This window comes from Triticum aestivum, chromosome 3A (genome assembly GCF_018294505.1).
Source record: "Triticum aestivum cultivar Chinese Spring chromosome 3A, IWGSC CS RefSeq v2.1, whole genome shotgun sequence".
Classification (NCBI taxonomy): domain Eukaryota; kingdom Viridiplantae; phylum Streptophyta; class Magnoliopsida; order Poales; family Poaceae; genus Triticum; species Triticum aestivum.
The window spans coordinates 741333309-741404052 of NC_057800.1; the positions used below are offsets into that span (position 1 = coordinate 741333309).

General features: G+C 45.5%; 4 protein-coding genes across 46 annotated transcripts; 2 read left to right on the plus strand and 2 right to left on the minus strand.

Annotated features, from left to right (window-relative positions):
- Nucleotides 1–40056: 40056 nt before the first annotated feature.
- On the plus strand, nucleotides 40057–44141 carry LOC123063663 (uncharacterized). Its single transcript, XM_044487540.1, has 14 exons — nucleotides 40057–40266; nucleotides 40860–40993; nucleotides 41082–41196; nucleotides 41298–41441; nucleotides 41549–41653; nucleotides 42195–42278; nucleotides 42568–42683; nucleotides 42766–42867; nucleotides 42949–43062; nucleotides 43165–43221; nucleotides 43313–43379; nucleotides 43461–43514; nucleotides 43646–43720; nucleotides 43827–44141. Exons 2-14 carry the CDS (start codon nucleotides 40965–40967, stop codon nucleotides 43977–43979), a joined length of 1215 nt encoding a protein of 404 aa, XP_044343475.1. The 5' UTR covers nucleotides 40057–40266; nucleotides 40860–40964; the 3' UTR covers nucleotides 43980–44141.
- Nucleotides 44142–44250: 109 nt separating this feature from the next.
- Nucleotides 44251–46687, minus strand: LOC123063664 (protein DEHYDRATION-INDUCED 19 homolog 5). Of its 2 annotated transcripts, none has more exons than XM_044487542.1 (5): nucleotides 46064–46687; nucleotides 45327–45436; nucleotides 44916–44993; nucleotides 44623–44840; nucleotides 44251–44542 (listed from the first exon to the last, which is right to left on the minus strand). In XM_044487542.1, exons 1-5 carry the CDS (start codon nucleotides 46239–46241, stop codon nucleotides 44461–44463), a joined length of 666 nt encoding a protein of 221 aa, XP_044343477.1. In that variant the 5' UTR covers nucleotides 46242–46687; the 3' UTR covers nucleotides 44251–44460. The 2 variants fall into 2 exon arrangements, with proteins under 2 accessions (XP_044343477.1, XP_044343476.1); XM_044487541.1 differs by having other exon boundaries at nucleotides 45327–45439; nucleotides 46064–46575.
- Nucleotides 46688–47598: 911 nt separating this feature from the next.
- On the minus strand, nucleotides 47599–49648 carry LOC123063662 (protein PIN-LIKES 2). The gene is made up of 2 exons (XM_044487539.1): nucleotides 49456–49648; nucleotides 47599–49296 (listed from the first exon to the last, which is right to left on the minus strand). The coding sequence occupies exon 2, from the start codon at nucleotides 49178–49180 to the stop codon at nucleotides 47834–47836; it is 1347 nt and encodes a 448-aa protein (XP_044343474.1). The 5' UTR covers nucleotides 49181–49296; nucleotides 49456–49648; the 3' UTR covers nucleotides 47599–47833.
- A 12077-nt stretch (nucleotides 49649–61725) lies between these two features.
- LOC123063666 (phosphoserine phosphatase, chloroplastic) lies at nucleotides 61726–67947 on the plus strand. 42 transcript variants are annotated; one of them, XM_044487552.1, is made up of 11 exons: nucleotides 61726–62070; nucleotides 62184–62368; nucleotides 62531–62590; nucleotides 63477–63526; nucleotides 64050–64285; nucleotides 64569–64749; nucleotides 65726–65788; nucleotides 65892–66044; nucleotides 66119–66215; nucleotides 66794–66882; nucleotides 67571–67947. In XM_044487552.1, exons 5-10 carry the CDS (start codon nucleotides 64196–64198, stop codon nucleotides 66807–66809), a joined length of 600 nt encoding a protein of 199 aa, XP_044343487.1. In that variant the 5' UTR covers nucleotides 61726–62070; nucleotides 62184–62368; nucleotides 62531–62590; nucleotides 63477–63526; nucleotides 64050–64195; the 3' UTR covers nucleotides 66810–66882; nucleotides 67571–67947. The 42 variants fall into 42 exon arrangements, 11 of the variants coding, with proteins under 11 accessions (XP_044343487.1, XP_044343486.1, XP_044343484.1 ...); XM_044487551.1 differs by having other exon boundaries at nucleotides 62300–62368; XM_044487549.1 differs by having other exon boundaries at nucleotides 61727–62070; nucleotides 62300–62368; nucleotides 62531–62977.
- The last annotated feature ends 2797 nt before the right edge of the window (nucleotides 67948–70744 follow it).

The window sequence follows — 70744 nt, forward strand, 5'->3', positions numbered from 1 at the left end:
CAAATGTGATGTGACTCTTGTCGGATGGACGTAAGGTTGAGTACATAAGAAGGCTTCTTTTGCCAGTCATGTGATTGGTACACCCACTATCAATAATCCATTCTGAAGACGCTGGTGTCGTACCCTACAGTGCAGTTAGGGGGATAGGCTTCATGAAGAGAATTGTGAAGCAAAAACATTTGACGAACCAGTGGGTTATGAAAGCTTAGATCCAGATTAGGACTAATAGGGAGAGTAGCAAGCGATTCAGGAACGAAGTACATAGTAAGACCATTCGGGCATTTGATCTTGCACCCTACAAGATGTTTAAGGTCCCCAGCAATAGCATTAGACGATTTTGGTTTTCTGCTGGAGACCCTTCCCTGCAAAAGAGAGTTAAGCTTTCTTAGCCACCCACATCTTCAAGGGTGGCTTAGAAGCAATAAGTCTAAGTGCAGCATCTGAGAACTTTGGCTTTGGAGCCCTAGCAAACAGTCTTGCAGGTGGACAATAGTACTCATAAGAATAAGCAGAATAGTTCTTAGTCTTATGAACATGGCGGTTTGATGAACCGCGCTCATATTCATAGGCCTGAGTATGGTTTCCCTGCAAAACATTTGCATTAGTGCGACTCAGGTGAGTCCTCTGTCTGTATGAAGCCTTTGGACCGTATGAAGCCTGTGGTCTGGGGTTTGTCTTCTTCACCTGTGGTGTCATGATGACATTCACAGGAAGATTCTCTAGACACTTTTTCGGTACCCAGATCTTCTTCATAGGCGGCCCATTCCTGCAGTTAGTACCAATATACCTGGCAAACACTTCACCATTCTGATTCTTAAACAGTTTATAGTTTGCATCAAAGGATTCATCAATGACAATGGGGTTAGCACAAGTGAAGCCAGATAGATTGGATGGATCTGCTGAAGGTTCCTTTGCAGCAACCCATGTGGTTTTGGGGTACTGCTCAGGTTTCCAGTAAGAGCCATCAACATTCATTTTCCTTACGAACCCAACACCCTCTTTCCTCGGGTTTCGGTTCAGGATCTGCCTTTTGAGGACATCACATAGTGTCTGATGCCCTTTAAGACTTTTGTACATCCCTGTTTCAAGCAATGTCTTCAACCTAGCATTCTCATCAGCAATAGCAGTGGTATCCTCAGCAGAGGGGTTAGTTCCCACATCAACAGTTGAAGATATTGCAACAGTAGCAGCAGTAGAACATTGATTTTTTTTTCAAAACTATGTTATTTTTTGTAGCAATTTCGGAAACTATAGGACGTAATGCAAAAAAACCAAAACTAGTAGCCCGTCGGCCATTGTTTGGCCGAAGTACTACTTTTCGGCCACAGTTAGGCCGAAGTAGTACTTTTCGGCCACAGTTAGGCCGAAGTAGTACTTTTCGGCCATCCCCTGGCCGAAAAGGTACTTTTTGGTCAACTCTAGGCCGAAATAGACTTTTTGGTCTAGTCTAGGCCAAAAAGTCACTTTTTGGTCAACCCTAGGCCAAAGTTGCATGGCTCATGCTGAAATGTATTTTGTCGCCACCCGTTTCCCGCCCACCCCTTCCCGCCATATGTTTCCGCCACCCGTCTCTCGCCAACCCCTCCCCGCCAATCCCTTCCCGCCTTATTTTCCCACCAATCCGTTCCCGCCTTATTTTCCCGCCAATCCCTTCCTGCCTTATTTTCCCGCCAATCCCTTCCCGCCTTATTTGCCCGCCAATCCCTTCCCGCCAACCCTTTCCCGCCATACCGCAGTTATTCTTTCCCACCATTTTATCCTCTGTATCTATAAAACCCGCTTCAGGCGGAGGTGGATAAGCATTCCAGTGTAGTGTAGTCGAGATGTCCCATTATCCATTCGATCGTAGTTTTCACCCTGAGATGAGCAGCACTCTACTGAGTCTAGCTACCGATTTCAGGATGGACAATAGGATAGTTCCATGGGACGAACTCACTGGTAGTGACACCATAATGAATGAGTTGGCTCACAAATTATGTAGGTCTGGGTGGCCTGAAAGGACCTATGAGGAGGTACGTCAAGAACTTCTTAGGTTGCATGAAAGGTGGAAGAAGGTGGTGGAGCCGAAGAGTGAAACTTTCAGAAGGACTGCAGAAAAGCATCCATTTTTATGGACTGAGGAGAGCGAGGACGACGATCATATCTTCATGCCGCCGCTTCTGGGTTCTGCATCGTCAAAGGGCAAGAGTTCTGCATCGTCGAAAGGAAAGAGTTCTGCATCCGCGAAAGGCAAGAGTTCTGTATCGACCAAGGGCAAGAGTTCTGCATCGACGAAGGGCAAGAGGAGCGCATCGTCGAAGGGCAAGAGGGCTGCATCAACAGAGGATGACGATGATGACTTCATGTAGTATGTAAGATGTATTCCAGTTGTACCGTTTTATTCAGATGTATTTGCATTATTAGTTTGTATTGTATTATTGTAGGGCATTATGTTCTATTTGAATTTCATTTTGTAGTATGTAAGATGTATTGCACAAGTTCAGCCGCACCGTTTAATTCAGATGTACTTGTATCTTAATTATCAGTTGTAGTCTATTTGGAAATGTAACTGAAATAAGAATGCGAATTAATAGTAATATGTCTCTCGCATACATAAAACAATATATGTCTCCTGATCACATAGAAGCAAGTGCGATAGTAACACATACATGAAGCATGTCTCGTACATAAATACTGACACACAGCTGCGAATAGTCTGAAACTAACATAGATAATGAGTCATACATAGATAGATAAGCATATCACTGCGGGGGACGACGACGAGTCTGGGTCTTCCTTGGGCGAGGACCGGAAGGCGATAAGCGCTGAGGCGGTGGACAAGGCTCGCGATAACCACGACCATAGTTAACCTCGTCTGTCACGGTCTGTGTCTCCTGCGTCGGTGGTGGTGGTGGAGTGTGAAACACTGTCTGCGAGAAGCCATAAATGTTTGTAGCTTGGTCATCATCCTCGCGGTCGCCCTCAAAGTACGAAGCACCACCACTAAGGATCGGTGACTGCTCTGAATGCATGAACGGTTGCGAATGGTTGCCGCCTGCGGTAAAGTAAAATTGATACAAATGCATGAACGAAGCACCACCAGTAAGCATCAGTGACTGCTGAGAATGCAAGAACGATTACTACATTGTTCAAAAGAATGTAGTGAGTAGTGTTACCTAGATTCATCTGCTGACGTGGCGGACGATGTGCTGGAGGAGGAAGTGCAACATCTGAAGTCCGTCTACACGTAATAGTTGCATAAATCCCGCGTAGCTTGTCATCAAGACGCCTCAACCATGAGACGCCCTCTCGCGGTGGGATAGTTTCTCCCCTCTGAAAGTGTCGCATTAAAGCGGAAACCTCCTCTCGCACCTGTAGTGTCAAGTCACCCTGTACACAAAGAGTGAACCAATTATATCCTTGTTGTATGATAGACACCACGAATAGACAACCAAGCGAATATGTCCAGATTAACAAAAGACTTAACATATGAGAACCAAGGCATTTACCGCGTGGTGTCTGGTTCCCACAACAGAGGCAGTTGGGTACATATCGCTGGTGAGAGGGGCTTTGATCTGATTAGGAGCAGCTGATGGAACCAAGTAGATCCTCGTTGTATGCCGGTAACGCTGCAGATACAACCCGAACATTTCCTAGTTAAAGGGCCAAACCTCACCCCAGATAGTTGTCGCAGCGGTAGTCCATTCGTCAATGTAAGGGGTAATGCTCTGAATCCAATAAGCCATGGACTTGTTTCCTCCTAGGAGACTGTCCCTGAGATTGACATGCGCGATACATGATTAGGTATATTATGAATGCAGAGCTGCCAACTAAAATAGTATTAGTACTTACTTGTGCACGTGGTCTGGCAAGTGTGGAATATCTGGAATCTCAGGCTGTTGATATAGACCGAACTGTCTCATCACCCTATGAAGAGACATCTCCTCAACTGTCACGTCGAACACCAACTTGGCCTTGGTCATCCAAAAGTGTCGATCTGTAGTGCACAATCCAGAAATCCCAACTGGGTACCTCAATGATATAGCCTGAGGCGAGTATGGCTCCCGAATAACTTGATCCTCGTGCAAACTATCAAACTGCGCCATGAAGGACGGGTAGCATCCCCTAACCTGAGTATGCGCAAACTGTCTCTGTGCATGACAACAAATAAGCATTAGTAATACTATTGAATGGCAAGAAATAATTGAATTAATTGTTACTTAATATAAAAGTACCTCTCGTCGTGTCCAAACAGATCCCATAGTAGGTAAGTCGCCGATAGCAGGCACATAAGTCCCAGCTAAGTCCTCCAAACCAAAAGGTTTATCAATGTAGACATAGGGTCGTCCAATAGGGAACCTCTCGTATGACCAAAGCTGCAACAATAATGGACATCCAACAAGACTAGATTTTTTAGACTTCAACAAGCAAGATTTGCACAGGCCTCTGTACGTAGCCGCTAACACAGCAGAACCAAAACTCCTCTGTAGAATATCCGCAGGGCAACGTGCTTCAGCTATCTCTCGTGCAATACCGATGAGTCGTGCATCGACAATGGTCACGTGGTTCTCCGTAAACATTGTCTTGCCGAACAGCCAAAGAATATATGCCTCTAGGGACCGGTCAATCTGTGCCTCCGACAACTGAACGTCGGGATGTCCTAACGAGACAATCTATATAGAAACGTAATAATTGTATGAACATCGGACAACTTCAGGATCCAGCCCGAAACTAGTTGTCAACCAGTACTTCAATTGTCTAATGTCCAGTCTGTCCGGGTCTGCTAGTGTCATGACGCCATTTTTAAACTCGCTAAGATCAACCCCCAACTCATTATATTGAACATTACTAGCGCCGTAGTAAACATTCAGATTTACTGATTCAGACATTTTCACCTGTCAGACATTGTCATCTTCTCATTAATCACAACGAACTATGCGCTAAAATGCCTCCAAAAATATATTAACACTAAAATTCACAATATGACTTATATACACTAACTAAACTATATTAATCACAATATACACTAATATTATTCGCTACACGAACTATGCGCTAAAATGCCTCCAAAAATATATTAACACTAAAATTCACAATATACACTAATATTATCCGCTACACGAACTATGCGCTAAAATGCCTCCTAAATTAAATTTACACTGAAATTCACAACGAACACTAATATTATCCGCTACACGAACTATGCGCTAATATTTACATAATATTTGTGACGACGTGATTATACCTTCGAAGTGTGTGTCCGCTTCTTGCTTGCACCACCGGAGAATGACAACGCCGCCCCCGACGACCGGAGGTTCAACTCCGGTCAGCCCCCAACCTGCTCCTCCTCCTCACCACCTCCTCCTCTGTAGCTGCAGCTACCCGTCCTCCTCTCCACCATAGCTCCTCCTCCCCACCATGGCTACTCCTCCCCAAACACATCAAAAACTATCCCATAGCAAAAAATAACACCGTAGGCTGGTGGGGATTGCTATGATCTACCGATTCTGTGGGTTGGATTTGCAAATGTGTGGCAAATGGAGGAGATCGGCGCGGGGGGGAGTTCTACAGAGAAGAACTGAGAGAGAGAGAAAGGGAAACGAAGAACAGAGCACAGCGCAGGGGCAAACGGGTGCTTATCCGCACCTTTTCGGCCTAGACCTGGCCGAAAAGGTCTTCGGTCGAAGCCTGGCCGAAAAGGCCAGCTTCGGTCACCGGTGGGCCGAAAACGGCCCAGTTCGGCCGCCTAGCAGCCGAAGCTACTATTTTCGGCCGGGCCCCCGCCAACAGCGAGTTTTCGGCCCAAGCGCGGCCGAAAAGCCTACTTCGGCCATGGCCTGGCCGAAAACTCCCTTTTCGGCCCACTCCTGGCCGACGGGCTACTAGTTTTGCGTTTTTTTCATTCTACGCTATAGTTTCCGAAATTGCTACAAAAACATGATAGTTTTGAAAAAAAATCTAGAACATTCAGCAACAGAAGTAGCATTTTCACGCTCAATGCATTTAAGACATGGTGGTTCAAATCCTTCCTGAGCGGAACTGATCTGTTCGGCGCGAAGTGACTCATTTTCCTTTTGAAGATCTTCATGAGCCGCTCTTAATTTCTCAAGATCTTGCTTCCTTTGAAGATAATCATAGGAAAGCTTTTCATGAGTTGTTGAGAGCATTTCATGACGACTTTCAAGTTCCTCATACTTAACGTGAAGATTTTTTATGTCTTCAATTAAGGACTCAGATCGAGTCATTTCAGCGCCTAACAGATCATCGCTTTTGTCTAACAGTTTTTGAATATGTTACATAGCTTTCTGTTGTTCAGTTGCAATTTTAGCAAGTGTTTTGTAGCTGGGTCTTGAACCACAATCAGAGTCATCTTCACTAGATGTTTGATGGTGAGTAGTGCGTGTGTTTACCTTGGCACCGCGTGCCATGAAGTAGTAGGTAGGAGCGGAGTAGTCCTTGTCATTTGCATTGGTGTCGGTGATGGAGTCATTGTCTTCAGTGTTGAAGATGGACTTGGCAATGTATGCTGTAGCCAGACTTGCAACGCCAGAATCGGACTCCTCCTCAGACTCCACCTCCGCCTCCTCAGAAGCGGACTCCTCCTCTGAATCCATTTCCTTGCCAACAAAAGCACGTGCCTTGCCAGATGAGCTCTTCTTGTGTGATGAAGACTTTGAGGAAGACTTGGAAGAAGACTTTGAGTATTTCTTCTTCTTCTTGTTGTCAGAGTCATATTCCTTGCTCTTCTTCTTCTTTTTGTTCTCATTGTCTCACTGCGGACACTCAGAGATGAAGTGGCCAGGTTTATTGCACTTGTGGCATGTTTTCTTCTTGTAGTCATGAGCAGAAGCTTCATCATTCCTTGAGCTTGACCGTGAAGACTTTCTGAAGCCTTTCTTCTTGGTGAATTTTTGGAACTTCTTCACAAGCATAGCAAGTTCCCTTCCAATGTCTTCAGGATCATCAGAACTGCTGTCAGATTCTTCTTTAGATGAGGAGACAGCTTTTGCCTTCAAGGCACGAGTTCGCCCATAGTTTGGACCGTAGATATCTCTTTTCTTAGAAAGCTGAAACTCATGTGTGTTGAGCCTCTCAAGTATGTTAGATGGATCGAGTGTCTTGAAATCAGGACATTCTTGAATCATCAGGGCTAGGGTGTCAAACAAACTGTCAAGTGATCTCAGTAGTGTCTTGACGACTTCATGCTTGGTGATCTCAGTAGCGCCAAGGGCTTGAAGCTCATTTGTGATATCAGTGAGTCGATCAAACGTGAGCTGGACATTCTCATTGTCATTTCTCTTGAAGTGGTTGAAGAGGTTGCGAAGGACACTGATTCTCTGATCTCTCTGGGTTGAGACGCCTTCGTTGACCTTGGAGAGCCAGTCCCAGACTAGCTTAGATGTTTCCAAAGCACTAACGCGGTCATACTGTCCTTTGGTCAGATGACCACAGATGATATTCTTGGTAGTAGAGTCCAGTTGAACGAACTTCTTGACATCAGCAGCAGTGACACCTTCTCCAGCCTTGGGAACGCCGTTCTTGACGACATACCATAGGTCGATGTCAATGGCTTCAAGATGCATGCGCATCTTATTCTTCCAGTAGGGATATTCAGTTCCATCGAAGACGGGGTACGCAGCGGAGACTTTAATTATCCCTGCAGTCGACATAGCTAAAACTCCAGGTGGTTAAACCAAAATCACACAGAACAAGGGAGTACCTCGCTCTGATACCAATTGAAAGTGCGTTATATTGACTAGAGGGGGGGTTAACAGGCGATTTTTATGAAAGTCTTCAAAATGTGGAAGTTTCGAAGACAAACGATAGAAATAAACCTATTACCATGCAGCGGAAGGTAGACTACACTAGGCAAACCATAGTCAAGTATTCAATGAAGTGAAAGCACAATGACTAATAGCAGCAATGTAGTGAGCATCAGGTAGGAAGATATTATGAAGCCAAACAGAACACGCAGTCACTTAGTGAAGACAAAAGATAGTGCAATCATACAATGACTTCACAAGGACCAACAGTAAGTAAAGGGAAGGGAAGGATGAAACCAGTGACTCGTTGAAGACAATGATTTGTTGGACCAGTTCCAGTTGCTGTGACAACTGTACGTCTAGTTAGGGCGGCTAGGTATTTAAACCTTAGGACACACAGTCCTGGACACCTAGTCCTGAACACGCAGCTCAGGACACCCAGTCCTCACCGTATTCCCCTTGAGCTAAGGTCACACAGACCTCGCCCAATCACTCTGGTAAGTCTTCAAGGTAGACTCCCAAACCTTCACAGACTTCGTTCACCGGCAATCCACAATGTCTCTTGGATGCTCAGAACGCGACGCCTAACCGACTGGAGGATTCACGGTCCTCAAGTGTAATAAGTCTTCAGATCACACAGACAAGAAGACTTAAGTGATGCCTAACACTCTTTGGCTCTGGGTGGTTAGGGCTTTATCCTCGCAAGGAACTCTCTCTCAAAGGCTTCGAGGTGGGTTGCTCTCAAACGACAAAAGCCGTACTCTAACTCTGAGCAGCCAACCGTTTATGGTTGTAGGGGGTGGGCTATTTATAGCCACTAGGCAACCCGACCTGATTTGTCCGAAATGACCCTGGGTCACTAAGGAACTGACACGTTTTCCAACGGTCAGATTTCAAACTCACACGGCAACTTTACTTGGGCTACAAGCAAAGCTGACATGTCCGACTCTGGACAAGATTCGCTCTCATAGTCTTCACTCGAAGATATAGGTTTTGGTTAAGCATCACTTCAGTCATTCTGACTGGTTCTCTTGGACCCCACTTAACAGTACGGTGGTTCCTATGACTCAACAAAGAAGAAACAGAACTACAAAAGATCTAAGTCTTCGAGCTCCATAGGCTTCATGCGATGTCTTCTCTTGTCATAGTCTTCAAGGAGAATATCTTCATATACCACCTTTGACATCAATGTCTTCATACATTTTTAGGGGTCATCTCTGGTAGGAAAACCGAATCAATGAGGGACTTCTACCTGTGTTATCCTGCAATTCTCACAAACACATTAGTCCCTCAACTAGGTTTGTCGTCAATACTCCAAAACCAACTAGGGGTGGCACTAGATGCACTTACATTCACGCATTATAATCCGATTGCCTTGTTCGTTGGGTTCAGCGCCTCCCACGAAGGACCCAAACATGGGGAAAAGAGCGCTCAGGTTTATCCCCGAACACCCCAGCACTAGCAGCACGGGGGCAAAAGCCGACGACTCGCCATCTCTCAGAATTGATAAACAGCCGCACAGAAGGTAATATTTTAAATTCCAACCGCATTGCTTAGCGCATATAAACAAGTTTTCAGCGCACAGGACAAAATGAGCAAGTTTCACTCAAAAATTACATGCCTAGAACATTCATCCGCCACAAGGCGGGCACCCTTCAGAACATCCTTATAGTAATTCTCGGGCTTGCGATGCTCTTTCCCCGGCGGTGGCCCGTCCTTCACCAGCTTCTCAGCATCCAGCTTGCCCCAGTGCACCTTAGCACGGGCAAGGGCCCTACGGGCACCTTCAATGCAGAGGGAGCGCTTAATGACTTCAAGCCTTGGACAGGCCTCCACCAACCGCCGTAGCTCCCAGGCAGGGCCCCTCCAGGCCACAGCCGAACAATGAGGCCCTTCATGGCCTGTTCGGCCGCCTTGTGGAGCTCGACCAGTTGCTTCAGCTGGTCGCTCAGGGGCACGAGGTGTTCGGCCTCAGCGTACTGAGACCAGAACACCTTCTCCGTCGAGCTGCCCTCCTCGGCTTGATAGAATGCGTCGGCATCGGATACACTTCAGGGAAGATCTGCGAACGCTCCTGGAGAGCTCCGGATTCGGGTAAGTAACAAGTAACTCATGTTTATGTGTTTGCTTTGCATAAAGAATGCCTTACCCGCTGCTATCTTCTTCACCTCATCCAACTCCTGGAGGGTCTTCTGGGATTCGGCCTTGGCAGACTTGGCATTTTCAATAGCCACCGCGAGCTCGAACGCTCGCGTCTTTGAGTCAAGCTCCAAACTCTCATGCTTTTCCATGAGAGCCTGGAGCTCTTGCCGCACCTTGCCAACTTCGGCCTCATACTTCTCCCGCTCGGTGCGCTCCGAGGCTGCCCTCTTCTCGGCCTCGTCCAGCGCTTGCTTAAGGGTCGCCACCTCAGACGTGGCCCCTACAATAGCCACGATAATCCTGTCATTTTTTGCAATTGCACCTTTTTTATATATATTTAAACACGGTATTTCTTACCTTCATTGTCCTCGAGCTGCTTCTTCGCACGACCGAGCTCCTGCTCGGACCGCTCGAGGTTCTGCTTTAGCGTGTCCACTTTCGCAGTCAGTGCGGCGGACGCAAGCAGAGAAGCCTGCATACGCATATTGACTCCTTTTCTTAGACTCCTGCAAATTTTATTTGATCCTCTATTAGGCTTTTCTTCCCAAATGCCAAACAGAGCATCAGGGGCTACTGTCTATGCGGTAATATTATTTACACATTCTTTACTTACCTCAAAGCCTGTCAAAAGGCTAGTACAAGCTTCAGTCAGTCCGCTCTTGGCGGACTGAACCTTATGGACCACCGCACTCATAATGGCACCGTGCTCCTCATCGATGGAGGCGCCTTGGAGCGCCTCCAACATATTGTCCGGCGCCTCCGGTTGGATGGGGGCCACCGGCACGGCGGACTTGCTCCTCTTGGAAGGAGGTCCCCCGCCGGACTCTGGAACCTCTGAAGGTTCCGGAGCGGTGTCCGCCCAAGAGCCGGACTTTGAGCCCCAGGGGTTTCATCCCATTTACTCCTGGAGTCTGGGAGGTCGCCTTGCGGCGCCTCCAGGACCACCTCCTCCCGGCTTGGAACCTGTTGAGACAACACTTCGGTGTCGTCTGTAGGGAGAGGGGAGGAAGCCGTCGAAAGCGAGTTCACATCCGACGAGTCCAGTGAGCCGCTCGATGATGCGTCGAGCCGGTCTTTGGGCGGGCTGCATAAACATATTCGACGTAAGGGAAGCTGTGCAATAAACGAATACTATGAATTACTCTGGTATCCGGATACTTACGATTTGGCCAGGGGCTTGGCCCTAGGCGCCCACTCCTCTCCGCCGCCGTCGACGCCGGTGGAGCAGTCCGGAGGAAGGGTTTTCCCCTTCTTGGACCCTTCGGCCTTCCTTTTCTTCCCTTCCCCCGCTGGAGGGGGAGGGGTCTCTTCTTCCTCCTCCTCGTCTTCGCGGGAGGAGTGCGTCTTGGATTCGTCGGATGATGAATCCGACACCTCCGGGCATCGGGCACTCTTTCGAGTCCCCGCAGCCTTCTTCTCCGGCACCACATAGGGTGCCGGAACCAGCAGCTTCGCCAAGCGAGCATCCGCTAGGCCTTTGGGCAAAGGAGCCGGACAGTTGATCTGTCTGGAGGTCCCCTGCCAATCCTGTCAAAGGTAAAGGGAGTTTAGATCCTGCATGGAGTCAAACTATGAAAAATGGATACCCTGTAAAAGGAAAAAACAGCTTACCGCGAGAGCGTGACACTGCGCACTGAATCCGCGATCCTCAGTAGCGGATGCGGGAGCCTCAGCGCCCTTGAAAAGCACCTTCCAGGCATCTTCATACATCGTGTCGAAGAGCCTGCTCAGAGTTTGGTGCCGCGCCGGGTCGAACTCCCACAGGTTCAAAGCTTGTTGTTGGCACGGAAGGATCAAGCGGATGAGCATAACCTAGACTACATTGACAAGTTTGAGCTTCTTGTCCACCAGGGTTTTGACGCATGTTTGGAGTCCAATTAGCTCTCCTTTTTTACCCCACAACAGGCCCGTCTCTTTCCAGGACGTGAGCCGTGTTGGGGGTCCGAACCGGAACTCGGGGGGTGCGACCTATTCGGCGTCACGCGGCTCGGTGATGTAAAACCACCCCGATTGCCACCCCTTCAGGGTCTCCACAAAGGAGCCCTCGAGCCAGAGGACGTTGGCCATCTTGCCCACCATGGCGCCTCCGCACTCCGCCTAGCTGCCGCGCACCACCTTCGGCTTGACATTGAAAGTCTTGAGCCAGAGCCCAAAATGGGGGCGGATGCGGAGGAAGGCCTCGCACACGACGATAAACGCCGAGATGTTGAGGACGAAGTTCGGGGCCAGATCATGGAAATCCAGGCCGTAGTAGAACATGAGCCCCCGGAGAAATGGGTGGAGAGGGAAGCCCAGTCCGCCGAGGAAATGGGGGAGGAACACCACCCTCTCATGGGGCCTAGGGGTGGGGATGAGCTTCCCCTTTTCGGTGAGCCGGTACGCGATGTCGTTAGACAGGTATCCGGCCTTCCTCAGCTTTTTGATATGTCCCTCCGTGACGGAGGAGACCAACTTGCCTCCCGCTCCGGACATGGCTGGAGAAAGTTGAGGTTGGGAGTGCGGACTTGGGCGCTGGAGCTCGAGTGCGCAAGAATGGATAGGCGAAGGAGGAAGAAGGCGTAGGTGAAAAGGTGGATCTTTATCCCCTTATATGGGTGGACGCAGCTACATGTCCCCACCAGCCTGATAAAACTCGCTTATCTCCAAGCGCCGTAATCGATGGCGCGGTTGGGTTACCCACGCCCGTATTGATGAGAATCCCGGAATAAGGGGACACGATCTCTGCTTTAACAAAACGTGCCAAGGAAACCGCCTCGCATAACGCGCTGAGGGACAGTAAAACGGTTCGAATAAAAGCTTGGCCGTGGTGTGATGTCACACTACGGAATACGTCAGCAGATTAGATTTGTGTAAATATTATCCTCTCTATGGAAATATGTGGAAACTTATTTTTCAGAGCCGGACACTATCTTTGTGTTCAAAATCTTCTATGAAGTACTTGGAGGAGGAACCCGCCTTGCAATGCCGAAGACAATCTGCGCGCCGGACTCGTCGTCATTGAAGCCTGGTTCAGGGGCTACTGAGGGAGTCCTGGATTAGGGGGTGTCCGAATGGCCGGACTATACCTTCAGCCGGACTCCTGGACTATGAAGATACAAGATTGAAGACTCCGTCCCGCGTCCGGAAGGGACTTTCCTTGGCGTGGAAGGCAAGCTTGGTGATACGGATATGAAGATCTCCTACCATTGTAACTGACTCTATGTAACGCTAACCCTATCCGGTGTCTATATAAACCAGAGGGTTTTAGTCCATGGGACAACATACACATCAACAATCATACCACATGCTAGCTTCTAGGGTTTAGCCTCCTCGATCTCGTGGTAGATCTACTCTTGTACTACCCATATCATCAATATTAATCAAGCAGGACGTAGGGTTTTACCTCCATCGAGACGGCCCGAACCTGGGTAAAACTTCGTGTCCCTTGTCTCATGTTACCATCCGGCCTAGACACACAGTTCGGGACCCCCTACCCGAGATCTGCCGGTTTTGACACCGACACCCCGTCTATAGATGAGAAAAAGGACGCGATTGCTAAATGACAGGATCGTTGTATGCTTGCCAGGGGCCACGACCGAGGTGGCGACCCTGAAGCGAGCGCTGTCCCAGGCCGAAGAGAAGGCGGCCTAGGAGCGCACCGAGCAAGAGAAGCACGAGGCTCAGATGGGCAAGGTGCAGCAAGAGCCCCAGGCTCTCGTGACGAAGCACGAGGCGTTGGAGCTTGACTTGAAGACGCGAGAGTCTGAGCTTGCCGCGGCCCGTGAGAGCGCGAAGAGTGCCAAGGCCGAGGCCCAGAAGGCCCTTCAGGAGATCGACGCGATGAAGAAGATAGCGGCGGGTAAGGCTTTCTATATGCAAAGCAAGCATGTAAAAGTAAATTATCGATTACTTACCCGGATCCGGAGCTCTTCAGGAGCATTCGCAGATTTGCCCCGCAGTGTGTCCGATGCCGCACACTTTTACCAGGCCGAGGACGGGAGCTCAACGGAGAAGCTGTTCTGGTCTCAGTATGCTGAGGCCGAACATCCGGTGCCGATGAGCGACCAGCTGAAGCAGATGGCCGAGCTACATAAGGCGGCCGATTAGGCCATGAAGGGCTTCATAGTCCGGTTGTGGCCTGGCGATGCCCTTCCGAACAGCTTCTTCGGCCTGGTGAGGCGGCTTGTGGATGCCTGCCCATGGCTGGAGGTCGTCAAGCGATCCGTCTGCATTGAAGGTGCACGCCGGGCCATCGCCCGTGTAAAAACGCAGTGGGTCAAGCTAGACGCCGTGAAGCTGATCAAGGAGGGGCCGCCGGAGGGCAAGGAGCACCGCCACCCCGAGATGTACTACGAGGGTGTTCTGCTGGGCGTCCGTCTTATCGCGGATGAGTGTTCGCAAAATATAATATTTGAATGAGACTTGCTCATTTTGTCCTGTATGTATGAAAACTTGTATCGTATTCGCTATGCAACGCTTGTGTGAATTTAAAATATTACCTTCTGTTTGGATGTTTATCTAATCTGAGAGATGGCTAGTCCTCGGCTTCTGCCCCCATGCCACGAGTGCTGAGGTGTTCGGGATAAACCTGAGCACTCTTGTTCCCATGCTTGAGTCCTTCGAGGGAGGTGCCCAGCACAATGAACAAGGCAACCGGACTAATAATGCTTTATCACTCTCACTTAGCCATAGAATTCTATAATTTTAAATTTCGGCGAAGCCCCTGGTATTCGGAAGGCCGAATTCGGGGCGCGATACACGCCTGTAAGCCGGACGGAGCCGGCCCCTCGCCCTAAGCGGCATAAGTCTTTAGGGACTCGAAAAACCTCGCCGAACAGTGACCAGTCTCTCGCCTTATCATGACAGTCAGTTTTAGCTTTCTCTACTGAGGTGCTCGGCCCGGCAGAACCGGGGCACAATCGTAGTAGTTCTCCTAGCGGTACGTTAGCCGATAGAACGGAACGTAAGGTACCAAAACATAGGAGCCGGGCAAACCCAACATTTGACCAAAGACATGATTCGGAGCTGATGCATATAATGCTATAAGTTCGGGGTCCCGCACTTGTGAAAGTGTTCGGACTTTTCACACCATATTGTGGGTACGCAAGCCCCTGGTGCATTGGCCGTACCAGAGTGTACGGTTGCAAGGCGTCATTAATGAACACACACACACACACACACACACACACACACACACACACACACACATATATATATATATATATATATATATATATATATATATAACAAAAATGCAATAATAGTCGTAATGTCATGCATTGTGTATTAAAAAATTGCACTAAAGCAGAGTGATACATATAGTGTAATAAGCAAAAGAGTAGGACTATGTCCCTTCCAAGGGCGAGCTGAGGAATGATATGAAATCTGTAATCCACCTGGGAATTCTGTAGTTGTCTGCCTCCTTGGTTGCTGTATCATGTGTTCGGCAATAGAGCGGCCGGACAGTGTTTCCAGAGATTAAAGTCCTGAAAAAAGAAAAGTAGCCAAACGGGAAGCCCCTAGTGTGGTTTAGGCCATGTTTTGGGGCGTGCCGCAGTTGTGCCCCCCCACCCACCTGTGCCCATGGTATTTTTAATGCGTAATTATGTATGCGCGGCACAAATAACACCGTTGGGCTGGGATTGGGGTGGGGGGCGTATTGCTACGCGAGCTCAGATCGCGCCAGGCGGTCTGTTTGCCGGTTGCCCCGGGCGCGCTTGAAGGTGTCCGGGCTTTGAAACGCCGAACTGGTAGATTGCCTTGAGAGGCTGCTTTGCGCTTCTGCTGCAAGGGCCGTGGTGTGCTCCTCTGTTCGGAGAGAGCGCTCTGTGTTTCCATTGACTGTGATAACTCCGCGAGGTCCTGGCATCTTGAGCTTGAGGTATGCATAGTGTGGTACCGCATTGAATTTGGCGAATGCGGTTCGTCCGAGCAGCGCGTGATAACCACTGCGGAACGGGACTATATCGAAGATTAACTCTTTGCTTCAGAAGTATTCCGGGGATCCGAAGACCACTTCCAGTGTAATTGAGCCTGTGCAGTGGGCCTCTACGCCTGGAATGACGCCTTTAAAGGTCGTTTTTGTGGGTTTGATCCTTGAGGGGTCTATACCCATTTTGCGCATTGTGTCCTGATAAAGCAGGTTCAGGCTGCTGCCGCCATCCATAAGGACTCGAGTGAGGTGAAATCCGTCGATGATTGGGTCTAAGACCAGTGCGGCGAATCCGCCATGACGGATACTAGTGGGGTGGTCCCTGCGATTGAAGGTGATCGGACAGGAGGACCAAGGGTTGAACTTTGGGGCGACTGGCTCCAACGCATATACGTCCCTGAGCGCACGCTTCCGTTCCCTCTTGGGGATGTGCGTTGCGTATATCATGTTCACTGTCCGCACTTGCGGGGGAAACCTCTTCTGTCCTCCAGTGTGCGGCTGCCGAGGTTCTTCCTCATCATCGCTATGCGGCCCCTTGTCCTTGTTTTCGGCAATTAACTTGCCGGCCTGCTTGAACACCCAACAATCCCTGTTGGTGTAATTGGCTGGCTTGTCTGGGGTGCCGTGTATTTGGCACGAGCGATCGAGTATACGGTCCAAGCTGGACGGACCCGACGTACTTTGTTTGAACGGCTTTTTCCGCTGACCGGGTTTAAAGCCTTTGAATCCGGCATTGACTGTCGTATCCTTAGTACTTTCGCCGTTAATGCGGCGCTTATGCTTGTTGCGATGTGACCTACTATTGCCGTCCTTGGTATCTGAGGTACCATGGTTCTTGGATATGTTATTACTGCGAGCCAACCAGCTGTCTTCTCCCGCACAAAAGCGGGTCATGAGCGTCGTGAGGGCTGCCATAGATTTCGGCTTTTCCTGACCAAGGTGCCGGGCTAGCCACTCGTCTCGGATGTTGTGCTTGAAAGCTGCTAAGGCCTCCGCATCCGGACAGTCGATGATTTGATTTTTCTTTGTAAGAAACCGAGTCCAAAATTGCCTGGCCGACTCTTCTGGCTGCTGAATTATGTGGCTCAAGTCATCGGCGTCTGGTGGTCGCACATAAGTGCCCTGAAAGTTGTCGAGGAATGCGGCTTCCAGATCTTCCCAACAGCTGATGGAGTCCGCTGGCAAGCTATTAAGCCAATGCCGCGCTGGTCCTTTGAGTTTTAGTGGGAGGTACTTGATGGCATGTAAGTCATCACCGCGGGCCATGTGGATGTGGAGGAGGAAGTCCTCAATCCATACCGCGGGGTCTGTAGTGTCGTCGTATGATACAATGTTTACAGGTTTGAAACCTTCTGGGAATTGATGTTCCATTACTTCGTCTGTCAAGCATAAGGGGTGTGCAGCACCTCTGTATTGGGCTATATCGTGACGCAGCTCGAATGGGTCCTGCCCGCTGTGTTCAGCCCGGCCGGATTTGCTTTTACTGTATCCGGCGTGACGTTTATCGTCTTGTAGAGTGGTGCGCCCTCGTGATCCGTAGATCGATCTTGAATGCTTTACTTTGTCCTTCAATATGTCTCGCAGGTCTGGCGTATCTCCCCATGCCTTTTTATTTGAACGGCGTTGGGTGGAGGCTGAGCTTTTGGCTGGAATGCCTCTCTATCGCGGCCACGAGGTGGCCGATCAGCCGTTTCATACGCTTCTTCCTCCAGTCGGGGAAGTAACTGAAGGAAATATGCCCTAGAGTCAATAATAAAGTTATTATTTATTTCCTTATATCATGATAAATGTTTATTATTCATGCTAGAATTGTATTAACCGGAAACATAATACATGCTGAATACATAGACAAACAATATGTCACTAGTATGCCTCTACTTGACTAGCTCGTTGATCAAAGATGGTTATGTTTCCTAACCATAGATATGAGTTGTCATTTGATTAACGGGATCACATCATTAGGAGAATGATGTGATTGACTTGCACTAGTAGAAAAAGGGTTAAACGTGAAGCACATTAGTGCCGGTTTGAATTTGAGCCGGCACTAATGTGTGCATTAGTGCCGGTTCCAACGGCTAGCCGGCCGCTCTCATTAGTACCGGTTCGTGGCGAACCTTTAGCACCGGTTCGTGCCACGAACTGGTAGTAAAGTGAGTGGTGGCAGGATGTTGTCAGTCCAGGGCCCCTCCAGCACCTTTAGTACCGGGTCGTATCATGAACCGGTACTAAAGGCCGTCCACCCGAGCTCGCTCTGTTCTTCCCCTTTTCCCTCTCCTCTCTGTTCTTTTCCTCTTCCTCTCAAGCTCATCACACATTTTGCCCAAAATTTGTCAAGATTTGTAGGCCCCCATCCATTCAAATGATCACAAAGGTTAGCAAATTTGTCCTTTCTTCTCTCATTGCTAGATTAGCTCGTGCAATGCTTTATATAGTGATTGATTTTTGAGTTTAGTAATTTGGGAGGAATTATATATATATGTGCTAGTATTTGATTTATATGCAATATGAGGTCAAAAATAACACTTAGTTTCCATATGTAGGTGTGGTTTACTTAGTACCTTCTAAATCTCCGTCGTAACCACCGTCGATCGCTCACAACGTCCCGTCGCTGGCACCACCTTGTGGTGAGCCTCTTGTTCATGAAGTTTTATATAAAAAATTGATGTTTGTGTGATTTGGATATATAGTTACTCGTATAATTATCTTACCCATACGTTGTTTGTTATACATAGTGCCATGGTTTTGATATCCGTCCCCGTCGGCCCTCGTCCGGGTTATGATTTGGATGTGGTATATTCTCTTTTAAAACTATTCATTGCATTTCGTGTTTATGACAAATTATGCCCATCAAGTTGACATAGATATTTGTATGTAGGAGGTAGTTGAACCGGAAATTCCAACCGACCCTATTGTCGAGAGGTTAAATTTAGTTGAAAGAGAAAACGAGGATTTGACGGAAAAATTGAAAAGAATTGAGGGGGAGAAGATGGAATTGGAGTTGCATGTTGCCGATGCCGCCGATGATCACAAGATTAAGATGGAGAAAATGTGCTTGAAGATTAGAAAGATTAGAAAATATGTCATTCATAGTGAGGCTTGGTATCATTATGTTGTTGGATCAAAAGTTACCTTAGTTGCGATCTTAATCGCATTTGTTGTTGCATTTAAATTCTTTAGCTAGAGAGTTATTTGTTTGTTGCATTTAAGTGTTGTATGATCTTTATGTATGAACTTTATGTATTGTATTAATTTGGTGTTTTCGGTGCTGTGTATTGAAGATGAGCCGGCAATGGATGTACGATGACCGATGCTGTCCCGAGTTCATTAATGGCGTGCGTACTTTTCTGCTTGCGGCTGAGGCAAACAAGTGGGTGGATGGTTTTACGCCTTGTCCATGTGCTGGCTGTAAGAATGGTCACAATTACTCTATGTCAAGAACCATTCACGTCCACCTGTTTGAGTCCGGTTTCATGCCCCACTATAATGTTTGGACCAAGCATGGAGAAAGAGGGGTTATGATGGAAGACAATGAAGAAGAAGAGGACGACGACAGCTATCCTGGCCATGGGTTCCCTGAATACGATGATACAACAATGAGGGAAGAAGCTGAGCCGGTAATGCGGGAAGAAGCTGAGCCGGCAATGCGGGAAGAAGTTGAAGAAGAGGCATCGGATGAGCCCGTTGATGATCTAGGTCGGGCCATTGCCGATGCAAAGAGAAACTGCGCAAGTGATTTGGAGAAGAAGAAGTTGCAGCGCATGTTAGAGGATCACAAAAAATTGCTGTACCTGAATTGCGTAGGTGACAAGAAAACGTTGGGCACCACACTGGAATTGCTACAATGGAAGGCAGAGAATGGTGTATCTGACAGGGGATTTGGAAAGTTGATGGTAATGATAAAGAATATGCTTCCAAAGGACAATGAATTACCCGAGAGTACGTGCGAAGCAAAGAAGGCTGTCTGCCCTCTAGGGTTAGAGGTGCAAAAGATACATGCATGCCCTAATGATTGCATCCTCTACCGCGGTGAGTACGAGGATTTGAACGATTGCCCAGTGTGCGGTGTATTGCGCTATAAGATCAGCCGCGATGACCCTGGTGATGTCGAGGGCGAGCGCCCCAGGAAGAAGATTCCTGCCAAGGTGATGTGGTATGCTCCTATAATACCACGGTTGAAACGTTTGTTCCAAAACAAAGAGCATGCCAAGGCGATGCGATGGCACAGAGAAGACCGTAAGAAAGACGGAAAGTTGAGAGTACCCGCTGACGGGTCGCAGTGGAGAAAAATCAAAAGAAAGTACGGGAAGGAGTTTGCAGATGACGCAAGGAACGTATGGTTTGGTCTAAGCACAGATGGCATTAATCCTTTTGGGGAGCAGAGCAGCAACCATAGCACCTGGCCTGTGACTCTATGTTTGTATAACCTTCGTCCTTGGTTGTGCATGAAGCGGAAGTTCATTATGATGCCAGTGCTCATCCAAGGCCCTAAGCAACCCGGCAACGACATTGATGTGTACCTAAGGCCATTAGTTGAAGAACTCTTACAACTGGGGAATGGAACAGGTGTACGTGCGTGGGATGAGCACATGGGGGAAGAATTTGACCTAAAGGCGTTGCTGTTCGTGACCATCAATGATTGGCCTGCTCTCAGTAACCTTTCAGGACAAACAAACAAGGGATACCGCACATGCACGCACTGTTTGGACGATACTGACAGTATATATTTGGCTAATTGTAAAAAGAATGTGTACCTGGGACATCGTCGATTTCTTGCGAGTAGGCATCCCGCAAGAAAGAAAGGCAAGCATTTCAAAGGTGAGGCGGATCACCGAACGAAGCCTCGCCACCGTACTGGTGCTGATGTATATGATATGGTCAAGGATTTGAAGGTGGTCTTTGGAAAGGGTCCTGGTGGACAACCTGTTCCGAATGACCCTGACGGACGCGCACCCATGTGGAAGAAGAAATCTATATTTTGGGACCTGCCTATTGGAAAGACCTAGAGGTCCGCTCCGCAATCGACGTGATGCACGTGACGAAGAATCTTTGTGTGACCCTGCTTGGCTTCTTGGGCATGTATGGGAAGACAAAAGATACACCTGAGGCACGGGAGGACCAGCAACGTATGCACGGAAAAGACGGCATACATCAGGGTCATGCAAGCTACGCTCTTACCAAAGAAGAGAAGGAAATCTTCTTTGAATGCCTGCTCAGTATTAAGGTACCGTATGGCTTCTCGTCGAATATAAAGGGAATAATAAACATGGCAGAGAAAAAGTTCCAGAACCTAAAGTCTCATGACTGCCACGTGATTATGATGCAATTGCTTCCGGTTGCATTGAGGGGGCTTCTACCAGAAAACGTTCGATTAGCCATTGTGAAGCTATGTGCATTCCTCAATGCAATCTCTCAGAAGGTAATCGATCCAGAAATCATACCAAGGTTAGAGAATGATTTGGTGCAATGTCTTGTCCGTTTTGAGTTGGTGTTCCCACCATCCTTCTTCAACATCATGACGCACGTCCTAGTTCACCTATGTGAAGAGATTAACGTTTTGGGTCCTGTATTTCTACACAATATGTTCCCCTTTGAGAGGTTCATGGGAGTCTTAAAGAAATATGTTCATAACCGTGCTAGGCCAGAAGGAAGCATCTCCAAGGGCCATGAAAATGAGGAGGTCATTGAGTTTTGTATTGACTTTATTCCTGACCTTAAGCTGATTGGTGTTCCTAAATCGCGGCATAAGGTCAGACTAGATGGAAAAGGCACGCTAGGAGGGGAACAAATAATATGTATGGACAGACATTCTCTCACTGAAGCACACTACACAGTTCTACAGAATTCCGCCTTGGTGGCTCCGTATATGGATGAACACAATAATTTGCTACGCTCCAAACACCCGGAGCGGTCTGATGACTGGATTACACGTGAACAAACCAAGAGTTTCGCCAGCTGGTTGCAGACACGTACCATGCATGACGCCTCTATTGAAGATGACTTGTACTTGCTGTCCCAGTTACCATCTTCGAATATAATGACTTTCAAAGGGTACGAGATAAATGGTAATACATTTTACACGATCGCCCAAGATAAGAAGAGCACCAACCAAAACAGTGGTGTCCGCTTTGATGCAGAAACCAAGACGGGAAAGGAAACATATTATGGTTATATACAGGACATATGGGAACTTGACTATTGACGTGGTTTGAAGGTCCCTTTGTTTCAGTGCAAATGGGTCAATATGACACGAGGCGGGGTAATGGAAGACCCGCAGTACGGAATGACAACAGTGGATCTCAACAATCTTGCGTATGCAGACGAACCATTCGTCGTAGCCAATGATGTGGCACAGGTTTTCTATGTGAAGGACATGTCTACCAAGCCGAGAAAAAGAAAAGATAAGGAAGCGAATGCATCGTACGATGAGCCAAAGCAGCGCATAGTTCTTTCTGGGAAGAGAAACATCGTGGGAGTGGATGACAAGACAGACATGTCAGGAGATTATGAAAAGTTTGATGGAAGTGCTCCATTCACAGTGAATATTGACCTGAGCATCCAGTTAAATGATGAAGATTTTCCATGGCTATGGCGCAAAGGGACACACGCGAAGAAAAAGTTTCACTCCCAAAGATCTGGGATGTGATCGGCTTCACTATCATCACTTTCTTCTGTGTTTCACACCCAGGAGGGAATCTCTGTAATAGTTAGGGTAGCTAGTTATGTGTTTTGGCATTTGAAACGCGAAGAAATTTTATGTGCAAGCAAATTCTTTCATGCATTTACTGATTTTTTCAGCTAAATGACCCTAAAATTGAAAAGCATTTCAAATGAACTCAGAAAAGGTTCAAAGTTGGCATGATATCATAATTTCACCCACATAGCATGTGCAAAAAAGTAGAGAGGGTTACCCCAAGAACTGGATGCACTTCGTGTACAAAATGGACAATCTCTTTCGAAGTATCAGGGTTTCGGACGAAAACTCATCCGTTACAAAGGCATTTCATTTTTTAAATAACCTAAGCATTACCAAATTGAATATAATGATAAAACACACTAATATTAAACATAAGAAAAAAGAATCACTGAAAAATCTATTTTCAAAGTTAAGTTATTCACAAACTAGTGATTCACACAAATTTCAAATAATTCAAAATTTAAACTATTCAAATTTGTAAACTACCGGTACTAACAGAAAGTTTGTAATTTTTTGTACCTAAAGCAAAAATATTCACAAACAAACTCTAAATACAGCAAAAAACAACTCTAAAATAAATAAAACAAAAATAAATAAAGCAAAAAAAAGAAAAAAAAAGCCCACCTACTGGGCCACAGCGGCCTGCATACGACTAGAAACCCAAATTCTAGTTGGGCCAGGATGCAGGCCCGCTAGCCCAGTAGGCCCGACAGGGCATCGCAGAAGAGGTAGGCCTAGAAGGCATGTTTAAGAGAGGAGCTCGAGACAGCAGCGACGGCGGGGCTTATAAGCAGGTGCGAGTGCCCCACGGCTAGCGAGGTGGGACTAAACTTTTGCGCCCCTCGCCTGGCAGCGCACACCCTTTAGTACCGGGTCATGGCTCCAACCGGTACTAAAGGGGGGGGGGTCTTTAGTACCGGTTGGAGCCACCACCCGGTACTAAAGGGGTGCCGTTCCCGCCGCTTGGCCTGGCCAAAACAGACCTTTAGTACCGGTTGGTGGCCAAAACAAATTTAAAGCTTCACAATCAAGATGCATATCATCAAGTGATGGAGATTGTCCATCCTTTAGATTTGAATTCCCTACAACCAAAATCCGCAAAGCATTTGGACCCATGGCCCGAAAGTGACAAAGCATGCGTAATCTCCACATAATGTAATTTGTGCCATTAAAACAAAATGTGTCATCGTGCACTAGTTCACTAGTCGACATCGTTACTCTCTAGGCGGTTAAGCCTAATAAGGAGAGACCTAGCTCTGATACCAATTGAAAGGACCACGATCTCGCCTAGAGGGGGGGTGAATAGGCGTTTTAAAATCTTTTACGGATTTGGCTATATCCTAATGCGGAAATAAACTAAGCAGATACTTTTCAAGCACAAATCCTAAATATACTAGGCTCACTAAGTGCACCAACAACTTAGCATAAACAAGATGAGAACAACAGGATATGAGTAAGCACAAGTAAGTCACACAAACTTACTCAGTGTATATCACGAGGTATGGAAATGAATAATACACACAACCACAAGTAAGCAATACAAGCTTACACAAATTGTATCACAATATATGGAATTTAATGATACAAGCAAACTCAAGTAAGTTACACAAACTTACTTGAGCAATATCACAATATATGGAAGTTTATAACACAAGTTAGCAATTCACACTAATCACAATGTATATCAATAGTAGCAAGTATGAATTGCGGAATATGAAGTGTAGGCCTAAATAATCTCTACAAGGAAATGGCCAACACAATATAATCAACCACCACAATATAATAAGGACAACAAGATATAGTGAATGCACGGTCAAATGACCAAAGTCAACCACAAGTAAGGAGTTAGGTTTAGGGATAACCAAAGTCACGGAGACGAGGATGTATCCCGATGTTCACTTCCTTGGAGGGAAGCTAGTCACCGTTAGAGAGGTGGATGTTACCACGAAGGCACACCAACGCCACGAAGGCTCACCCTATTCTCCTTGAGATATCACCACGAAGGCAATTCTCAACCACTAGTGGTAGACCTTGAGGCGGCCTCCAAACCTTCACAAACTTTCCGGGGGACAAATCACAAGTTGATTCCTCACCGGAGCGCTCCTACCGCCTAGGAGTCTCCAACCTCCAAGAGTAACAAGATCAAGGGGGAAATGCTCAAGACTTGCTCAAATCACGAATTGCTTTGGTCACAAGAGGGAGAGGGAGAGGACCTATCTTTTGATTGGAACAACTCTCAAGAACACTCACTAATCTCTCCGGGATCTAAGATTTGGTGTAGGAGAAGTGAGAGGGAGCCACTTGTGTTCTTGGGACGATTTGGGATGAAGTGCTCAACCCTCCCCCGGAGTGGGAGAGGGATATTTATACCCCCCAAAGAAAATAGAGTCGTTTCCCGCAGTTGTTGACCTGCCCGGATGATCTGGACGCATACCCGGATGATCCGGGTAATGCCCGGATGATCCGGGAAGGTCAATATACAATGTGGTGAAGTAGATACCCGGATGTCCGGGGACATAGCCGGATGATCCGGGCAATTCCCGGATGATCCGGGTGGGTAGCCGGATGATCCGGCTAGCGGAATAAGCTTCTGTGATGAATTTTACGAATAACCCGGATGATCCGGGCAGGAACCTGGATGATCCGGGCAAAGCCCGGATGATATGGGAGAGGACCCGGATGATCCGGCCAAACCAAACTGCTGCAGCCTAGAAACTGAAACAGGCACAACTTTTACATCCGGACTCCGATTTTGATGATCTTGGGCTCGTTTTGAAGCTATGAAAAAAACCCAGGTCCTCACATAGAGAACCACCCAAGATGAACCAAAATGGAGGATGCAAAATATGCAAAGGTTTTATCATGTATTTGGGTAACCTATTTGGCTTTGGATTTTCTTTGGTATATAGGATATGAGTGGAATTGTGTAGAGAAGATGTTGACTTGAGAAAATCTATCACGAACCCCTTTGATCCCCTCTTAATAGTGCGGGATCCCTATAACTCAAGAATCATAAAAGGTCTACACTACATAGCTACGAATAATCCATTCTTGAGTGTATGTGTTCCTTCGGTGTTCATCACTCCACAACACTAACGTCGAAGGAACTAATACCTTTGACTCGAGCCTTTCACTTGAGCTTGAAGTTGAAGTTTCTTCTTGGATCAAGTTGAATGGCAAGACATTGGTGAAGTCTTCAAGTAGCTCCCCCATACACAATGTGGGAAGCTTTGCTTTGTATTTATCTTCATGTGTCCATCATGTGATCATCCACAAGCTTCAAGCATGTAATCCTTCGGGATAGTTATCTTGAACTTGCCCTTGTCAACCATGATCATCAACACTTGATGTCATCCTCTCATAGACACTTGAAATATCTCTCTCGATGCGAGCCCATGAGAATCTCCTCTCAAAAACATAGGCAACACATAGTATGGGTTAGTACACAAAGCGCAATTGACAAATTCTTACCATACCACAAGATCTCACGTGGCACATGATTTGCGCTTGTGTGTTGACCATCTTTGAATTCAATCTTCGATCTTCATCTTGGTCAACCTTAATCTTTGCTCCATGATTAATCTTGATGCACAACTACATGTATATGGCATTCATTCCGAATCCATTCAACATCCTTCTTGCATCACCCATGGAACAAACCTTCCTATATAACTTGATGTCATTGTTTCTTCATAGGAATTGTCATTCATTATCAAGTCTCAATGCATATATAGATGTTGATGGATTTCATCCACCAATTCATCCAATGTTCTTCATGCATTGCAAATGGAACTTTCCTTCAAATGTATATCTCAGTGCAAACATTAGTCCATTAGGATTGTCATTTAATTACCAAAACCACACATGGGGACTACATGTACTTTCATTCAAGGCCTAGAATCAGCGCACACGGACTTGGCAGTCAAATTCCAGCGGCAGCAGGAGCAGATCGACTCACTTAGCCAGCAAACGGGGTCTCAGCAGCTAGCGGATGATCCACCATTGGATAGCACCGTCCCATCCATGCTGAGAAGCAGCGTGGGTTCCACCCCGGGCGACGCATTGCTGGATAGCTACCCAGTGGATGACATCATGGAGAACACTAACTATGAGCTACACTTCAAAATGAAGAACATATCCATGAAGGTGGCGGACGCCCTTGCTTTTACAAATCCCCCCGAGGCAACCTTCCATTGCAACCCGATTCCAGCGGGCTATGCTCGCGTCTTGGTTGATGAGGTGGTGGACCAATATTCGGGGCTAGAGCTTGACATTCCTGGAGGTGATGATGAGCACACACTAGGAGAGGCCAACCATCGTATCATCCTATGGATAAAGGATTGCATCATCTTTCGAAGGCCACCGACACCGCGTCATCCAACTCCTCGTCGCAGTCCGCCATCGAGTCAGCAGACTCCCGCTCCTCCAAGTCCACCAACGCGTCAGGCCACTCCTCCTCCAAGTCCAGCACAGCTTCAGGCCACTCCTCCTCCTCCAAGTCCGGCAAAGCGTTAGGCCACTCCTCCTCCAAGTCCGGCACAGCTTCAGGCCACTCCTCCTCCTCCAACTCAGCCATGTCAGCCGTCTTCGCCGCCTCAGCAATCACGGAAGAGAGCCGCCTCAGCTATGGTGCGTAGCGGTACAAGTCGAGGTAGTACTAGAGGTACAGGCGGAGGCAAGCGATTTCAATATGGTCCAAGCATCGCGCCTCTTCCACAGAGGCCTTACGACAAGTCCGAGGAGGAAAACGTAGCCATATCGAAGGCCGAGGTGGAAGCCCATTTTGCACCGAAACTGCCACCGCCGCCAAGGGAGAAGGTGCCTGTGGAAAAGATTGACCACTTCATTCGTATGGCTAGAGCACCATCTCCCAAGCCTGTTGACACAGACTATGAGCGCCACATCAAGAAGTTAAGTCGAGCACGTCTACAGAAAGAGGCGAGCTCAGCTGGCAAAAGGAGCGGTAAAACCGTTGCCCAGCTGGGAGAACAGGCGGCGCAATCAATCCCCCCGCTTGTTGTGCCAACAACACATGAGAGTAGGCGTGCCCAATATTATTGTGGGCAAACCGTTAACGTTCTCGGGGTGGGCGATGTGGTAATAACCGAGGAGCATATTGCGCAGGCTGAATCGTTCGGGATCATTGTTGGACAACTCCTCGATATCGAGCCCATGTCTCCAACTAGAGAGGAGGAAATAAAATGTAAATATGCTCGGGGCCAACCTTTGGTCGAGCTAGAGGAGGTCCATAAGCTCCCAACGAGAATGTATGAATTGCATCAATGGTACATGGACATTACCAAGATTTCCAATCGAGAGTCCCTCATGGTGAATGTCAACAAGGATCATTACTACCATGAGAAAGCTGTGACCGTTGAGTATTCAGAACTATTTCAGCTATACAATCAAGACGCACTCGACAAATCTATCGTCAGTTGCTATTGTCTATAAGTGATTTCTTTTTGTAATTTAAGTCTCAAGCTAGTTGTAGTGATCATTTTGATCAATCATTACCTGTAATTATCCTCACTATATTCTTTTCTGTGGTATTATGCAGGATGAAGATTTATGAAATGAAAAAAGGTGGACGCTATGGCATTGGGTTCGTTGACCCAAATACCATTAATGAATACACATGGAAAATAGATCCATATCACGAAAAAAAGTGTAGAGGAAAGCATGCTACAGTTCTTCAAGGAACTCAAATACAATGAAGATATACTACTTACTTACAACTTCCAGTGAGTCACACTGTCGTGTACTACAAATTCTGTTTTTCCCTACTAGCTAGTTACATGTTTTTGCTTACATATGCCCGCTTAATTAAGACATGCAAACGTGTGTGCATGCAGATTTCACTGGATCTTGTTAATCATTAAAGTTGATGAAGGAACAGTTGAAGTACTAGACTCACTACTTAAGAAAGCAAGTGACTACACCATCGTGAAGGGGATAGTCAACAGGTAATTTCAATCATAATTAACTATATCTCGGCCTATTTAATTAATTCGTCATTTCCTGATAACAACTATTTAATAACCCATTTATTCATTTTCTTTGTCGGCGGGCAGGGCTTGGGCAAAGTTCATCAGGGCCGCTCCAGGCCCATGGAAACAAAATCTGAAATGATGTCGACCCAAGGTAAGTAATTAAGTAGTACTAGCTAGCTGCCATCTCTTTAATTATCATGCTTGATTAATTATTATCTGATCAAATTCCATTCTCGTAAAGGCCCTGAAGCAGGCGCCGGGGAATGATCTATGTGCATACTACGTTTGCGAGAACATTCGCATGATGGCGTCCGAAAGGAGCAAATCTCAAAGACAGGAGTGGGTACGATATCGATTGTCAGAACACTATTCACAATTTTTACACCATTATCGATATCTAGTCACACAACTAATACACATGCATATTGATCTCCTTCTTAACAGTTCAAAGAGGTGCGGGACAAGCTCCTAGCACAGGACCGCATAGAAGCAATTCAAGAGGAAATAGCAGGATTTTTGCTTGACCAGGTCATAGATCCCAAAGGAGAATACTATTACCCGCTACCGCCCCCATGAACCACTTCCAATTGTTATCGTGCTCCGAAGGCACCAATTAGCTAGGCTAATGCCACTGGCTCCGAAGGCACCAATTAGGAGAAATTGTATATATATATATATATATATATATATATATATATACACACACACACACACACATGTGTGTATATATGTGTGAATTAATTAATGGTGGTTGTGAGACATTTGATGATATATATATATATATATATATATATATATATATATATATATATTATGATCGGTTCTACTAGAAATTCTATTTATATATATGCATAACATGTACAATATGTAGTATCGTAAAAATACCAGCAAACGAAAAATAATTAAATGGAAAACACAAAATTAAATAAAAAAGTAATCATAAACCCAAACCCCCCCAACCTTTTAATACCGGTTGGTGACACCAACCGGTACTAAAGGGCTCCCTGCCCCCGAAGCTGGCTTGTGCCACGTGGTTGCCCTTTAGCACCGGTTCGTGCTGAACCGGTACTAAAGGGGGGGGGGCCTTTAGTGCCTACATTTTAGCACCGGTTACCAAACCGGCACTAAAGGGCCTTACGAACCGGTGTTATTGCGTGGTTCTGCACTAGTGTTGACCCATTCCGTTAGCTTAGCACTTGATCGTTTAGTTTGTTGCTATTGCTTTCTTCATGACTTATACATGTTCCTATGAATATGAGATTATGCAACTCCCGTTTACCGGAGGAACACTTTGTGTGCTACCAAACGTCACAACATAACTGGGTGATTATAAAGATGTTCTACAGGTGTCTCCAAAGGTACTTGTTGGCTTGGCGTATTTCGAGATTAGGATTTGTCACTCTGATTGTCGGAGAGGTATCTCTGGGCCCTCTCAGTAATGCACATCACCTAAGCCTTGCAAGCATTGCAACTAATGAGTTAGTTGTGAGATGATGTATTACGGAACGAGTAAAGAGACTTGTCGGTAACGAGATTGAACTAGGTATTGAGATGCCGACGATCGAATCTCGGGCAAGTAACATACCGATGACAAAGGGAACAACATATGTTGTTATGCGGTTTGACCGATAAAGATCTTTGTAGAATATGTAGGAGCCAATATGAGCATCCAGGTTCCGGTATTGGTTATTGACCGGAGACGTGTCTCGGTCATGTCTACATAGTTCTCGAACCCGTAGGGTCTGCACGCTTAGCGCTATGATGACAGTTATATTATGAGTTTATATGTTTTGATGTACCGAAGGATTTCGGAGTCCCGGATGAGATCGGGGACATGACGAGGAGTCTCGAAATGGTCGAGACATAAAGATCGATATATTGGACGGCTATATTCGGACATCGGAAAGGTTCCGAGTGATTCGGGTATTTTTGGGAGTACCGGGGAGTTACGGGAATTCGTATTGGGCCTTAATGGGCCATACGGGAAAGGAGAGAAAGGCCTCAAAGGGTGGCCGCACCCCTCCCCATGGGCTGGTCCGAATTGGACTAGGGAGGGGGGCGCCCCCTTCCTTCCTTCTCCTTTTCCCTTCCCTTTCCTTCCCTTCTACTCCTACTACTTGGAAGGGCTCCTAGTTCTACTAGGAAAGGGGGAATCCTACTCCCGGTGGGAGTAGGACTCCCCTAGGGCGCGCCATAGAGAGGGCCGGCCCTCCCCCTCCTCCACTCCTTTATATACGGGGGCAGGGGGCACCCCAAAGACACAACAATTGATCTCTTGATCTCTTAGCCGTGTGCGGTGCCCCCCTCCACCATAATCCACCTCGATCATATCGTAGCGATGCTTAGGTGAAGCCCTGCGTCGGTAGAACATCATCATCGTCATCATGCCGTCGTGCTGACAAAACTCTCCCTCAACACTCGGCTGGATCGGAGTTCGAGGGACGTCATCGAGTTGAACGTGTGCTAAACTCGAAGGTGTCGTGCGTTCGGTACTTGGATCGGTCAGATCGTGAAGACATACGACTACATCAACCGCGTTGTGCTAACGCTTCCGCTTTCGGTCTACGAGGGTACGTAGACAACACTCTCCTCTCTCGTTGCTATGCATCACCATGATCTTGCGTGTGCATAGGAAAATTTTGAAATTACTACATTCCCCAACAGTAACCTGCGCCTTGGATAACTCTTGGAGGGACGCTCGAGTTTATATTGCTCGGCTGCGAGGACTTCAGTCCATTTGTCAGCTAGCAGATCTTGATCAGCTTGAAGCTGCTGCTGCTTTTTCTTCAGGCTATTTCCCGTGGCCATAAGCCTGCGCTTGAAGCGCTCTTGTTCGACGGGATCCTCTGGTATGGCGAATTCATCGTCGCCGAGGCTTGCCTCGTCTTCAGAGGGGGGCATGTAATTGTCATCCTCCTCCTCTCAGCCAGCCGCTCTCTCAGGAGAGCTGGCTCCTTCCTCCTCCTGCTCTAAATCTTGCTGGAGGGGATTGTTGTTGTCTTCGGCGCTATCCGAAGTGTTTTTATCTCCTGTGCCGGTATCACCACTTTTGCTTTGGCGGGACTTAGAGCGGCGCCTCTAACGTCGGCGCTTGGGTTGCTTCTTGGAGGGGTCATCCTCCGTTATCTCGTCACCATTGCCTTCATTGGGTGTATCCACCATGTATATGTCATACGACGAGGTGGCTGTCCAGTGCCCTGTAGGTGCTGGTTCATGTTCGTCTCCTACATCGTTGTCCATACCGTCGATGTCTTCGGAGTCGAAGTCGAGCATGCCGGTTAAATCATCGACCATGGCTACAAAGTGGGTGGTGGGTGGGCGTCGAATTTCTTCGTCGTCCGCATCCTAGTCCTGTTGGCCATAATCCGGCCAGGGCTCTCCTGACAAAGAGAGAGACCGTAGTGAATTCAGAATGTCGCCGAAGGACGAGTGCTGAAAGATATCCGCGGAGGTGAATTTCATGATCGGCGCCCACTCGGATTCGATTGGCAGGGGCGCGGATGGTTCGGGGTCCGGAAGAGAGTCCGGCACCTTGGAGTCACGGGCTGCGCAGAGGATTATGCTGGTGTTTGGCTCGATCGCCATCGAGACTTCAGCCCCTGAGGCGGTGTCTAGCCACCCGTCCTCGATTGGCGCAGTTGGCTCCGAGCTAAGGGTCGGAGCTGATGTGGGCGCGGCCTCTGGAGTATCATCCGGTGGCAGAGCTAGGTCATACCCATCACGACAGTGCGGCGCGCCCGGCTGTGGCTCGAATCCGTCGAAGATCAAGTCTCCGCGGATGTCGGTCGTGTAGTTCAAACTTCCAAATCTGACCTGATGGCCAGGGGCGTAGCTTTCAATCTGCTTCAGATGGCCAAGCGAATTAACCCGCAGTGCAAAGCCGTCAAATACGAAGATTTGTCCGGGGAGGAAAGTCTCACCCTGGACGGTATCGCTATCGATGATAGTAGGAGCCATCAAGCCTAACGGTGACGACATAGAGGAACTCTCAATGAAAGCACCAATGTCGGTGTCAAAACCGGCGGATCTCGGGTAGGGGGTCCCGAACTATGCGTCTAGGCTGGATGGTAACAGGAGGCAAGGGACACGAAGTTTTACCCAGGTTCGGGCCCTCTTGATGGAGGTAAAACTCTACATCCTGCTTGATTGATATTGATGATATGGATGTTACAAGAGTAGATCTACCACGAGATCAGAGAGGCTAAACCCTAGAAGCTAGCCTATGGTATGATTGTATGTTGTGATTGTTGTCCTACGGACTAAAACCCTTCGGTTTATATAGACACCAGAGAGGGTTAGGGTTACACAAGGTCGGTTACAAAGGAGGAGATATCCATATACGTATTGCCTAGCCTGCCTTCCACGCCAAGTAGAGTCCCATCCGGACACGAGACGAAGTCTTCAATCTTGTATCTTCATAGTCTAACAGTCCGGCCAATGGAGATAGTCCGGCTATCCGGAGACCCCCTAATCCAGGACTCCCACAGTGAGTTTAATGTAGGTGATTATGTGTTGCTATACAACTCTCGTTTAAGATTTTTTGCAGGAAAACTTCTATCTAAATGGGAAGGTCCTTATGTTATCGAGGAGGTCTATCGTTCCGGTGCCATAAAAATCAACAACTTCAAAGGCACAAATCCGAAGGTGGTGAACGGTCAAAGAATTAAACATTATATCTCAGGTAATCCTATAAATGTTGAACCAATGTTATTGAAACCGTAACCCCGGAGGAATACATAAGGGACACTTTCCGGAATGTTTCAGACTCCGAAAAGGAATAGATATGTGGTACGGTAAGTAAACCGACTCCAAAACAGTTCTAATGGCAATTTTTCTCCGTTTTGGAATATTTAGAAAAATAGAAAAATAAGAAGTAGTCCAGGAAGGACACGAGGGTGGAGGGCACGCCCTACCCCCCCCCCCCCCCCCGGGCGCGCCCCCCTACCTCGTGGGCACCTCGTGTGCTCTCCGGACTCCGTTTTCTTACACGTCACGTATTTTGGTCAGTAAAAATTCATTATATAACCTCCCGAAGGTTTTGACCACCGTATCACGCAAAAATCTCCTGTTCTTGTTTCGAGCTTTTTTTTGCCAGGGTTATCAAAGCCAAGCATCATGTCGTCTCCCTCCTCCTCCAACAATGAGGACCATGATGCTTGGCTAATGAAGATAGAGCTAAAGAGAGAAGAACCCATGGAGATCAACAAGGATGAAGGGATCAAGAAGGCCACAGAGGACCAAGTTCCGGCAACAGAAGACATCCTTCAATTGATCACAATCTTCTTACCCCAACTGAGATCGAAGCTTTCAAGATGATTGAGCTAGCTCGTATACAAAACAAGTATCTCACCCGTGAAAATATTTTGTTGAAGGAGCATATCATCGCACTCAAGGGCATTATCCGCAAGTTGGAAGACCTCCTACGCTCGATGTGCGACTACCCATCATCACCACCATCTTCTTCACCAACAAAGGAGACGTAATCACATGGGTATGGGCACTCCCCTTGGCAACTGCCAAGCTTGGGGGAGTGCCCCGGTATAGTATCACCATCACTTTTATCTTTACCATTTTTCTTAGTTCGATCCTTTTGATAATATCTTGATCTAGTAGAATAAAGTTTTAGTATGATCTAGTTGTGAGTTTTCCTTTATGATCCTTCTATGTAATCGAGTCTGTGAGCTATATATAATAAAGATTAGTGTTGAGTCAAGGGCTTGATTATTTTTCCATGATCTTGAGTGAATAAAAGAAAAGAGAAAGAATAAAAAGAAATAAAGGAGATCATATGGATCTTATGGAGAGTAATGAACTCACATAGAAGAGTATGATGAATAAAAGTTATTGAGAGTTAACAAACATAGTTTTGGTCATCGTTGCAATTAATAGGAAGTAATAAAGAAAGAGAGGTCTTCACATATAAATATACTATCTTGGACATCTTTTATGATTGTGAGCGCTCATTAAAATATGACATGCTAAAGAGTTGACGTTGGACAAGGAAGACAACGTAATGGGTTATGTTTTCTTACATCTGATATAAATTATATTGTCATGGATCATCCAACATGATTTGAGCTTGCCTTTCCCCTCATGCTAGCCAAATTCTTTGCACCAAGTAGAGATACTACTTGTGCTTCCAAACACCCTTAAACCAGTTTTGCCATGAGAGTCCACCATACCTACCTATGGATTGAGTAAGATCCCTCAAGTAAGTTGTCATCGGTGCAAGCAATAAAATTGCCCTCTATATATGTATGACTTATTAGTGTGGGAGAAAATAAGCTTTATACGATCGTGTGATACGGAAGAAATAAAAGCGACAGACTGCATAATAAAGGTCCATATCACAAGTGCAATATAAAGTGACGTTCTTTTGCATTAAGATTTTATGCATTCAACCATAAAAGCGCATGACAACCTCTGCTTCCCTCTGCGAAGGGCCTATCTTTTACTTTTATCTCCTACCTTGCATAAGAGTCATGGTGATCTTCACCCTTCCTTTTTACATTTTATCTTTTGGCAAGCACAACATGTTGGAAAGATCCTGGTATATATGGCTAATTGGATGTGAGTTTTCATGAACTATTATTGTTGACATTACCCTTGAGGTAAAACGTTGGGAGGCAAAACTATAAGCCCCTGTCTTTCTCTATGTCCGATTAAAACTCCACACCCATAAGTATTGCGTGAGTGTTAGCAATTGTGAAAGACTATATGATAGTTGAGTATGTGGACTTGCTAAAAAACTCTTATATTGACTCTTTCTTATGTTATGATAAATTGCAATTGCTCCAATGACTGAGATTATAGTTTGTTAGTTTTCAATGAAGTTTATGATTCATACTTGAAATTGTGATTTAATTGTTACTCTAGCATAAGAGATCATATGACAAGAATTATATAAGTTGCTATTCTAAGAATGATCATGATGCCCTCATGTCCGTATTTTATTTTTATCGACACCTCTATCTCTAAACATGCGGACATATTTTTTGATTTCGTCTTTCGCTTGAGGACAAGCGAGGTCTAAGCTTGGGGGAGTTGATACGTCCATTTTGCATCATGCTTTTATATCGATATTTATTGCATTATGGGCTGTTACTACACATTATGTGACAATACTTATGTCTATTCTCTCTTATTTTACAAGGTTTACATAAAGAGGCAGAATGCCGGCAGCTGGGATTCTGGACTGGAAAAGGAGCAAATATTAGAGACCTATTCTGCACAGCTCCAAAAGTCCTGAAACTTCACGAAAGTCATTTTCAGAATATATAAAAAATATTGAGCGCAAGAAGTTCACCAGGGGGGACACACCCTGCCCACGAGGGTGGGGGGCGCGCCCTACCCCCTTGGGCGTGCCCCCTATCTCGTGGGCACCCTGGTGGCCCTCTGATGCCCATCTTCTGCTATATGGAGTCTTTCGATGAGAAAAAAATCATAAGCCAGCTTTCGGGACGAGACTCCACCGTCACAAGGCGGAACCTTGGCGGAATCAATCTAGGGCTCCGGCGGAGCTGTTCTGCCGGGGAAACTTCCCTCCGGGAGGGGGAAATCATCGCCATCGTCATCACCAACGATCCTCTCATCGGAGGGGGTCAATCTCCATCAACATCTTCACCAGCACCATCCCCTCTCAAACCCTAGTTCATCTCTTATATTCAATTCTTGTCTCCAAGTCTAGGATTGGTACCCGTGGGTTGCTAGTAGTGTTAATTACCCCTTGTAGTTGATGCTAGTTGGTTTATTTGGTGGAAGATCATATGTTCAGATCCTATATGCATATTAATACCCCTATTATTATGAACATGAATATGCTTTGTGAGTAGTTACGTTTGTTCCTGAGGACATGGGAGAAGTCTTGCTATTAGTAGTCATGTGAATTTGGTATTCGTTCGATATTTTGATGAGATGTATGTTGTCTCTCCTCTAGTGGTGTTATGTGAACGTCGACTACATGACACTTCACCATTATTTGGGCCTAGAGGAAGGCATTGGGAAGTAATAAGTAGATGATGGGTTGCTAGAGTGATAGAAGCTTAAACCCTAGTTTATGCGTTGCTTCGTAAGGGGCTGATTTGGATCAACATGTTTCATGCTATGGTTAGGTTTACCTTAATAATTTTGTTGTAGTTGCGGATGCTTTCAATAGAGGTTAATCATAAGTGGGATGCTTGTCTAAGTAAGGACAGCACCCAAGCACCGGTCCACCCACATATCAGATTATCGAAGTACCGAACGAGAATCATATGATCGTGATGAAACCTAGCTTGACGATATTCCCATGTGTCCTTGGGAGCGCTTTTCTCTATATAACAGTTTGTCCAGGCTTGTCCTTTGCTACAAAAAGGATTGGGCCACCTTGCTCCACTCTATTTACTTTTGTTACTTGTTGCTCGTTACCAATTATCTTATCACAAAACTATCTGTTACCTATAATTTCAGTGCTTGCAGAGAACACCTTGCTGAAAACCGTTTATCATTTCCTTCTGCTCCTCGTTGGGTTCGACACTCTTACTTATCGAAAGGACTACGATAGATCCCCTATACTTGTGGGTCATCACACCATAGGACATCACCAATAATAAAACATGCAACTCAAACCAATCACGATCATCAAATAACCCATAGGACAAAACGGATCTACTCAAACATCATAGGATAGCCATACATCATTGGGAAATAATATATAGCATTGAGCACCATGTTTAAGTAGAGATTACAGCGGGTAAGAGAGAGGTTACACCGCTGCATAGAGGGGGGAAGAGTTGGTGATGATGGCGGTGTAGTTGTTGGTGAAGATTGCGGTGATGATGATGGCCCCCGGTGGCACTCCGGTGCCACCGGAAGCGAGGGGGAGAGAGCCCCCCTCATCCTTCTTCTTCCTTGACCTCCTCCCAAGATGGGATAAGGGTTTCCCCTCTGGTCCTTGGTCTCCATGGCGTGGGAGGGGCGAGAGCCCCTCCGAGATTGGATTTGTCTCCCTGTCTCTCTCTGTTTCTGCGTTCTCAGATTTTGCCCTTTCACCGTTTCTTTTATATCCGGAGATCCGTAACTCCGATTGGGCTGAAACTGTAACATGATCTTTATCCGGAAATTAGCTTTCTTGCGGCGAAAGAAGGGCTCCAACCGCCTTACGGGGTGGCCACGAGGGTCAGGGGCGCGCCCCCTGCCTCGTGTAGGGATGGCAATGGGTAGGGTATGGGCGGGTACGAACTTTTTGTGCCCAAACCCATACCCATATATTTTTTCTATACCCACCCATTTCAATATCCATGGGCACAAATTGGTACCCATGCCCATACCCATCGGGTATCTTATACCCAATGGGTATTCGATGGGTACAATATATAACATTGGCATAATAACTGTAAGACAAGAAAATGGCCTAAAACTAATGTTAGGTACTCGACCATCACCATCTGGTTTGCACTTACATCAAAATTTCACAATGACGATTGACACACAAATGTCTTAATCTCCATTGAAAAAACTCAAGTTTGTAAACTTGCAATGCTAATTACTTTAGGTTTACCCATATATTATAGGATTTAAATTTTTTATTAATATTTCTGGATATCCATTGGGTTACCCCTGGGTATAATTCCATACCCATACCCTACCCATGTATTTTGCGGGTATGGATACCCATTACCCATGGGTATGAAATGGTAGAAAGTCTTACCAATGCTCATTGTTTTCGGGTAGGATACCCGCGGGTACCCATACCCATGGGCAAAACTGCCATCTCTAGCCTCGTGCTTCCCTCGGGCACCGTCTCGCGTGGATTTTTCTTCCCAAAAATCATATATATTCCAAAAAAACCGTCAGTTTTTATCCCGTTTGGACTCCGTTTGATATGGATATTCTGCGAAACAAAAAACATGCAACAAACATGAACTGGCACTAGGCACTGGATCAATATGTTAGTCCCAAAAATAGTATAAAAAGTTGCCAAAAGTATATGAAAGTTGTAGAATATTGGCATGGAACAATCAAAAATTATAGATACGACGGAGACGTATCAGTAGGGCACAAGGGCGAAACCTTCATGTATCTATTAGCGAGTGTTGCCCGACATGGGAGAGTGCCATGTAACATACGCCATATAATTTTTTTGACTTTTGCCGAACATGATAACTTCTATATCTGACACCATATAGGGTTAGGTGTGGTTCACCCCATCCCATTAGAATGTTTTAGTTGACTCCCATACTGATAGTTCCACTCCACTGAGTAAGCAGACCGTACCGAGAACATACCATTTTTTGTATAACTCCAGGTAATGAAATCTGTCATATTATTTAATTGCATATCTATGACATTATCAAACATATATATGCCACTAATTTAGTGCATATCTTTGTCTCTGTTTTTATTCCTTAAAAATAATGAGAAACATGCATTGCACATGTAGATGGATGAGGTAGTGTAAATTACACACAAGCAAAACAGCGGAACCCTAATTGAATTGTTGGCCGTTTAGCAGACAACAGGAGTTAGTAAGTTCTTGTTTGGTAACAGCAAAAACTGGTTGATGATTTGTAAACAATTAAACCACATAGAACCCCCCCACCCCCTCCCACAAATCACTTCCCAATACAATCCATAGTAACTTCATGCGTTAAAACCTCTTTGAAAGGACAATTTGCTTTGCTTTTCTCATGGCATAGTGAAACAAGGAAAAGAAAATCACATACATGCCAAAACGATACAAAAAGGCCCCTCATTGGTCTAAACTAATGAACAAAGAAAGAGTACACGCAATTCTGTCTTATAAAACCCGGAAGAGAAGGAGTACTTCCTCCGTAAATTAATATAAGAGCGTTTAGAACACTAAAATAATGATCTAAATGCTCTTATATTAGTTTACAGAGGGAATACAAAGTAAGCAATACCACGACACCAGCAATACCAAGTGCACGTGTGTTAGTCAGGATCTGCTCTAAAACAATCCTAGCAATCGATGATATGTGCAACGCGCGGTGTTCAACTCCAAGAATCGATTGTTGTAGCTACACACCTTCACGATATTCCCCGTAATAAATAACGCGTATGTACTTCCCGTTGTGAAACGAGTGTAGTGTCATTTAGTTGCGTATAAGATCGAGTTCATGTCTGCGTTTATGAGCGTGCGCGGCTGCGCTGTGTTTCGCAAAAGGAAAGGTAACGGAAGCAATGTCCAAAAATCTGGTAATGTATTGCTCAATATCTCCTCTAATAACCGTTACGGGGTTATTTAATTGCATGTCTCTGACATCAATAAGCATATACATGCCACTAATTTAGTGCAAATCTTTTTTGTTCTCTATTTTTTTCTTAAACAAAAAATAATGAAGAAGCATGCATCGCACGTGTGCTCGCATGGAGGAGGTATGCATAAATTACGCGCAAGCAAAACGGCGGAACCCTAATTGATTGGTCGGGCGTTGGTAAATATATTTTGTTTGGTAACATAAACAGGAAAAAAACCGGCAGGTCTGGCTGTTGGGGCCCACCCGGCAGCGACCACCGGGGCCAGCGAATCGCGCGCACCAGAAGATTTGGCCGGCCGGCCTCCCACCCGTCCTCCCCTCTCCCCCCTTCTTCAATCCCAATCTCTGCCCGCCCTCGCCGTCGCCATCCCCTCTCCGCCCCCTCCCACGCGCGCGCGCCGCGGCACCGCCCCCCGCCTCCGCCGCACGCGCGCGCGCGCGCCCCCGACCCCCGCCCGCAGCCGGACGCGCCGGACGCCGCCGGACGCGCCGGAGCCGGATCGGCCCTCCGCGCGCGGCGCTGCAACAGGTATGCCGATCCTCGCACGGGGCTGCTTCGATTTACTCGATCAGCTTCCCCTTTCCGATTCATTATCATCGCTAGAGCCCCAGTGCTAGATAGATAGATTGGTTCTTCATACCATATATACCATCCAAAGGCCGGGTTTTCCCCTACGTTTTCTCCCGCTAGGCAGGAGCAGGACGAATTGATTCGCGTGGCTAATCCTAGCAGCACCACTACTCCTAGGTTGAAAGTTCAGTTCGGAGTTGGAACATCTTTAATGAATCCTGCACTTCAATTTCCCACATGGACATGGGCATGGCCATGCCAAATTTCCAATCTTTACTACGTACCACGCTAACCAGCAAGTGCTGCATCAGAATTAGGAAACCAACCAGTAACCGGCTAACAGCTGCATCAAAATCAGGCAAGTGTGTATAATTGGCAGCGACTGGTAGCTACGGCATCTGAGGTAGGGAAGCGTGTGTAATTGGCAGCGAGTAATGACTAGTACAGTAGTACTAGTAAATACTAAAGCATATGAAACTCCAGCGTGGATATGTCGTTTCATAACTACAGCCGCCTGATTCTGATGCAAACATGGGCTGTGTGTATTTCAGGTCTGCTTTCCGGGTTGGCACCATCATTATGTTCTTGTCGAGCAATGTGTAGCAGTTGCCGCTCGCAAGACTCGATCGCCCGTTCCCGCACTGGTGTACTAGGCGATGGCAAAACTCCCGATAGTTGGTCGCAGGTTCACATGCCTTTTCCTTCTCCTCTTGGTCATCTGCTTTTAATTATGCTGCCCTGTTTCCTTAACCCTAAACTTGGTGCCCCTGCAGTGTGCATAGTAGCAGGAAACCCAACGAGAGCATGAGGCTTGTCGTCGTGACCATCATCGGGGTGGTCTTTGGTTTCTTCATCGGGATCTCCTTCCCAACAGTCAGCATAACAAAGGTATACATTCACATGCCTCTATTATCAACGTAGTGCTGCAGCAAGTGCATGGATGCAGACCGCATCTCAAGAATGTTGACTCTTTCGAACATGCTTTGCAGCTTCACTTCCCTTCTAGCATTGTTTCCTACATAGAGGACAAGAACTCTGGACTCACAGCTCAGGCTATACTGAACCATGCCTGGATTTCTGCTAGAAACGCAAGGGGAAATACTTCTGAATCTAGTTCAAACACTACCATGAAGGTAACTTGCCGTTATTCTTCTATACTCCAACTCTGTTTCTACATCTTTTATTAAAAGTATATGTACAATTCATATCCTAACTTTTTGATCTTTCTTGATAATTGTAGATATATGTACCAACAAACCCCAGGGGTGCAGAGATGCTGGCACCTGGCATCATTGCATCAGAGTCTGATTTCAATGCTCACAGACTATGGGGAGACCCGGCTGAGGTAGCTATTCTTTTCTCCATCCACCTGGATGGATGTATTTCACCTCAAGGGATGCCTTTCCTTCTTTCTTTTCCACCTTATATGCTGTATTCCGCCTCAAAGAGAATATTGTGTTCCTTTCTTTCTCCACTAGATGTGCTATAATATTCCACCTCAAAAAGCTGACTATGATGTATTCTGCCTATGACATTGTTCTCAAATAATCAGCAAAAGGCTTGCTCTTGTCATCTGATACATTGTTATGCCTGTCTATTGTTGTCACATAATTTCGAAGTGATTGTTCTTGCACAATTGACGCACACTGTTGTGCACTGGCATTTCTGTGGGCTCCTTTGAATTACATATATAATGTTCTGACCTGTGGTATGTCCTGCATTTTTTTTGCTGATTTTATGCCCAGAATTTGCATTTTGGCGTTCATGTTTCATAAAGTTTATAAATGTAAATCTTAATCTCTGCACTCTGGCATTTATGGTGCATCAAAGTTAACCTCAGTGTTCGAGTTAACCCTCACAAAATTTGCTTGACTTTGAATTTGCAGGACCTACCCTTCAAGCCAAAGTACCTTGTTACTTTCACTGTTGGAATTGCACAGAAGGACAACATAAATAGAGCAGTCCAGAAGGTAATTCTTTTTATACATTTATAATATGTCAATTATCTGAGTGTCCCAGGTTACCTTTTTTACTTCCACTGTTTTCTGGGCATTGTTTTGTCGTGTTGCACTGTTTCCTTTCGCAATACCTTTCTTGGCATTTTTTACTTTCACTTTACTTCCACTGTTTCCTTTCTTAGTACCTTGTTACAGGGCATTGTTTTGTTGTGTATCTTTACTTTTTATCCATTAATTTACAAATACAATGATATTGTAACTTGGTTATCTGCCTAATTGTTTGAGCTCTTGGTTCTTGCAGTTTTCTGATGACTTTGCTATCCTGTTATTTCACTATGATGGCCATGTGACTGAATGGGAGGAATTTGAGTGGTCAAAACGAGCAATTCATGTTAGTGTTCTGAAACAAGCGAAATGGTATGCCCTGATGCTCTTGTATTTTCTTAAATTTGTAATCTGAACAGCGAATCTTGAAGTTGACTAATTTCTTGACCTCTAGGTGGTATGCTAAAAGATTCTTGCATCCTGATATCGTGGCACCTTATGAGTACATATTTATCTGGGATGAGGACCTTGGAGTCGATCATTTCAATGGAGAGGAGTATGCTTTCAGTCCTCACTTAGCATAACACATTGTTCTGTTGGAGCGTTAGGTGACTTGCTAACATGATTTACATTGCAGGTATATCAAACTTGTCAAGAAATATCAACTGGAAATCTCACAACCTGGTTTGGAGCCGGATAAGGGATTGACATGGCAGATGACCAAAAGAAGAGGGGATCGTGAGGTTCACAAGTAAGTTGATGAACTCTCGTCTGCCCTTCTGAGATACACAAATTTGTTTCTTTTTATTATCTCATCTCATACCATACCTCGTTGGTGGTTTGGTTTTAACAGGGATACTGAGGAGAGACCTGGCTGGTGCACGGATCCTCATCTTCCACCATGTGCTGCGTATGTATTTCTGCCTTCGCAGCTGACTTGTGTTACTTTGGTTGATGATATATGTGGAAAAAGGGCCTAACTGTGTATGTTTGATGTGCAGTTTTGTTGAAATTATGGCTCCAGTCTTCTCCAGAGATGCATGGAGATGTGTATGGCATATGATTCAGGTATAACATCGTCTGTCATCTTCTTTCCTCTGTCTGTTCACTTCAATACCTCGTGTGCCTGATATCTGCTCGTCGTTGCAGAATGACTTGGTTCATGGATGGGGTCTTGATTTTGCTCTGAGGAAATGTGTGGAGGTATGAACCACACACCCTTGTCAAACATTGATATATTTCTGACTACTTCCATCGATAACACTATTAGTCATTTAAATAGCTCTCGACCATCTTATCTCTATGTCTACGACTAACGTATTTACTCTTTGCAGCCTGCTCATGAGAAAATCGGTGTCGTCGACTCCCAGTGGATCGTGCACCAAGTGGTTCCTTCTCTTGGGAACCAGGTAAGAAGAATCATAAAAGCATATCTTTTGAGCACAAGGCCCCATCATAGAACATCAAAACCTAGCACTTACTACCAAACTCATTCCTGCTTTCGAAAACTCACAGGGACAGGTGGAGAACGGGAAGGCGCCATGGGAAGGGGTGCGGGAGCGCTGCCGGAAAGAGTGGGGGATCTTCCAGACGAGGATCGCGGAGGCCGACAAGGCGTATTACGAGATGATGGGCGTCACCCCCCCCAACGTAACATTTGTCCACTAGGCCGTCATATACATCACAGCTGTTAATCCTCCCTGTCCCCCTTTTTTGTCATCTCTAGAGCCCTTATTGTAGTGAGCTTAGGTGAATGGTGATGTTATTGATGATACGTGTAGAGCATACACAGATATCATACCATATCAGATTAATTTTGTTACCTCCCTTTTTGCTCTGTATATGCTTCTCCCATTTTACTCTATTCGTTTCCTCGAATTGTATTTTGAACTGAAATTATTTGACGTCGCAAGCAAATGAAAATCAGCTCGGGAAAATCTCAATGGAACACTGATTGATGTTCATGTTAATCCTCTCAGTACATACACCAAAGAAGCACATTAACTTTTTTTATGAAAAAGAGTAAATTATAACAAAGAAATAACTGCAAAGTATGCAAATGTTGTATTGATAGATGGATAGCCAAGGCTATATAGTACATCTGGACCATAAAACACAGGCTTAGAACATAATTAGAGCTTATAGTAAACTAAAGAATGGTCGATGTGATAATCTCCCTAAGGAACTCAATCCTCTGCAGCCTCTCCTCCAGCTCCAGCTGGCTCACAGGCCTGAAAACAAAAGGCACCACCATTGCTGAGCTTAGCCACAGCAAATCTCTGAAAAAACAGGCAACCGTCATCTTCCTCACCTCTGGGCATCCGCCGGATGAGCGCTGCTCGGGCCGTGGCGTAGTCCCGGCTCGGTTTCGGTTTGGTCTCCGCTGCCGCAGATGAACTGGGAGAGCAGCGGGTCAGGCTCAGGGTCCTGGCATGGCCTGCTACTCATCATGTAGGGGTTCACATCATATGCAGGTGGTGATGCCGCTGCTGGCCATGGTGAGCTGCTGGGCCTCGAAGGCTTCCTCCTCTGCCATGATCTCAGATGAGTTTTTGGGGCCTGGAATGGTGTCGAGTCTGAAGTAGGAAGGAGTTGGGATAGTACCTTGAGAAGATGGGGGTGTTGGAATCTGAAATGCGCGGACATGTCCTTCCCCAGATTCTCGGCGCATATCGGGCAAACCTGAAGGTCATCGGGTAAACCCCCATTAGTGATTCAGCATCGTAGAGAGAAAATCATGATATCAAACTGTTATCATGGAATCAATCCACTCTGTTTTATTGTTATATCAAGAGCTATATAATCCGTTTGGGATTCTATAAACAAACATTCAATACTAGCATACTAGGATCTCCAGATTGCACCCTTATTCACACAAAAGAGTCTTATGATTGTAAGTGCATTTCCAGCATGAACAGCTTATTGGCTCAAGCCTATGTTTGATCAAAACTGTAGTATTTCAAGCAAGCAATTGCAGATAGAAGGCAAAAGGGAAAAAAAGAGAGACTCTCTTACAGCATTTCTGGTGTCAAAGCAGTGTTCCTCCTGCAGATGGCTGGAGATGAAGGGCATTTCGACCTCGATGTAACAGAAAGGGCAAGGGAAGTACTCCCACAGTTCACCATCTTCTGAGTAACATCAACAAAAAAATAAAATCAGCTCATGTGCTGCTGTAAGCAAATCGAATCCAATCCAATCTGATCTAATCTAACCCTTCTGTCGTAGAGTAATTTTTTGTTAAAAGGTGCAGTCAACTTCTCAATCTCACGACGTGGAAACTTTTTCATGAGCTAGAATGACTAAAGCACCCAACTTTAGATCGTTCTCTTGTATGCCAAGAAAGCGAGAAGCAAGAAAGAAATGTTATTTTTCCTTGTTACGTCTGATCAAGACATGACCAAAAGCAAGGCTCCAAGTTGATTTTTTTGCAGGCAACCACGAAAACAGAAGTAACAGAAAACAAAATCTGAAAAAAGGCCAGGAAAGATTCAACAGCAACTATAGCTGCACTCCTGATAAACAGGAAAGAAAATGCAAGAACCTGTCACAGGGCAACAGGAACCAGCAAGAACAAGTTTCTTCTCAAGAGAAAGCAGGAATGAATGGACCCAATAAACCATGAAGAAACCAAGGATGAGATCAGAAACCAAACGGCAACGCGTCGCCTCATAACGAAACGGCGCACGGGTGTTCTCAGAGTGAAATGAAACCAAACAACAGTTAGTAGGAACAGAGAGCAAGGAACAACATACCTGGTGGAGGAGGAGGTGGAGCATAATAGGGCTGGTGCCTGCCTTGGGGGAGGAAGCCATAGCTGTAGGAGGCCTCTGCATCCACCTCCATGGCTGCGCTGCACCGCTGCTCCTCCTCTTTACTCTTCTCCTCGGCAGGAAGAGGAGGAGACGGGTCACTGTAACTGACACAGCACATCCAAACAAGTGATCACAGAGGAATTGGAGGTTTGAGGTGGATCACAACTCCTCGGCCGCGGATGCCGACTTATATACGGCTCTCGGGGACTCTGCCTTCTCTGTCCACATGATTAAATTTTCCTCTGTTGTTGGTGACTCAAAAGTAGGAGCAGGGGGAAAAGGAGGCAAAAGGAGGATGCATAAAGAGACAACATGGATTTTCAGGCTCGTGTGCGGCACAAGGAATTCTTTTCGCCGACGGAAATTGGAACTAGGAATTTCGTAGTATGGTATATAGTTATGTTGCTGGTATGAGTTGAGGGAAAACCCTGTTTCCTAGAAGTTGTAAGCATATCACTGCCTTGGCATCTGAAGGGGTACCTTGAACTTAAATAAATTTGCATTTGCTTGCTCACTAACCAAGTTATTGCATGAATTGTACTTGCACTTGTCTCCCACATGGCCAAAGCGCGACACGTCGCTTCGCGCGGAAATTAACTTCTCCACCAAAGTAGCAAGATACCACCCGTGGAAGCTCGCAAATCGCACGATCTCGTTCTTCGGGAAAACCTGGTCACCATTCTCCAAGATCGTCGATGATAGGTTAGCGAGTAAACAAGGAAAGCAAAGGAGTTGTTTTTGCCACTCCACTCTCTGCAAACATGTAAAGAAAATACTAGTGGTAATGCTGGTGCACACAGTGCCTTGGGGGTTAGCTTTCCAGTCAGCAATCCAACCTGAAAGCAATGTGTGGATTGTAATTCAACGGCATGTCTGGATCTGAGGATAAAGTGGCCAGCCCAGACCTGCAGAAAGAAAATCGAAAGTGGCCACTCAATTCAGTTGATGACAGTGATGCATATGTTAGTGCCATGCCTTTTTGTTCTTCCCCTTGCAAGTAGAAGTAGAAAGTTGCATGGAGTTGCTGGACACCTTTATTTACCTCAAGAAAAATTGAAAGTTTTGCCCAATTTGTGGTTCTTTATTGGCTCACTTTTCACCATTCTGGCATGCCTGATTGTCTTTGCTCTGTTCTCCAGATCTCTCCAGGAACTACCTATCAGCAATTTTTGTTTCATTCATATACTTTGTACAATGGACATAATTTAAGGTCATTACTTCGACTTCAATTTGATAAACAAAACTGATTTTTTCACCCTCTCTCAAGAAATTATACAAAATAGTTTATCTGCTTTCTGGCCATTGCACCATGATCACATTGAGTGATTTAACAGAAATCTAGATGCTACTCAAATGTATCACATTGCTGTTGACCACCAGACATTTGCACTTCATGATCAGACAAACAATGTATTGACAACTTGTGTTGTTCTACAAAGTTGTCAATGGCAGCCAATAAGTGCAATATTGCAATAAGATCAAAAACATGTACACCAGCAATATATCAACAATAATTAACGACAAAAACCGTATCTCCTGTTCTTGAATAATAATACATGTGACAGAAATAACAAATCACTAGCAAATTATGAATACACTTCTTAACCACAAGGAGGCATGGCTGAGAATCCATTCAAGCACTCCTTTTCTTGGGAATCACTTCCCATGATGACTGCTATAACCCGGTTTTGCAAGGCCGGCAATCATCTTTCAGATGTACGACAACAGCTTGAAATATACGACCAGGTAGATGGAAAGAGAGAACACCGCACAGATGTGCTGCCAGAAGAGGAGCGCGGATGCTTCCTTAACGCTGTAACCCCTCAGGCTTGCGATGGCGCCGAGCAGGATGGCACTGGGGGTGGAGTATTGCAGTGAGAGCACAAACCGGTACATCTGGTCGTTCTCGACGAGCAGATGCAACCTGTCTGCTAGCATCACAATGCCGATGCCAATGCAGGGGAGTATCAGGAGCCTTGCGACGGTTATACCGACGATAGTCCGCATACCCAGTGCGTTGTCATTTGGGCCTTCTGCGAGCATGCCTCCGAGAATCAACATCACTGAGGGAACCACGGCAGCAGCCAGGATCTCCAAACTGTCGGTGAAGAACGAGAGCGGCGCATCAGCCCCAAACACGAAAGCCTTGAGCACGGGGACCATGCCGATGATGATGGCCAGCAAGGAGGCGATGGTCGGCGGTTGAAGGACATGCTGAATCGGAGTCTTCTCAGCGACAACCCTCATCCTCCTGACCACTTTGGGCTCCACCAAGCACCGGAGCGACTTTGGGCTGCTAGGCCCGGCGCCGGAGATCCCCCCCTCCTCGGTGAAATCGATGTCGGGGAAGGTGTTCTGTGAGGAGCCCGAGATGCTGGCGAAGATCCTGGCGATGAAGGGCGTCTTGGAGTGCTCCGTCTCCTTGTCGGCCATCCCGGGCCACTCGGCCTCCTGGAGCAGGGGGCGGCTGAAGTTGCTGAGCTGCGGCTCCTCCTCGATCTCGTTGCCCTCGCCGACGATCTCGTAGTACTGCATGGGGGGCTCCATCATGTGGTAGACGAGGGTGTAGACGAGGAGGACGGCGACCCACTGCGCGAAGGAGACGTAGGCGATGCCCTCGCGGTGGCAGCCGGGGCCGAAGGGGTGGTCGGCGGTGTGGCAGACGGAGCCGATGATGGCGATGGGGAGGTTGCCCGTGTTGCCGAAGCCCGTCATGATGACGGTGAAGCGGAAGAACTGGTGCGGCGGGCGGCAGACGAGGGCGACGGCGTAGCCGAGCGCGCAGCCGACGGCGGTGGCGATGAGGACGTTGACGGGGATGAACCACCAGTGGAGCACGTTGTGGAGCGTGACGGACTGGCCGAGGTGCACGAAGATGAGGCAGGGCAGGAAGAGCGCGAAGACGAGCTTGCTGAGCAGCTTGAAGGTGGCCTTGGGCACCACCTGCGCCCGCGGGTGCGCGAGGAGGAGCCCGATCACCGTCAGGCACAGCAGCTTCAGCAGCGGCGTCACCGCCGACACCCAGTCCCCGCCCTGCACCGCCACCTGCGGGTCCATCGCCGTCCTCCGCCGCTAAAAGCCGGCGCCTTTCTGTGAATAATCAAGATTATCGTCCCGCCGATCCCCTTTTCGCCTGTCCGGCCAATCGGCTCCGACAAAAAGATTGAACCAGTCTGCACGCCGAGAAATTAAAGTACGAGGATTCAGCGAGCGAACGGGGATGTCGGACTGGATTCAGATTCACGGGGATACACGGAACGAAATCAAATCTTGAGCATACATGGAGCCTATATGGATCCAAGAAGAGGTACGGAATCAAGCGACGGGATTACCAGTGGCTGGTTGTCCGCCGCCGAGAGGAGTCCCGTCGCCGCCGCGTTACTCCGGCCGGATGGGATGGGATCGATCGATCTCGTCTCGGGCTGTGGTGATGTGATGGGGGATTGGTGGATGCGGTGGCTGTTCTTGGCCACGTGGGATTTCTGATAAACTTGGCCGTGGCGGGGCCCGGGTGTCATTGTCCGTCAGATGGCGATGCGATCTCGTGATTAATTGGGTTTTCTAAATTGTACTTCTAGTACTACTAAAATTTTGATTTTAAAATTGCTATTTTGTACTGGTATATGTAACGAGGCACGTGAATGGATCTCATGAGAGGAGGGCAGCATTGTCAGCATGTGCGATGCCATCACACCACTGATTTCTTTGCCATTGATATATGTCATTGGATTCCATGACACAAAGCAAAAATAAACCAATGATAATTAAATGGCTAACGCTAAGAAATCAGTCGTTCCCCTTCCCTTTTCCCGAGTTGTGGAACACCAACATCCACGCCCACCGGCGCATAACCCCAGCACCGCCATATGCTGCCGCGACGGCCGCGCCATCGGCGATGCTCCTAAAGTGCCCGGCAACCTCTGCAACGGAGACGATGTTGCAACCCTTGGTGAACTCACGCCGTCGGCACGGCCACCCATTGCAACACGGTGAGCACGACATCAATGATGTCGCAGACGAGCACTCTACAACACCGGGGATGTTTTGATGCCGCTTATCGCAACAACGGTGATGTTGTGGCCCATGAGCTCACAAACATCATTGATGGTGTGAGCACATTGAGGCACGGACGTTGTTGCGGGTGGTCAACATTGCCCCCCCCCCCCTCCCTCCTTGTATTTGCAGCAATGGGTACTGCAACAACGGGTAGAGATGGAGCGGCGGGTGATGCCTTGCCCCTATGGTTTGGAACACGCTGGTTGTTGCAGCGGGGGATGCCTCATGAGGTGGTCGGCGTTGCCCCCTCTCGATTGTAGCAATAGTGGATAGGTGGTCGATGTCGGGGAGACCTTTCTTGGTGTCACGGAGGCGGGAGGGAGGGGCGAGAAGTAGATACAAAACCCTATTATATTGCACGACCTCTCGCTTGGTTTGAATGTAGATCACATCGGTCGAACTTCGTAGGGTGAGGGCCGGCTTTTCTGGAACACCACAACTGAAAACACAATTTGGTAGAAAGATTAAATAACTAAAAAAACTCAATCGCTTAGGGATGGAGAACAATGAATAGGGGAATATAAGTGTGTTGGCAACAACATAAATAACTTTATACACAGCTATATTGCTCGTCTGCATGTCAAAATTATCAAAGGTACAAAGAAATTTTTCCTAGAGAGTTAACCATATCCGAAAGGATCAATTCCTATGTACCATACAAGTGTAAAAAGTAATACATTCAAACGTTTTTTGGTGGGTTCATTAACGAAGTCGAAAGAGGGTCTAAGATTTTCTAGAAGAGATCATACAATTCTGACAAATTCCTTTGACAGCTCCCACACATTTTTGTTTTTTACTAGGTATTTCCTAGGCGTTGCTATGTGGTATAAATGTTTAACTGTCCATATCCATAATTTACCTGTCCGTGTTATATGATTGTGTAAATAAATGTTTACCAAATTCTGCCTGTGATTTGATTTTGTAATAACTTATTGACTTGCCAAAGAAAATATACTTTATTTGATATAAGTCAATAAAAGATGAGACAATGAAGTCAGTTTTCAAGAAATGCTCATCAGGAAATATATGAAATGTTGGACGGAGCACTCCATCTAGCAAGAAAGAACACTATTCTTTTTAGTAAGTATATAAGTGTAAAGATGTTTCCATTTTTGATAAAATCAAGTAAAAATTAGCCTCTCTTTCAAAAAAATAAAGTACTCCCTCCGACCCAAATTAATTGATGCAACCTCTATACAACATCCGATGTATTAATTCCAAATTTCTGAACTTATTTCCCCTGACCATCCAAAGGTTTCTCTTTTATTCCAATCGCCAAAAAAATTAGTCATATATACATGTGGTCATGTTCTACTCTCTCTGCATCCAAGGAGCAATTAGAACCTTACATCCATGTACACATCATGATTCCCATGGCTTGTGTGCCACCAAACACCTGCAGACAACCACACGAAAACTTTCAACATATTCTAATAAACAAAAATCAGCTCATGACAGTGATGTGCATTGACATCTGCCAGTGACCTACTTGTTCCTCCTTTCTCTTGCAAGCAAAAATCAAGTTGCATGGAGCTGCTGGACACCTTTATGCTAACAAACAAATATTTGACCAAACTTTATGTCATTCTTGTTCCACAGACCTGTCCATCCTCCTGCATGGCTTCTATGGCTGTAATACCACTGCATGCACTTCAGACTAGTTTCAGTACACTATGCTTTCGAGTAGGATTAGCTCCAGCCATGCACTAGCCAACAGTACCACAGCAATTAATTTGGTCACAGGTCATCATGAAGCTCAATGCACACCAAGCAAAACCCACATCGGGTTTAATTAGTTTATAATGCAAATTAGCAAAGCTGTCTCAGGTGGCAGAGAAAGCAAAGCATGGATGGGTTCAGAATTAGTTTAGTGCAGAGCAAAATCGCCTCTCTGATCCAATCAGGAGCTAGGCCTTGTTCTCACCCACAAAAAAGTTTCTCCAGTCACCCGTGACAGGGAGAGCACGGATGTGGATGGATGGGTTTGGTTACAAGAAATAACCACTCAACCTACGTACCTACCTACCTAATTAGCCGACCATGCTAATGCTATTGCTGTCCCATTAGATTCTCATCATCACATCTTGTCTGTCTGTCCTAAGCAACGTCCTGACCTAACAACACTGTTCCCTCTTACCTATACAAGGCACTCCCCTAGGCTAGGATGCTAGCTGGTTCCTGCTTTATTAACTTTTGACCAAAATAATGCATCTCCTGGCAGGTTGGTTAACCTTGATTTGGGTGATGTGAAGGCCATGCTAATAATAATGGTAGTTATTGCTTGTAAAATTCCTCTGCCTATATATGTTTGGAAGAGGTCTGATTAACCATGTTAAGGAGTATTAGTATTGGTCTTTCCTAACAAACCACTCCTGATTTATTACTAAAATTGCTTCAGAACTCCCTAAAAAAATAGTACCTTTTTACATAGTTAATGTCATCATTCCTGCCCTGATTAATGTGAGTAAGCTCATGTGCATCAAGGAAATGATTTTCTTCTTCATATATCTTAGGTAGATCTGATCTTTCTTTTTTTTTATCTACAGCACAAGAAGGAAAGAAATCCAAACTTCAAAAGTTAGCATCGAGAGAAAGTGCCTCTTGTTTTCCTTGAGAATTTGGAACATAATTGAGTGTGCTGGAGAGGAGTCGGCTCAGCCTTTTCTTTTTTTCTTGACAACATGTAGGACTCAACTCAGGTGGATCCATCATCCATGTCACTTTCTGGTTGCTGCATGTACTCTCCATGCTATAGTAATCCAACATATGCAATGTATGTAGCCTCTAGGTTTAGCTTTGTTTGTTAGCGATGAAAAAGACTCCACCACGTAAAGTAAGACGATCGATTCGCTCGCATGCGGTTTTAGTTATGCTTAGCGAGATCTTCAGGCTAGTTAGGGATGCTCCAGGTTGCTTTTCTTGTTGATTAATTAACCACACATGATGTTGTTCTTGACTTGTAGCCTCTCAATATATCTCTACCTATATATCTCTGGCAGAGGTCTGCTAAATCACTCCTGTTTTGTTAGTGAAGTTGCATCAGAACTCCCTAAAGAAATACTGTCACCTTTTGATATCCAGCAGACTGGCTGCTGTGATCATTAATTCCTTCTTCGCTGATGAAAGTGAGTAAAGCTCATGTGCATCAAGGAAATGGTTCTCTACTCCATGGATCTTAAGTACGCAGGTCTCATCTTCTATTCCACGACAGAAGAAGAAAATAAGTTTCAAAGTTACTAATGAGAGAATTTACCTCTCCTTTTCTAAATAAATGCTCAGCCTTTTCTTTTGTTTTATCTTGACAGCATACAGGATGCAGCTCAGCCCATGTCACCATTGGATCCATGTCACCTTCTGGTTGCTGTCTGTCTATAGGTTTAGCTTTGTTTGTTAGCGATGAAAAGAGTCCACCGCGTAAAGTAAGACGATGCGCATACGGTTTTAGTTATGTTTAGCGAGATCCTCAGGCTAATTAGAGATGCTTCAGGTTGCTTTTCCTAATTAATTAACCACACATGATGTTGCTGTTGACTTGTACCTCTCTCTATATCTCTAGATATCTGTCTGTCAAAATGCCTTTTGATTTCCTTTGTTGACAATTGGTTGGCGAACGGGACCCATTGCCTGTGTATGATGCTGACAGTCCATTTTGTTTTGGGAATGTTATTGTCCTACAATCTACCTATATTTTGTTCTTTCTTGTAGAGGTACAAGAATCTCGTAGTAAATGTACTCGCTCCATTTGCGCATGAAGGACATATTAGATTTTGGTTGGCTAAGAATTACTCCATTAATATGTGCCTTATATGATAAAATATCATGATTATGAGTAAGCACTAAGCACTTTTGAAAACAAATCAGGGATGAAGAATCCACGGAGCAAAAACTACATATTAATAAAGTAATCCATGGCCAAAGTCTCGTGTTAATTGTACCTAATATGCCTGGCAGTATGAGTAGAAACATAGGGAGTAGCAAATTTTCCCTTCATCAAAGCATAGTACAGGTCATATATGATATCAACTCGCACAGTACATAGCAAGCACGCACTCTACTTGTACTACTAGCTGGTTGTCTGGAATCAAGGATAAAGATTGGGGAATCTAGAGATATGGCAATATGGTCTGCAAGTAGGTTGACAACTGAGTCAAACCTTATATTATAGCTTTCCAGGAAACTAAGAAAGAGATGCTCTCTTCATCTTTCCTGAAAAGCATCAGTAATAACAGGAATTTTGAATGGCACCACTTGCCTGCAGAAGGCACTGCTGGTGGCATCCTGGTAGGAGTAGATGAAGACATTTTTGAGATAGATAGTTGGCTTCCCCTTAAATACTCTGTCTCTTGCACACTTACAATCAAAGCCAGTAAGATCAAATGTAGAGTTATTGGAGTATATGGATCTCCTTATGAGTAGGGCAAAGATGATTTCATTACAGAACTACATAGCTTGTTCATATGTGATCATCTGCCTACCCTGATTGGGGGTGATTTTAACCTAGTTAGGTATCAAAAAGACAAGAGTAATGGCAACATCAATCACCACTGGAGTGATAAATTTAATGCTTGGGTAGAGATTTGGAGTCTTTTAGAAATTAAAATGTCAGGCAGAAGATTCACATGGGCTAATAACCAACAGAACTTGGTTATGTCTACCATTGATAGAATCTTCTGTACTACTGAGTTTGATGCTTTATTTCCTTTGGGTAGTTCTCAAGCCCTTCCCAGAATTGGGAGTGACCACACACCACTACTTTGGGATTCTGGGTTGAGTAAGCCCCCAAAACCCACCAGTTTCAAATTTGAAAAATGGTGGCTGCTGAAGGCAGAATTTAAAGATTTAGTGATTAAGAATTGGACAACTCCTGTCAAGAAAAATAGAGCTATAGATATTTGGCAGGAGAAAGCCAGGAGGTTTAGGAGGTTTGCTAGAGGCTGGAGCATCAATATAGAAGCTGATATTAGAAAACACAAAGCCCTCCTCACTCAAGAATTTGATTCCTTAGATGTTAAGGCTGAAACAGAGCAGTTATCTGACTCTGAGATTAATAGGATGAAAATAGTGATGCAAGAACTTCACCATATTTGGCTAAAAGAGGAAGTGAAAGCCATGCAAAGATCTAGGGATAGAGACATCTTAGAAGGAGATAGGAATACTAAATACTTCCAGGCTGTAGCCAATCAAAGGAGGAGGAGAACACAGATTCATGTCCTTGAGGGCCCAAATGGCGCTGTCACAGAGACCAAGGACATGTTAGATGTTGCCTCCTCCTTCTACAAAGACCTCTTTAAAAAGAGAGTAGAAATGGGTTTAGACTGAGAGAGGACTTCTTCTCGGAAGGAGAAAAAGTAAAATTAGAGGACAATAGTTTCCTTCAAAACCCTTTCACTGAAGAGGAGGTGAAAGAAGCCATCTTTGGTTCCTATTCAGATGGGGCCCCAGGCCCTGATGGGCTTTCTTTTCTCTTCTTACAACAGTTTTGGGAGGTGATTAAACAAGATATCATGGCCCTCTTCAAAGACTTTTATGAGGGGAGCCTAGACATTTATAGACTTAATTTTGCTATGGTTACTCTAGTTCCTAAAGAACAAGATGCTTCTAGCATGAAGAAGTTCAGACCCATTTGTTTGCTTAACTGCATTTTCAAGGTCTTTACCAAGGTCTTGACTAATAGATTAGCTAGGTTAATGAATTTCCTTACTTCCAGTAACCAATCTGCCTTTATTAAAGGCAGGTACATTTTAGAAAGTGTGGTGACAGCACACGAAGTGCTGCACTCCATAGTGCATTCTGGCAATGCTGGACTAGTGATCAAACTAGACTATGAAAAAGCCTTTGACAAGGTGAATCTTGACTTTCTTTATGAGAATCTAGAAAAAAGAGGCTTTGGCACAAAATGGATCACATGGGTCAAGCAGATCACCCAGATGGGATCCATTGGAGTGAAGATTAATGGAGTAGAAGGAGATTTCTTCACTATTGGCAAGGGCCTTAGACAAGGGGACCCCTTCTCCCCACTTCTTTTTAACCTTGTGATAGATGTTTTGACCAGGATGCTGGCCAAAGCAACTTCTCATAATTTAGTGAAAGGCTTATGCTCTAATCTCATCCCTGGAGGGGTCATCTGCCTTCAATATGCAGATGACACCATCCTCTTTATAGAAAATTCTGTAGATAAGGTTACTAATCTCAAACAGGTTTTAACTTGTTTTGAGAATGTTTCTGGTATGAGGATCAACTACTCAAAAAGTGAGATTATCCCCCTTGGGCTCACCGACAGTGAAGTAGATTCTTTCAAAAAAATTCTAGAGTGTACTGTAGGCACTTTCCCTATTAAATACCTAGGCATTCCCCTTCACTATGACAAGCTAAGGAGGGAAGACATCCAGCCCCTTATTGACAAGATCCTCAAAAGGATGGCTGGATGGAGAGGGAAGCTTCTCTCTTATGCTGCCAGAGTAGTTTTGATCAAAGTCTGTCTTGCTAGCATCCCAGTCTACTTGCTCTCATTCTTCAAATTCCCCAAATGGGCTCTGGACCTGATCAACAGCCAGCTTGCCCACTATCTTTGGAGTGACTTTGAGGGAGATAGAAAGCTTCATCTTGCAAACTGGCATTTGGTTTGCATGAAAAAAGAGTATGGCGGGATGGGTATCCCTAACATCAAGGATGTCAACCTGTGCCTACTAGGTAATTGGGTTAAGAGATATATCCAAGATGAGGGCAAGATCTGGAGAAAGATAGTAGACTCTAAGTATATTAAGAAAAGCCCAAACATTTTTGCATCCAACCCACAGAACACCTCCAAATTCTGGCAAGGAGTAATGTGGGCTGCAAAAGCCCTGAAGTTTGGGTATAGGTGAAAAATAGGTAATGGTAAGAAGATTAGATTTTGGGAAGACATTTGGTTTGGCACCTCACCTCTGTCAGTGCAATTCTGGCCCCTGTACACTATCTGTCACCAACAGGGTGCTACTGTTGCAGAGATTTGGGATGGGATTGATATCAAATTGACTTTTAGGAGGGTTTTCTCAGATGTCATGATGGAGAGTTGGTACTGCCATGAGCAGATCATCAAGGGCACTGTGCTGTCTGATGATGAAGATTCCCTAATCTGGCAATATGAGAGTAAAGGAGTCTACTCTACTAGCTCTCTTTACAATATTATTAATTTTAGAGGAGTGCAGCCTGTGTATATTCCTTCTGTGTGGTTTATAGCAGTCCCTCCTAGAGTGCAAGTGTTTTTGTGGCTCTTGTCTCATAACAAGCTAATGACTAAGGATAACTTGTTAAAAAGAGGTATCAGTAAACCACCTGAATGTATGTTTTGTAAGGAACAGGAGTCAATAGACCACCTGTTCTTTGGATGTGTGGTTGCCAAACAGATCTGGGCTGAAATGTCCAAGATCCTTTCCCATGATATAGGCAATGACTACATATCTATTGCTAGATTTTGGCCAGCTCATAAACATAAAATGGTCTTGAACTCGGTTTGTGCCTGTGTTATGTGGTGCATCTGGAAGTTCAGAAATTCCATGATTTTTAATAATGTGATGTGGACTGATCTTAAACAGGTTTGGTGGCAGATCCATTGGACTCTCAAGAAGTGGATGATCTTGTTCAAAGAAATAGGTCTAGAAGAGCTGAAGCTGGTGTCACAGAAAGTGGCAATGACCCTCACCTCTCCTTTCCTACTGACCATGGGGTGAATGATGGCAATGATACTGCAAGTATCTTAAGCCTAGATTCACTCTCAAAAATGTCATTGGGAAATGGGGGAGGGGGTGCAGGTCTACAGCCTCCTGTGCATTACACACCTCCTAACAGCCCTGATAGGAACTGCAAGCACGCATCGCTGCTGAGCCCTGTCACTCTGCTGGAACTGCCGCTGACCCCAGTTCAAACCTTTAAGAGAATCAAGTGGGGGGGGGGGGGTGCGTACCAGGCGAGCCAGAAGAAAGCTGGAGCTGTACTGATGGGCGCATGAAGAAGAATTGACTCTCTCAATAGGGTCGTCTTTAGTTTCTAAAAATATGAACACTTTAGTTCCTGTGCTAGATTTTGAGTCTTGTAATAAGTTCTACTTTTTTCGAGCTCGTGAGCGCTCCAGCTCCCTTTTCTGTTATTGCAGATCAGGGAGGGGGTAGCTCCTCAAATCCGTCATTTGAAAACCTTGATAGAAGGGTGTCTTTCGTTGTACCTGGTTTCACGTTTTTCAATGGAAAATGGTGGAGCGGGGGGGGGGGGGGGGGTGTTTTCTGCCCTCCTGTTAGTCTAAAAACAACTGAGACACATAGACCTTGACTTGTTGTACTCCAATTGACGTGAGGAGGAGATGAGGGCACGTAGTATGTGTGCAGCAATGAACGGATACTAGACCATGATGGCGCGCGTTGCTGCGCCCGTCAATTTTGGCGATAGAAAGGTAAGGTTTTAAATATATATGGAATAGTAGAAATCTATAAAATGTATGGAGGTATGCGAGGTGAAAGTTCATTTTCCAAGACTTTTATTAGCAATGGAGATGGTGAATATTTGTAGGAAAGGGAACCACAGCAAACATTTCAATCATGTCCCTATGATTGGTCTTCAGAAGAAAAAAGTTTTCATTACGGGAGCTTAAAACAGAGCAGATAGAAGGGTTTAGAAGAATTGATACAATGATGTTACCAAAATTCAGTCCTAAAAAATTGTGCATTGATGCAGCAGCATAGAACTAATGGGTAGCTTGAAAGTAAAACATAGCCAGGAGAAGATGCGGTTGTACTAAAAGTGTGTATTCAAGTTTGTTCTCACATAGGTTGTGAAGCAATATCCGCATGCATAGAATGACTTGTCACTGAACAAGACAACACCCGAAGCATATTAGGACTTCAGCAGACTTCGAGGGTTATAGCCATACTAGTTGCAAAACACAAGTACACAACACCCTTTTTTTCTCAAAAGAGAACACACCACCATTCAGAGGCCGAAGATAGATCAACCGAGGCTACTGCAGGACATCATCGACCTGTCTCAAACTCCAACACTGATTTTGCAGCAGCATATCTTGTTGCAGTTCTCCTCCCGGCCAATCAATCAATCCATGCGATGTTCCTGTTATTATTAAACTGAACATAATTAGGACAAACCCTCAGAAAGGGATCAAGGAACAAAATCGTATCCTCAGTCCTCCTCACAGATCGGACCTCGGAATCAAATCTTTTTTTTTTGAACCATGCAGGAGGACTGCATGTACATTATTAAGATAGAGAGAAAGGACCTCGGAATCAAATCTTAGAAGGGGAATGGGCGTGGCGGAGGAGCAGAGATTGAATACCTGTGGATTTTGGCTAGATGCCTGGTTGTGAGGGGAGCGAGGCCGTTACAGACTGAATACATCACAGCCCTGCCTCGCTTCGATCAACCAGGCCTACCTTGCTTCGCCCCACGCAGACCGATCTTGTTTAATATTTTTCCTCTCCTGATGATCTAATCGTTCGAATCGTATCAAAGGTCATCTGCTTGATGAGAACCAGTCTCCAAGATCTTCTTGAATCAATTGACCAAAACCATGATGAACACCACCTGTAGAAAACATTAGCACCTTAAAACGGGTCTACACTCTACAACCGTAGCAAATTTATGTGACGAGCTAAGATATAGGGCGATAATGCTAATAGGATGGAGGAGAGGAGCAGAGGGGACGATAGGTTGCCGCAACCAAGTGGAGAACCATGGACACTGCGAAGCTTTTACTGTTGAAAAGGCAAAGCGCGGGGGAGACGACACATTTTATATGTAAGCTACTAACCTGTAAAACTGAAATCCACTGTCGGCTGCCGTTTCCAAATTTCATTAATGGCACATCACATAGGGACGGCGATGAAACGCCGATAACTCCTCCGACGCTAACTCTCCTGCAAACCACATCAATCGCTACATAGAGCTGCTGAACGGGTGCAGAGCAAAGGAGTAGATCCAGACATATACTCCCTCCGTTTCCAAATATTTGTCTTTCTAGGTATTTTAAATAGACACAACATACTGATGCATGTAGACATATTTTAGAGCATAGATTCACTCATTTTGTTTCGTAGGTAGTCACTTGTTGAAATCTCTAGAAAGACAAAAATTTAGGAACGGAAGAAGTACAAGATACTCAATGCCCAATAGGTCCAATCTAATAGCATACCTGCAAATTTGTTACCGGAGCAGCGGCCGGCCCATTAGCATTTTCTGTTGTGAAACGAAAGCCCGGGTGGGATTGGAAAGAGATTCAACGGCCAAAAATGCATAGAGCTCCAAATCCAATGGACGAAAATGCTGATGGCTGAGAGGGATGGATCAGTGCGCGGTTATAATGTTTCTAGGGCCTGTTCGGAGGGACTCCACTCCTCAACTCCGCTCGTGGAGCCGACCCGAACATGATAACTCCGCAGAGTTGGCAGCGTGGAGCGGAGCGAGCTACAGGCAAAAGTCTCGGAGCGAGGAAAGTGGCGCTCTGCAGCTCCTGAAAACGGAAGAGTTCAACAAATTTACGCATGGCTGCCACCGATAAGTGAACGTACTGGTTCGTTATATCTCTCGTGCTGGTGCCTTTTTTATTGGCAGTACTCTGCGCCGGCGCACCGGCCTAAATTTCGGCCGGTCCGCTACCGAGCGTTCGATAAGACCCCGTCCAGCGGTTGGATCTCGTAATAATTAGTCCCCCGGTTGGGTCTCGTAATAATTACTCAACACATGCTTCTCCCCCTCCGTCACGCACGCACGGTAACCGCCCGCGGCGAGCATCCGTCTCGTCCAAATCAAGACGTCCTAATCTCCGCCGTGCACGAGGTCGCCGTTGCCGCCGTCGTCCCCCCACATCTCGCCTCCTCTTGTCGCCAGATGTCTCGCCGCTCGTAGCAGTGGCTCGTTTGTAGCAAAAAAACAAGAACATGGAGTCGCTCATTTGAAGCAAAACATGGTTTCCACCCAAAAAATGACATGGTTCCAGCAAAACTGAAAGATGGTTTCAGCAAAAAACACATGGTTCCAACAAAAATTGATATGGTTGCAGCCAAACTGAAAAGTGGTTCCAGCAAAAACGATATTCTTCGTATCAATCATTGCTATGGTTCCAACAAAAAATTAATATGGTTCCAACAAAAAAATCCAGAAACAAGCATAGCAGTGCACACCCAGGCTTCTCCCCGCTCGGAATTCCTGGCCGTCGGATCCTTCATTTGATGCGTTCTGGACCATAGGATCTCGCCTTCGGATGACCTCGGCCGTTGGATCAAGCCCGGATCACTGCTACAATGAATAGTGATGAATAGTAGCCTCCATTCGATTTTTCTTACCCCAGAATTACTTTGCTCCCTCGCTGACGTGTGGGGTCACTCGCTGGTGGGCCACGCCGGTCAGCGACTATGGCTAGGAGTGTGGACTGTGCAGCGCGTGGGCTCCGTCAGCGGGCAAATATCCCGTGCCACCGCCGATAATACCGAGCCCCCCCGAGGGCGGTTTTGTCATTTCACGTGTCCGGGCCGTGACGTGTCTAGCGCCGGTTGGCTGGAGAGTGGAGGGGGTGAGGGCGCCTGTCTCCCTTCCTCCCGATCCTCACTCCGCCAATCCCCTCTCTTCCTCCTGTCGCCCCCATGGCGCCGCTGCCCCTGCCTCCTCACCTCCCGTGGCCCTGCCCTCCCCGTCGCGTCTCTTCTCTCCATCGTCAGTCGCGGAAGCCGCCACCATGCTCGAGAGCGCGGCGCCGGCTCTCGATCCGTCCGGCAGAAGCAGACGCTCGATGCAGCGCTCCCCCGTCCCTCCCCCTCCTGCATCAGCTGCAGGCGCTCGATTCAGTGCTCTCCCGTCGCTCCTCCTCCTCCATTGCCGGGAGGGGCGCGGCCTTCTTTGCGCCGCTGCTCCAGGTTCTCCTCTCTCTCTCTCTCTCTCTCTCTCTCTCTCTCTCTCTCTCTCTCTCTCTCTCTCTCTCTCTCTAAACTCTGCTCCACGCCCATGCCATGTTCTGCTCGGGACGCAGCCCCCCCTGCTCCAACCCTAACCCTAGCGTTGCTGCTGCTGGTCAAGGTACCCCCATTTTGATTTGCTCTTGGCCCCTCCACTCCCCTCATGCTGCTGCTGCTTTTGGTCACGCAGGTGCACACGCGTCCAGGTGGCCAAGGTGTCTCCTCTACCACTTCAGACGTGTTTAGTCAGATCCAGAAGGTCTGGCCTGCTTCTCACTTAATCCCCTCTGTTCCTTTTTAAATAATACCTGATGATGAATGGCTGCAATTTTGGATAGTTGGATTCTTGATTTGTGATCTACGGAATACATGTAAATTGGTTGAGAGGATGGGACTAGAATTAAGCTTCCTATTGCTGCAGGTGGAATTCAGCTTTCTCATTGGAACAGTCAGAAGTGCAAAAGTCTACAGAGATTTAAATGTGAGTTAAACCTATTACTTGGGGCCTCGGATATATGCTTCAGAATCATGCATTTTTTTTTGCGAACTGATGCATGGTGCCTACTGACCAACCTGAATTGTGTGCATGGGGCCATAAGTATGAGACCTGTTCGTGTCTGTCAGTCAAGGTTAGAGTGGTCCTGCAGCTATTTACTTAACCGCACAATTTACGGATGGCATACTTAACTGCAAAATTTAAGGATATTTGAGCATGTGCTTCACACCAGGCAGTAATAATTAGAAAAAGGGAGTAGAGATGGAACTCCTAACTTATTGACATCCAAGTATACTTTTTCTGTTCTATGTAGCTAATGGTGTTTTTCCGATGCGGTTCTTCTCACCAAGATTGACCGAGTATTTTAAACTGGTACTCATCGTTTTCCTATCCGTTTAGAATCTTTGCTGAGCCTGAACTTTTTTCTTAATTATTTTCATCTGCTTAGCCTTGCCACATCATCTCTTAAAAATAGTTTGAATCAATCGGCTGTGTGCTCTGCCTTTGCAATTCATTGAACCTTAAGATCAAAATCTGCGTAAGTTGTTGAGCCTGAACTTTTCTTCTTACTTATTTTCATCATGTTAGCCTTGCCACATCATCTCTTAAAAGTAGTTTGAATCCATCAGCTGTGTGCTCTGCCTCTGCAATTCATTGAACTTAAGATCAAAACCTTTGTAAGTTGTAGCCCTGTTTCCAACTACATCGTGAATACTAACATTTGCGTTGGAAAAAGAAGAAAGATTGAATCATAGTTTGCACTAAATGAAAATGATAGTTGTTTTTTATATTTTGTTCACTCACTGGGAGGGTCACTATTTATATGCTTGCTTCAACTTTTTCCGTACCACCATGGAAATCATTTGTACAGGAGTTCTGGAACAAGGAATACAATAATCACAAGGATGGAGGCTGAATAAGGTATGTCCAAAGTAATTGTGGTTCCTCTGCATTTATCAGAAAACATAATACACTATTTTCTGAAAATGGAAATGATAAATCATATAACTGTTTGCAGATATATTCCAGTTCATCCGTAACAGATTCTGATATATTTTTTCTGTATGTGAGATATAACCATGTTATTATTTCATTACTAATAGTGCTGCCTAATTCTACATATCAGTTGTATCGCCATAACTTGCCCAGTGGCGATCACTGTAGGTTCCATTCGTTTCCAAAATCTGCTAATTATTAATCTGCACTTTACGTTCTGTTTTAGATACTAACTTTATACTAAAGTTAGTATAAAGTTGAGTCATCTATTTCGGAATGGAGGGAGTAATACATATATCAAGCTTTTTGCTCAGTTAAATCGGAGTTATGGTAGTAGCTACAAATGTCTACCTTGCAGCTTTGTACTGTTCTGTTCTGAGTTGTTTGATTGATTCTTTACATATTCAAGTAGCTTAATTTTCTAATAGTTAGGTTTGGAAATAGGCAGGTCATGGAAGGCCTTTGATTTGTTGGATCAGTCTGCCCTACTGCTAACAAGACGAAGGAAGAAAAGAAATTTAAGGCAAGAACTGGTGTTGTTGCTGCTAAGAAGAAGATCGAGCAAGTTAACAAGAAGAAATCATTAGGAAGACAATGGGGAGCCATGTGAAAGATTCAGATTCCTCCTACTACCTGCGCCCCGGTTGCACACACATTGGCCCCAGTACCAAGCTCAAGCTCAAGGTCCTGCCTTTGTCCGCTTTCCTTCTAATTAGCTTAGTTCAGTTCTGAATTATATAATTAGTATGTATGTTACATACTTGAAAGGTTGTCACCTATTTTATGCTTCCAACAAAACTGTGAAAAATTCATCTGCTACAATCATGTGTTGTTTATTTATTTATTTTGTAATAAGTCAAGTGTTTTTTCATTCCTTGGAATCCATTCACATAGTTATTTTTTGTTATAGATTCTTCAGTTATTAAAGTAGCTTAATTTTCTGATAGACAGATTTGGAAACAAGCAGGACTTTGAAGAACATGGCATGACTTTGCTTTCTAGGATCAGTCTGCTCTCCCTCCTAACAAGACCAAGGAAGAAAATAAGTTTAAGGGAAGAACCAGTGCTTCTAAGAACAAGATCGAGCAAGCCAACAAGAAGTGTTACTTTGATTTGCTCCCTCACTTTAGTGCTTCATACACAAAAAGGTATAACTTATGGACTTGCTCAATCAAACTGTCAAGCAGATGCAGATTGAAACCACATGTACATATTTTCAAGAACAAGTTCGTTTGATAAAAGCTAAGGATGATAGAGCCACTATAACCACTAATTGGAAAATATTTCCCAAAGGAGCACATAATCATGGAGGTGATCATTGGCCATATAATGCCACTAGATGTAGTGCCTGATAGCGCCTTGTATTGCTTAGTTTTAATTAATTAAGTAAACTGGAGCAGAAGGGTATCTGCCCTGTTCCAGCAATAATGAAAAGGTTGTTTTTTCTTGTCCTGCAAAATATAGCCCAAAACTTTGAAATGTTTTGTTTTCAAAGGACGGAGCACTTCTCATATTAGTGAGTTGCTTTGTACAGTTCATATTTGTTGAACAATAGTGCCAAATGAGATTCACTAATCAAACACCATCGATGAAGTCACATTTATGCGTAGCGAGCCATGCTTCCTATCTGTTCTGGTTGTTTTCTATGTTATGTTTCTGAATATGTATCCACATCAACTGGTCTAAATTTGTGTATCTAGATGAGTTGCATTTTGTTTATTTAGCAAAATATAGCTATTATGGGATTATTTGGTTATCAGCTTTATGGACAAGCATCCAGTATATGCTGCGAGGAGTGACAATGCAAGACCAGCGCTGTTTTCATGCACATTTGCATATAGTTTCAGTCAATACGATAGTAAACTTGCTCTCAACGACTCTGACCTTCATGCACATTTGCATATAGTTTCAGTCAATACGATAGTAAACTTGCTCTCAACGACTCTGACCTTACAAAATATTAGGTATCCTTAGTTCCAAATACGGTTTTAAAGGTTCTAAAATTATTTTTTTGATGCCATGTGCCATGTTGTGGAGAACATCTGGCCGCCATTTACACTTCATTTCCTCCATGTTTCGATCTGGTGCCTCCACTCCTCACCACCTCTTTATCTGTCGTGGTAGCAGCAATGGAGGTCTCCAAGGCCCCTTCCTCTTCTGGTTTGGCAACCCGCCATCCCCCCAAAGGTTAGTACTCCTAATCACCGAGAATTCCTTTATTGGTTAACCGTGAACGTCTCCAAGAAGCATAGAGGTTAGGTTATGCAATGGTTTCCCTGCTTATGCCCAGAGATTCTTGAGACATGGCACAGTGCCAATGCGGTGTGCTTCGATGTGGAAGCACTGTATGCTTGGATGAGGGTATTGTCGAGCTTGCTGATTTCTGTGGGGCTGGGCAGGCGGTTGCCGAGTGGAAGACAAAGCAATTGTCACAGTTTCTGGGGTATGTTAGTTGTTTAGCATATAATATCTTCCAAAAAACTAATCTTGGCCTTATCAGTCTCAGGGCGATGACAGGGACCGTTCCATTTGATGAGGCTCTTGCTGCCTGGATCTCTTTAAGTAAGCCATCTCTGTCCCAAGTTGAGGACCGTTTGGAGAAGAGGCCACCCAGGTGAGCTTTTACAAGTCCCGGCCCCAAGTTAATTTCATAAGTTAATCACTATTTAGCTACCACTTTTGCATTCCTATATTGAATCTTCTGAGATTCCCCAGCTCTGTTGTTCTTGTATTGGAATAGTTAGATATGTGCTGCTGAACATAGAATAAATGCTCTTAGGAATGCTTGAATGGTCTTACTCGGCTTCTCTTTTTAAGCTAATACGAAAAATAGTAGCCGAGTATATGCAAAATTGGTTTGGTGCCACAGTAAAAACACGATTTCAGAATAGTACCACCACATAGTTAAGTTCATTTTAATAACACTAAATGAGACATTAAAATACTATCTGCCTATACCACTTTAGTCTTAACCTTTAGGCCGTTACGTGCCCTGCAACCACAACATAACCCTTTTGACTTATTTGCCTCGTGTGTTAATTAGAGATTTCCTAAAATCTCTGGCTACAGAATAATTCCAAGGTGGTATGTGTTAATCATTTATTCATCACTGCAATAGATGTATTTTTTGTGTTGGATATGCGTTGTTTATTTTCCTGGTTCATTGACATGTTTATCTGTTTGTATCTGCAGGATTTCTCAACGCTGATTTTATCAAGACATTAAAAACCAATAATATTGAAGTATTCCTTGTGTCTGGAGGTATCCGGCAAATGATCAAGGTATATTTTCACTAAACGGCTGCACGAACGATACTTTTGGGACCTGGATTATCAGAACATAGTCAAATTTGCCTGTCCTTGAAACATCTTCAAATTTTGTGACATACACACACACACACCAAGATGCTTTTAAGATATCCATGGTTTGAATACAGAAATTGGTTCTAATTTTCCGCCTATATTATTTGTTGAACAGTAAACAAGGATATGTTTATTCCCATGATCTAAAAGCAACAATTCCTCTTTTCTTCACTTTAGAACATTTTAAATTTAATTTTGTTACTGAAGTTTCACATAGTGGTCAACATATGTGTATTTAGCCCAAACTTGCAGAGCTGTAACAACAGAGGTGTATTTAACCGAACTAATGTTACCTCATTTAAAATTTTGCTCCAGATTAAACATTCACATAGACCTAATTAAGATTGATTAAAGTGTTCTTATATTATATATTTGTTATTTCCTTTATACTCCAAAAGAAAAAAAATATGACTAACAAAACTCTGTCAATGATTTCAAGTATCAGTTTGCCTGCCTTTCGTTGCAGTAATCGGATAATTTTCTGCTTTCAAATTGCTATGACCTTTGACCCATATAACTAAGTGAATGTTCTATTTTTTCAGTCTCTCTCTCTCTGTGTGTGTGTGTGTTGTGTGTTCTGATCCATTTTATGTACCTCGACATACAGATCAGCATCTGTGTGTGCCGCTGCTTGCGAGGGACAAAAAAGAGGTCGATTTGAAATTGTGCACTTCTATCCTTTCTACTAACGCATCATAGCATCTGATCTGTACCCACGTCGTTGGGACCGGCATCCTCGCGCCAAGGCGCGATCACGATGTAGTGGGAGAAGATTTGTGGGCTTTTTGTAATTTACCCGTAGGTTTAGCATTTGCCTTTATTATATCAACACCATCATATGCTTCTTAGTTAATTTTTTTAAAATGTTTAAATTCAAATTTATTGAAATTTGTTAGGAGTAACAACATTTTGCATGCATGAAAGTAGCCCCAACAAACTATGTTATGCCTAAGACTTTAGTTATCTATTCTGGGTTGCGGATCATCTGCAAGCTATTATGTGCTGTCGTATCTTCTATGCCTAAGATATTTGGTGCTAAACCTATCGCGAAACATGCTTTCTATGTTCATACATTGTTAAGCAGCACAAACGTTTTGACCGGCACCCTCATGCCCGATCTAGTTAATATGGTTCCAGCAAAAAATTGAGAAAAATGGTTTTCCCAAACAATGATATGATTCCAGCAAAAATTCATGGCGTCCACCTGGCATCGCATCCCAGCACGGTCCTCGCCTGTTGTAGCAGAGTCAAATGCTGGTTCCAGAAAAAAAAACCCTATGCAGCAAAAATCATGGCGGCCACCATCGTTGCCGTGCAGCACTAGCCTATCCTGTTGAAGCAAAAAAGGAAGCGGTCCCAGCAAAAATCAAAAGTGGTTCCAGCAAAACAACAACAAAAAAGCAACTTACCATGGCCAATGGCCACCGCCGTCGCTGCCCACCACCATCCTCGTTGTTTGAAGAGAAACCACTGGCTGGTTCCAGCACCGCACCTCATAGGTCGCATCATGTCCCCCACGTCACCGCCGGTCTCAGCCTTTTTTGTCGTTGGACGCAACAGCTTCCGCCGCAGGCCGGCCGGTCCACTGCCTTGCATCCACGGGCGCCATGGGTGCATCTCATCGCCGGTGGTGTTGCTCTTGGTCAATGGGGAAAAAGGGGTGGTGGTGGAGCAGCCTCAGCCAATACACAGGATAGAAGAAAAACAAAAGGAGGAGGCCGGAGGCCATGGCCTCGCCGGTTGTAGCGGATCCCGTCGGGGAGGCAGGGGCGAAGTGCAAGCGGCCGGCGGAGCAGAGGAGATGAGGTTATGCGAGAGGAAAAATAAACTGGATCTCATCTCAGTCTTCTGAAGATAAGGTGAGGGAAGGGGCGGTGGGCTGGCCCCACTTGAGAAACGGGGCGCGTGTTAGCCCGCGTGCGACCGGCTGAGTTTTCAGCCGGCGCACCGGTCACAAACGTTTACCCTTTTCTATTGTACCACATTCCCTCATCATAGGCCACAGGCTAGATTATTGGGCTTTAGGCCTAACTCATGAATATGAATCGGAGCGGAACGAAAAGCCCAACAATTTTCCTGCCTCACAGGATCGATCATTAGTCTGTGTCTCAAATACACCTCTTCAAACCGTTCAGCGATCCTCACCTCGTACATACAAACTAGTGTAAAAATAACCACCTCGGTTGGTCAAACAGTACATTTTTTACAACGTAATTTCTGCAACGACCATGTGTAGTTACTTGTCGTGACCGAGGTTAGGGATACTTGGTACTCTGTGAAGAAGTTTTTTGGCCCTACATGTTTCTAGGTTGATAGAAATATCTAACTATTTAGCTTTTACCGAACACTATGAACTAATTAAACTTTCACGAAGGTTGCAGGATTTGGGAAGTACAAGTTTAGGCTAACCAAGATACACTTCTAGGTGACAGGTATTTCTCAAAATTGTAGACAAATTATTAAAATTAGCAAATACATTAAAAAAAATCCCGACTTCCATGTGCTTCTCCTTGGGAGAATCTAGGTCCTTAATTGTGCCAACGCGACATTTTTCTCCTACTTCCATATGCCGCCGCGGGTCTAACCTTGATGCTGCTTGTCCCGCTTCGTCGTTGTTGGAGATGTCTTGCAACTAAAAGATTAGAGGGGACTCACGGAGCCACTAAACAGACCCAAAAAAAAAGCAGTTAAATGTTACAAATTGAGGAACAACACCAAAGTTCGTCAATCCCATGAAACGGTAAGTAGTTATCCAGCATACATTGCAATGCAAATTGCAAAACAAAACAAAACAAAACAAGGAGTATGCATACCTAATGTAAGGCATGAAGGACTAGTGGGTTGGTACTGAGTTTACAAGCGAGCTTCGTCAAGGAGATACGGCCGGTCTTAGCATCCAGATTAATGACTCATCATCTTTGGAGCAACAATCTACACCGGTCAGAATGGCATAGCCATTACAGTCGTAGTAGTACAAGTTTGGGCTGACTTTTAGAGGAGGGAGCAAGACACACGTGGCGGCGTGCAGGTCGCAGACGCCCAGTTGAAGGACTTCTCGTGAGTGTATTTGCATAACTCCTCCAATAGCACTTGTCGTGAGTGTATTTGCATAACCCTCGACAACACTAGCTGTGCTATATTGACGGCCGTACACTGTTCAATGTCAACTGATGACCTGTAGAAAAAGGCTACACTTCTTTAAGGTGCTACTCATTGGCATCCGTGGGAAAACTGTACAGTACTGTGTTCGTCGACCGGTTAGCCCAAACGGGACTTGTAGTCTGGCAATTTGGAGTGCAGCGACACACACCCAACATTTAGGCGGCGCAACGTAATTGTGCGCCGTGCCATTTCCCACTGGCTCCTTTGCGACTTGTCAAGCCTCTACACACTTGAAGTGTGTGCCAAGACCAGCCACATGTCCGCCTGTCCAACTCCGTGATCTCACGTATCGACTTTGTTAGAGCATCTCCAACAGACGCGCTAAACAGGAGCCGCGCCATAAATAGACCCACTTTAGCGCGCGCGCAACCCGGCGGATGGCTCCAGCGGGCGCGTAATAACCGTGCGCACGGTATAAGCAGTTGGGCGCGCGGCAAGAAGCGGTACCCCGCGCGGTGTATTTGCGGCGCCCTCTTCCGCGCGCGGCACACTCGCTCGCTCTGTCTTCTCCCACTCCAAAGCCCCGCACGCGCCGGCGTCGGCGACCCGCACCCATGGACGCACGCGTCGGCACCTTGCTCACCCCGTCCTATAGCCGCGACCCCCCCTCCCCGCCGCC

Excerpts from the sequence above, each read along its gene's own strand:
- LOC123063663 (XM_044487540.1), top strand. The coding sequence starts at position 40,965 with ATGGCAAAACTCCCGATAGTTGGTCGCAG. Across the intron at positions 42,684-42,765 it reads GTTCTGAAACAAGCGAAATG|GTGGTATGCTAAAAGATTCT; the intron begins GTATGCCCTGAT and ends CTTGACCTCTAG. Across the intron at positions 43,515-43,645 it reads CTCTGAGGAAATGTGTGGAG|CCTGCTCATGAGAAAATCGG; the intron begins GTATGAACCACA and ends TACTCTTTGCAG.
- LOC123063664 (XM_044487541.1), bottom strand. The coding sequence starts at position 46,241 with ATGTGCTGTGTCAGTTACAGTGACCCGTCTCCTCCTCTTCCTGCCGAG. Across the intron at positions 45,440-46,063 it reads TCCACCTCCTCCTCCACCAG|AAGATGGTGAACTGTGGGAG; the intron begins GTATGTTGTTCC and ends GATGTTACTCAG. Across the intron at positions 44,841-44,915 it reads AACACCCCCATCTTCTCAAG|AGGAGGAAGCCTTCGAGGCC; the intron begins GTACTATCCCAA and ends AGATCATGGCAG.
- LOC123063662 (XM_044487539.1), bottom strand. The coding sequence starts at position 49,180 with ATGGACCCGCAGGTGGCGGTGCAGGGCGGGGACTGGGTGTCGGCGGTG.
- LOC123063666 (XM_044487552.1), top strand. The coding sequence starts at position 64,196 with ATGGGGAGCCATGTGAAAGATTCAGATTCCTCCTACTACCTGCGCCCC. Across the intron at positions 65,789-65,891 it reads AACCCGCCATCCCCCCAAAG|AGATTCTTGAGACATGGCAC; the intron begins GTTAGTACTCCT and ends GCTTATGCCCAG. Across the intron at positions 66,045-66,118 it reads CAATTGTCACAGTTTCTGGG|GGACCGTTCCATTTGATGAG; the intron begins GTATGTTAGTTG and ends GGGCGATGACAG.